Genomic DNA, 64,866 nt, shown 5'->3' on the forward strand with positions numbered 1-64,866 from the left:
TGCAATGGAAAAATGTCACTTCACACATGTTAATGAATTCCCCAGAGAAACTTTTTTTTTTTTTTTTTTTTTTTGACTGATGAAGCGGTGTCTCGGTGTGTCACAGGCGTCATCTACGCAACAATTCAGTCGGAGGAAAAAAATTGACCATCGGTGACTGTGCGGCAGCCATATTGTTTTGAAAAAAAATAAATTATTTTAATCTTCAAAATGGCAAGACAGATTAAGGTGAAACTTTGCACACACATTCCCCATAACATCCTTTTACAAGTTTGTTAATTTATCATTGATAGGTAATATGGTTTGGGGATCATATTGAATTTACCCTCAAACATCTCCAGAATGGTTGGTCAGATCAAGGGGAAACATCAAAAAGGTATTCTCCTTTGGGAGGGAATATAAGCTTGCTAAAGAATAATTAATAGATCACATGGTTTGTCAGCCGTATTGGATTGAAGAAAACTATATATTTTCTCTGGAATGACAACCAATCGGAGCGAGACTTTGCAAGTATCTAACACCATGGTGACATGCATGGTAAAAAAAATTATGTCATCACATGGTTTGGCGGCCATGTTAGAGAGAGAAATGAACCTCAACCGATTAACACGAAACTTCACATGCATGCTTCCCTACCCGCTTGGAGGGAGAATGAAAATTTATGATGTCATAAGTCATAGGGATTGTCAGCCATATTGGATTGAATATTAATAAATTTTTAAATTCTTCTCCAGAATGGGTGGACAGATTTTGGCAAAACTTCATGCACACTTTCCCCAAGACATTATTTTACAAGTTTGTTAATTTCTAATTGATAGATCACATGGTTTGGTGGCCATATTGAATTTACCCAAAAACGTTCAAACATCTTCTCCAGAACAGCTGGTCAAATCAAGGGGAAACTTCACTCACGTATTCTCCTTGGTTGTTGGATATAAATTAGTTCATGAATAATTGATGGTCAGATGGTTTGGCAGCCATATTGGATTGAAAAAAAATTAATTGTTTTCTCTGGAATCACTCACCCAACCCAAGCCAAACTTGGCAAATTTCATCGAACTCCATGCCTGCATATACGCTAAAAATTATGTCACAAGTCACATGGTTTGGTGGCCATCTTGGATAGAAAGAGCCACCTGGTCCGATGAAACTTAACATGATCCACTACCCATTTCGAGGGCGAATTTAAATTCTACCAATGGCGCAAGAGATCAAATCTAAACTTATCAGATAAAGCCTTCAACTGGCATAAGTGTTATAATGAAGGCACCTATGACATAAATCTTTCTCAATGGGGAGTTTTTGACATGTTTTGAGTAAAAATTAAAAAAATTCCCATGGAGCAGTTTCAGACAGAGGTCCAATGTTTTTCTTTTCCAACATGGCTGCAACACCAAATGACCTATGGCTTCACAATTATCACTGAAAAAGCTATATGAGTCACTCATGTTGAAAATTTTGTGTCTCACTCAAGCTGTTACAGAGAAAATGAATTTAAAAAGGAATAAACACCCAACATCACGTGGGAAAGATAATTGGACCACTGGGCCCTGGCCGAATGTTGTCACCCAAATTTGGCAGCATTCTGACTGTTGGGTCTGGATAAGAAGATTTTTGAAGTCATTTATATATCCCCTCCCCCAACCCCCAAATTGATAAAATTAGGCAATTTTGGCACATTTCTGGCCAAGTGATTGACATGACTGGCAATTTAGCATCCCTACCCTGGTCTAATGTAATAATCCAAACTTTGTCGGTCTGGAGAAGAAAATTTTGGAAGGAATTTGCACGACCTCCATTTTGACACACTTCTGACCATGTGACCAGCACAGCCTCCACAATTTAGCATTACAATCCTAATCTAATGTCACCAAGATTTGGTAGCATTCTGACTGGAGGGTCTCGAAGATTTTTGAAGGAATTTATGCGGTTTCCCAAAAATTGACGAAGTTGGCCATTTTGACAAACTTCGGGTGATGTGATCAACATGGCCTCTGCATTTTAACATCAGGAGTGTGTTGTAATCCATCCATCCATTGGGACCATACTCTGTGCAGAGCGTTGGTGCTGCCCCAGCAGTCTCCTGGGTTATTGGGCACAATCCTGGATGAATCGCCAATTCGACGTAGGATACCAGTATGCTGGCACTCATTTTGCCCACCTCAGATGGACGACAGGTTGAATCAACCCCACCTCGTATTACTTCAACATCCAAGCAGGATTCGCACTCAGGATCCTCGGATACTAAGCCCACCACTCACCACGAGCTATTAAGCCAACACCAGGCATGTGTTCTAATGTTTTAATCCAAATTTGGTTGCATTCTGACGGGTGGGCTTGGAGAAGAAAATTGTTGAAGGAATTTACATGATTTTCTAAACAATTGATTGTCGGCCATTTTGACACACTTTCGGTCACATGATCGGCATGAGTTGAGCAATTTAACATCCCTACGCTGACCTGATATTGTAACCCAAATTCTGTAACATTTTGATTGGTGGGTTTGGAGAAGATTTTGGAAGGAATTTGCACGACCGCCTTTTTGACACATTTCCGGTCATGTGATCGGCATGACCTCCGCAATTTAACATCCCTACCCTGGCTTAATGTTGTAACCCAAATTTGGAAGCATTCTGACTGGTGGGTTTGGAGAAGATTTTGGAAGGAATTTGTGTGACCGCCATTTTGACAGACTTCCAATCGCATGATAAACACAGCCTCCACAATTTAACATCAGGACCATGTCCGAATGTTGTAACCCAAATTTGGTAGCGTTCTGACTGTTTTGTCTGGCGGAGAAGATTTGTGAAGAAATTGACTCTGTCGGCCATTTTGACCTAAAGTCTTGTGACCAGAACGAGGTTTGCAATCCCTGTTGCCAGGAAGGAGAGGAACGTTGCTGTGAAATTTCTGCCATATCAGCCCAGCGGTTGGGTTGGCGAAGTTGAAAAAGAATATGGACGGATGCATGGACAGACGGTTTGCGATGACAATACCTTATCTGGAATATGAATTCCAGAGAAGCAAATAATGTGGAGACATCAAAGGGGCCTTTGAAGGGGGTATGTCTACCTAAGGTAGAACAAAGGCCAACCTCTGTTTTTTATCATGTATTTATTTATTTTTCAATTCATTGATGCGTCCCATTTCTGAAATGGATTGTTGGCTAAAAAATATTTTGGGTTTATCATTGTTTTTCAGCCGTTTCCATGGTTATGCTGAATTTTCTTTGAAGTCCTTTAAAAAATTAAGAAATGGAAATAACTTTGCCAATGAAGAACATGCAGACATGGATTTAAGCCAAAATTATGCTTTCTGTGTTTTCTACTTGTTCCAACACATTTTGCTTTTTTTGTTTACCTTGTCGAGGCTCGTATGAGAGCGAACACACAACGTACAGCAACGGGGGCTTGAGAAAAGAGGGGTGGGAGAGGGAAGGACAAAACAGTGAGGAACAGAGACATAAGGAGATCTGTGGAAGGGAGAGGGATGGGGCGGGGAACATGGGATATACAATATGGATATTACAGGGACTTTCAGGAAGGAAAGCAGGGAATTTGAAGGAAGTGGGTTTGATGTGGATTTATGGGAGAATAAAGTCATCATGAAGTGATCACTCAGCACTTACACGTCCCTAATTTTCATCAATCCAAGATGGCCGCCACTATGAAACATGTTCAACTTCAGAAATTTATTTTGCACCTTCTGGATGGAATTTTTGAATTCTCTAAAGTATTAAAATAATCTCCACATTCAGGAGAAGTTTTTTTTTTCATGAGCAACTCTTTGATAGCATTTGCCCTTTATTTGCATCAATCCAATATGGCTGTCACTGTTTATGATAATTAAATTTGAGGAAATCTGGCTCTTTTGGAGTTGAAACCGCGTGATTTGACTCCGTTTGAAAACTTATTTTTCTTTTTGTTTTTCTTTTTATCTCCGTCACCGAGGGTGGAAGGAGGTTATATTTTCATCCCTGTCTGTCTGTTTGTTTCTCTGGTGTTTGTTTATCCGTTTGTTTGTTGAAATTTCAATGTCGAAGATTTTTCAAGTATATTCGTGGGTCGATTTGTTATTCTGTTTGTTTTTTACTTGGCAACAAAAATTTCACCAATGCAAGTATGTTGGTCTGTTGCATTTGTTTGTGTGTGTGTCTGTTTGTTTTTTGTCTGGCCACAGTTTTCAAGCAATTTTTCTGAAATGTTTTGTGTGTGGTGACCAGCCAAGGAGGGCAACGCTTAATTCTGGTGAACATCCAGATCTGTATCTGGACCTGAGAATTTTTTTGAGTGATTCTTCACCATTGAGAGATAGGGCCAAAAACAATGTAAAGCATGATATCTCCAAAAGTTGTGGACGACTTGTGACAAAATAAGGTGGATGAGTTGGTTCGGTTACGAGAGCAAGCCGATTGGATTTTGGTTTCCTCCTTCCCATCAGTGGGATACAAAATGTAAATTGTCCAACCTCTCGGAGGTATCAGCTCCATGACGTGCCGATCCGTTTCGACAAGTGTGGCTCGATGAGTGATTGTTTTTTTTCTGTCTGTCTGTCTGTCTGTTTGTCTGTCTGTCTGTGTCTGTCTGTTTGTCACATGATGTTTGGCCACAGTTTTCAAGCAATCGTTCTGAATTTTTTTTGTTTTTGTGGGTGACCGACCAAGGATAACAATCACAACACTTAATTTTGGTGAAAATCCGGATCTGAGAACTTTGTAAGTGATTCTTCACCATTGAGAGATTGGGCCATAAACGATATGTCGCACAATTTCTCAAAAAGTTTTGGATCGATTCGGACGAAACTTGGGGGGCAGGTTGAGAGAGCCACGAGGAAGAATTGATTCCGTTTTAGTGAAGATCCGAATCCAGATCTGGATACGACAGTTACTTAATTTTTTTCCCACAAATTGCACTCATGTGGGAATCATTCCACACATCACATTCAAATTCACATTTGGATTTTATAAAATAAATCATGAAATTAGAGACATCAAGTCCCACTCTGAGGACATTTAAGGATGTAAAGCCGGTAGTCTCGCCTGCATGAAGTTGTGAATATGAAAATCCCCTCGAAAGGAGAAGGCCAATGTGTGCCGGTTCCCTGTCCTGGAGATGTTGAACGGGTCCAGATGCTGTTTGAAGGTGTTTGGTCCGAATGGGTTCATACATTCCACGTCAGACAATTACTAAAGCAAAGGTATAGTGGGCCAAACGACCACCGGCCGTGAGCAGGCACAGGTATAGCGGGCCAAACGACCACCTGCCCTGAGCAGGTCCAGGTATAGTGGGCCAAACGACCACCTGCCATGAGCAGGCACAGGTATAGTGGGCCAAACGACCATCTGCCATGAGCAGGCACAGGTATAGTGGGCCAAATGACCAATTGCCATGAGCAGGCACAGGTATAGTGGGCCAAACGACCACCTGACATGAGCAGGTACAGGTATGGTGGGCCAAACCACCACTTGTCGTGTGCGGGTTTTGTTAAATATGTTGATGATGACAAGATTGGAATAAAACACATAAACGGAGTCACGTGGAAACATCTAGAATGTTCCATGTTTGTGTAAATATCATTGTTTTAATAAATCCTCGGAGTGAAATAAAATGATAATTTGGGTGAAATTCCTGATTGTGAGTGCGCACCTGTGTGACGTCAGAGTAACAGGTGTTCGAGTTTTTGTATAAAAAGGTAAAAAAAAACCCGTTCGTTTTGTCCTTCCCTTCTCTGTCCCGTGGTTCAGGTTCCCGGTCCCCACCTGGTGGGTCTCACCTTGATTTAACCCTTGTCGGTCCAGGTAATCCCCGTTTCTCTCCCCGTTAAACGGTTCTCTGTTTGAACGTGATGGCCGTGGAGGTTCAGACCGTCGGTACCAAGGTGGGTTCGTTGGTTCTTCATCTGAACCTGGTGGATGGAGTTCGAGTTCGAGTTCGAATCTGATTAGTTGGGATAACTTGAGCAAATCCCCGGGGATTTAAATGATTCGTTTGAATTGTTTTAATGGAGGTGAACTGATGGACATGTGTGGTGGGTTGGGGTTTGGGCCCTTCCTGTATGTGTTACACCCTAAAGTTGTGGTTTGTTTAAACATCCAATTTCAATGTAAACGGTTCATGTGAATGTTCTCTGAAGGTTTGAATCCCCATCCTCCTTTAATCTACTAATCCCTCATTTGTAGAGCAAACCTTTTTAATGTGGCCTGACAGTGTTTGGTAGTGAGACTCGTGATCGTTTATACAAATAGACTCGTGCAGTCAAAAAAAAAAAAAAAAAAAAAAGTGTGTGTGTTTGATTAACTCATTGTGCAGGTCCAGATAACTTTACAATGTTGGCCGTTGTTGTGCAAATGTCACAAAACCATTGGGCTGGTGTCGTCGTACCCGAACCCACACAGTGTCAAGAAGTTCAAAGATCAATTGTCATAAATGTAAAGATAATTGATTTCAAAATTGAAGTACGAGGTGTTAAAATGATGTCCTGAAACATTTGTAGCGATATTTATATATATATATATATATATATATATATATATATATATATATATATATATATATATATATATATATATATATTTTAAACTGCACCACACGTACTTCCCCAACCACTGCAGGGTCAATGTATCTGAAGAAAAAACAACTATTACCAAAGGTCATGAACGCAAAAATACTTTGAAGATCATCACACAAAACCACACTAGGTGTGAGTAAGTAACACATTGTAACTAAACTAAATTTGTAAATTGTAAAACTCTCTGCCACCACCAAGTTATTGGGAGGTACCCGGTCCATTCACACCACATGAGGCCCCAGCACATGGTACGTGTTACTCACATTGTAGTTTTTGTAATTTGAGAGATGTGTCTGTGTATAAATTATTTTTTGTTCTCTATTTTAAATTATTTCCCCACTTTGTGTACTTTAACAGTTTAAAATGAATAAAAAACATGGAAGTGGACCAGTTGAGCCAGTGTTCTGGTGGTTTTACTCTGCTAGTTTCATTTTATTTTCCTCCAACAAACGTTTTTTGTGCAGCGTTTATTTTCTTGCTTGTATATATATATATATATATATATATATATATATATATATATATATATATATATATATATATATATATATATATATATATATATATATATATATATATATATATATATATATATATATATATTCATGACACAGTGTGAGTGAATGCAGAAGACATGATGTTCAATGTGTGAGGTTGCTGAGCTCGTGTTCCATTGTGTTTCCTGATGAGTCTCTGCTTGTTTGCTCTGAGGTGTAAAGGCACAAACTAAATGATGGATGTTCATGTAACCTGTACTGATAAGGTGAGGTTGGGGCTTTGATATTTGATTCCCAGGATCAGATCTTTTCACAAGAATATTAAAAGTTAATCCCTTGCTGTTTCAGAATGAGATCCTCATTGTGTTAACCTCGTTCTTGTCCACAGAATGTGGTGCAGAGATTGTATTCACTCCCGTTGTTCAGTTCTGCCATGGATGAGTTGGCTCAGTCCTACAAGAGAGGGAAGGAGTCTCTGCCTGTTCTTCTCTCTGTGGGTAATATGGTGGAACAGGGAGTTACGGGAGTAACTGTGATCGTCTCCAGTGGGATCCAACCAATCGCCAGGATTCTTCATCCACAGAGTGAGTGATTCTGTGCACATCGGACGTGTCTGAAATTCTGTTTATATATTTATTTTAAACTTTAACTTTGTGGACTTTTTGTTTTTATTTTTTCCCATCTATTCTCAGTTAAGTTTGTTGACGAACTCGCTTGCCGGGGTCTGGATATTGTGGAAGTGAAGGTCCCGATCTTGCTGCAACCTGCCAACAAGGTACAGGGAATGGGGGAAGTGATTGAATCTTTCTGTCGTGAAATGAAATGTAATTTGGTGGAGACGTGTACATGTCTGTTTTCAACTGGAGAAATAAATGAATCTTGTAATTTAAATGTTCCCCTGTGCAGTAATTGATGGACATTTCCTCGTCCGCAGGTTCTTGATGATGTGAAGAAGAACTTACAAAATGCTCAAAAACAAATGGGAGTCTTTCTGGATTGGTCCAAGTCCCAGGTCGGAGCGGGTTTGGAGAGATCCAAGCAGGCCGTGTTGGACGGTACAGACGCTCTCCTGAAAACCAAGTTTGGACAGGTGCTCATGTCTGGTGCAGATTCGATGCTTTCTCAAGTGGATGGATACCTGCCTCAAGATCACACAGGTAAGATTATGAAGTGTGGACGATGCTGTTTTTTTTATTTTAATTTTTCATTCTTCTTTCAAGACATATTTGTACATCCTACAGAAGGTGAGAGTAAGGAAGAGAAAGTTGTCATACCAAGCTCCTCGGCTCTTGACTTTTACCGTCGGTTCTTTGCTGTATCAAGCAAGGCCGGGCAGGAGCTGTTCAGGAAGAGTTCTTCCGGGATCCAACTTGCTGCAGAGAGCGGTCGTGTCTATTTAACCGACATTCTAAAATCTCGAAACACTGTGTTCGACTCGATGCAGAAGACGCCGTTGAACGGGGAAAAGCCCGATTCCGCTCGCTCTGGTGATATCTGTAAATCGAGTGGTGCAGAGGCTCTGGGTAAACAAAGCAAATGAGAAGGTCTGCAGCTGATTTCTCATTTTGTAATTGATTGTTTGTTCAGCTTCACATTGGATTTCCTGGTTTTGTTGGTCATGGAAATAAAATTCTTGCTGAAAGTGATATTTGTTTTTTGTTCCTCAATTCATTCTTTTCTTTGTTGCAATGCAGCGCTGCATTGGAGTCAGGAAGAACCTGAAGAAGCAAAAAAAAAAAAAAGGAAACATGGTCATTTGAGGGATGATCTGGGCTGACTTTTATTTTGTCATATTCTTTCAGGCTGGTGGATGTGGAGTTTTGGAGCAGGCAGGAGTTAATATATTTTTTTAATGTTATCCAGTGTAAGGGACTGAGTTACCTCAATTGTTTTTTGTTTTTGTTCCGATGCAGATTTTTGGGTTAATTTTTTTTTTGGGCTTTAAAAATTCTCGAACCCCAAGTCTGCCAATATTTCCACCAAAGTATTTATATTTTGATAGCGTACTTTGTTGACATCACAGGTGACGTGGCATAGCCATCATTTATATGCATATATAAACCCCCAAAAACTTCACCTCGATCTCTAAGCGTGAAATGGAAAACCGTCACTTCCCACAATGAACTCCCCAGAGGAACACTTTTTGTTTGTTGTTGTTGACTGGTGAAGCGGTGTCTCGGTAAATTTGACTGCTGCGTGGGAATAATTTGAAATTTCTTGAGCGTCATCTACGCAACAATTCAGTTGGGGGGGGGGGGGAAAAATTCCGTCACCGCCATTTTGACACACTTCCAATCACATGATAAGCATTGCCTCCACAATTTAACATCAGGACCATGTCCGAATGTTTTAACCCAAATTTGGTAGCATTCTGACTGTTTTGTCTGGTGAAGAAATGGACTCTGTCGGCCATTTTGACCTAAATTTTTGCGTAGAAATGACTGTTCGACAGCCATATTGTTTTGAGAAAAAATAAATTTAATCTTCAGAATGGCAAGACAGATTGAGGTGAAGCTTTGCACACACATTCCCCATAACATCCTTTTACAAATTTGTTAATTTACAAATGATAGGTCACTTGATTTGCTGCTGATATTGAATTTACCCTCAAACATCTCCAAAATGGTTCGATCAAGGAGAAACTTCACAAACGTATTCTCCTTGGTTAGTGGATACAAGTTAGTTCATGAATAATTGATGGTCAGATGGTTTGTCAGCCAGATTGCATTGGAAAAAGAAATTAAATGTTTTCTCATCACTTACCCAACCAAAGCCAAACTTGGCAACTATAAATAACTCCATGCCTGCATATACGATAAAAATTATGTCACATGGTTTGGTGGCCATCATGGATAGAAAAAGGAACTTTGTCCGATCAACACAAAACTTAAACATGATCGACTACCCAATTAGAGGGCGAATTTAAATTTATTATTTAATAGATCATGTAGTATGGCAGCCATATTGGATTGAAAATTCAAAAATTTTAAAGTCTTCTCTGAAACAGCTGAACAGATCAAGGTAAAACTTTACAGATTTGACAACCTATCCATGACAAAAAGTTCCCACCTCCTTTTGATGTTGGACACATCATTTAGCAGCTATATTCGATTGAATGACAAATATTAAATAACGTTTATTCTGGAACCACTGCATCAATAAATGTGAATCTTCACAGTTATGATGCAACAGTCATGTGGAATGAAGGATTTAAATTTCAACCCAATCGGCAACACGGTTTGGCAGCCATATTGAATTGAAGGAAAAATATTGAATAATATATACTCTGGAACCACTGCATCAATGAATGTGAAACTTCAAAATGATAATCCTGCCAGGATGGGGAAAGTAAGTTAAATTTCAACCAAACAGGCCACATGGTTTGGCAGCCATAATAATTTAATTATTTGAATCTGAGAACTTTTAGAATTTTTTGTTTTGCATAAGGCTCACTTGGCTGCACCTGCATGGGTTTGAGGGGACAGCAGTGACAATTCGATCAATACCGATGATGGCCCCAGGAAAATGGTCAATTGTGTACCAAATAAATGGATGGAACGTGGCCTGTTCTTCGGTCCATAACTTGTGAATCTCACGTCGTGCAGAAACGTGTGGAGCCTTATAAGATTCAGGGAATCCTGCTGATGGTGCCCACATGTATTAATTTGTGTTCACTTTACTTAAACACCAATTCAATTGCTACAGACTATGGATTCAGGAAAAAGGGCTAACTGCTTACATAATAAATAGATTGAATTTGGTGTTTTGCTGCGTCCAAAACTCATCAATCCCACAAAGTAGAGAGGTGCATGTGAGGGGGGCTTACAATTACTCTGGGGAGTTCCGGTTTACCTTGTGGACCCACGGTGACGTTTCCCGCACATTTCTTGCTTCGTGTTCAGGTAATTGAAATGCCAATTCAATTGATACCGACGCTATCCCCACTAAAAAGGGCTAACTGCATACGTAATAAAGAGATTGAACACTTTGTGTGACTCGGTTCGTAACTCGTCAGTCCTGCGTTATATCGAAACAGGTCGGTATTTGTATCAAAATCGGGCGTCTGGGTACCCGGTCATCACTGCCAGCAGTCATAAAGTGGCAGTTCTAGTTATATATAGATATATATATTCTTTTTTTTTGGCGCAAGACATCAAATTTATACTTATCAGATAAAGCTTTCCACTTGTATAATTGACTTAATGAAGGCACCTATGACATAAATCTTTCTCAATGGGGAGTTCTTGACATGTTCTGAGTAAAAAAAAAAAAAAATTCCCATGGAGCAGTTTCAGACAGAGGTCCAATGTTTTTCTTTTCCAACATGGCTGCAACACCAAATGACCTATGGCTTCACAATTATCACTGAAAAATCTACATGAGTCACTCATGTTGAAAATTTTGTGTCTCACTGAAGCTGTTTCAGAGAAAATGAATTTAAAAAGGAATAAACAACCAACATCACGGGGGAAAGATGATTGGACCACTGGGCCCTGGACGAATGTTATCACCCAAATTTGGCAGCATTCTGCATGCTGGGTCTGGATAAGAAGATTGTTAAAGTCATTTTGTATTTCCACCCCCCCCCCCCCCCTCCCCCCAATTGATGAAGTTGGCAATTTTGATACATTTCTGGCCAAGTGATTGACATGACTGGCAATTTAGCATCCCTACCCTGGTCTAATGTAATAACCCAAATTTTGTGGGTCTGGAGAAGAAAATTTTGGAAGGAATTTGCACGACCACCATTTTGACACACTTCTGACCATGTGACCAGCACAGCCTCCACAATTTAGCAGTACAATCCTAACCTAATGTCACCAAGATTTGGTAGCATTCCGACTGGTGGTTCTCGAAGATTTTTGAAGGAATTTATGCGGTTTCCCAAAAATTGACGAAGTTGGCCATTTTGACAAACTTCGCATCATGTGATCAACATGGCCTCTTCATTTTAACATCAGGAGTGTGTTGTAATCCATCCATCCATTGGGACCATACTCTGTGCAGAGCGGTGGTGCTGCCTCAACAGTCTCCTGGGTTATTGGGCACAATCCTGGATGGATCGCCAATTCGATGCAGGATACCAGCATGCTGGCACTCATTTTGCCAACGTCAGAAGGATGACAGTTTGAATGAACCAAACCTCGTATTACTTCAACATCCAAGCAGGATTCGAACTCAGGATCCTCAGATACCAAGTCCACCACTCACCACGAGCTATTACGCCAACATCAGGCATGTGTTCTAATGTTTTAATCCAAATTTGGTTGCATTCTGACTGGTGGGCCTGGAGAAGAAGATTGTTGAAGAAATTTACATGATTTTCGAAACAATTGATTGTCGGCCATTTTGACACACTTTCGGTCACATGATCGGCATGAGTCACGCAATTTAACATCCCAACGCTGACCTGATATTGTAACCCAAATTCTGTAGCATTCTGATTGGTCGGTTTGGAGAAGATTTTTGAAGGAATTTGTGTGACTGCCATTTTGACACATTTCCGGTCACATGATAAACATGAGTTGCGTATTTTAACATCCCTACCCTGGCCTAATGTTGTAACCCAAATTTGGAAGCATTCTGACTGGTGGGTTTGGAGAAGATTTTGGAAGGAATTTGCACGACCGCCATTTTGACACATTTCCGGTTATGTGATGGGCATGACCTCCACAATTTAACATCCCGACCCCGGCCTCATGTTGTAACCCAAATTTGGAAGCATTCTGACTGTTTTGTCTGGCGAAGAAGATTTGTGAAGAAATTTACTCTGTCGGCCATTTTGACCTAAAGTCTTGTGACCAGAACGAGGTTTGCAATCCCTGTTGCCAGTAAGGAGAGGAACGTTGCTGTGAAATTTCTGCCGTATCAGCCCAGTGGTTGGGTTGGCGAAGTTGAAAAAGAATATGGACGGATGGACGGATGGACGTACAGATGGTTCACGATGACAATACCTGATCTGGAATATAAATTCCAGAGAAGCAAATAATGTGGAGATATCAAGGGGGCCTTTGAAGGGGGTATGTCTACCTCGGGTAGAACAATGGCCAACCTCTGTTTTTTATCATGTATTTTTTTTTTTTCAATTCATCGATGCGTCACATTTATGAAATGGATTGTCGGCTAAAAATATTTTAGGTTTATCTTTGTTTTTCAGCCATTTGCATGGTTATGCTGAATTTTCTTTTAAGTCTTTAAATATATTAAGAAATGGAAATAACTTTGCGAATGAAGAACATACAGACGTGGATTTAAGCCAAAATTAATCTTTCTGTGTTTTCTACTTGTTCCAACACATTTTTCTTTTTTGTATACCTTGTCAAGGCTCGTATGAGAGTTAACACACAATGCACAGGAAGGGGAGTGTGAGACAAGAGGGGGTGGGAGAGGGAAGGACAAAACAGAATGGAACAGAGACATTAGGAGATCTGTGGAAGGGAGAGGGATGGGGCATGGAACATGGGATATACAATATGGATATTACAGGGACTTTCAGGAAGGAAAGCAGGGAATTTGAAGGAAGTGGGTTTGAGGTGGATTTATGGAGTATAAAGTCATCATGAAGTGATCACTCAGCACTTACACGTCCCTAATTTCCATCAATCCAAGATGGCCGCCACTATGAAACATGTTCAACTTCAGAACATTATTTTGCACCTTCTGGATGGAATTTTTGAATTATCTAAAGTTTTAAAATGATCTCCACATTCAGGAGGAGTTTTTTTAAATGAGCAACTCTTTGATAGCATTTGCCCTTTATTTGCATATATCCAATATGGCTGTCACCGTTTATGATAATTAAATTTGAGGAAATCTGGCTCTTTTCGTGTTGAAACCGCGTGATTTGACTCCGTTTGAAAACTTATTTTTCTTTTTCTTTTTCATTTTATCTCCGCCACCGAGGGTGGAAGGAGGTTATATTTTCATCCCTGTCTGTCTGTTTGTTTTTCTGGTGTTTGTTTGTTTGTTTGTTTGTTGAAATTTCAATATCGAAGATTTTTCAAGTATATTCGTCGGTCGATTTGTTATTCTGCTGTTTGTTACTTGGCAAAAAAAATTTCCCAAGTTTGTTGGTCTATTGCATAAGTTTGTGTCTGTCTGTCTCTGTTTTTTGTCTGACCACAGTTTTCAAGCAATCGTTCTGAAATGTTTTGTGTGTGGTGACCAGCAAAGGACGGAAACGTTTATTTCTGGTGAACATCCAGATCTGTATCCGGATCTGAGAATTTTTTTGAGTGATACTTCACCATTGAGAGATTGGGCCAAAAACAATGTATGTGATATCTCCAAAAGTTGTGGACGACGTGTGACAAAATGAGGTGGATGAGTTGGTTCGGTAAGGAGAACAAGCCGATTCGATTTTGGTTTCCTCCTTCTTATCAGTGGGATACAAAATGTAAATTGTCCAACCTGGTGGAGGTATCTGCTCCATGACGTGCCGTTCTGTTTCGACAAGTGTGGCTCTACGAGTGATTGTTTTTTCTGTCTGTCTGTTTGTCTGTCTGTCTGTTTGTCTGTCTGTCTCTTTGTCACACGATGTTTGGCCACAGTTTTCAAGCAATCGTTCTAAATTTGTTTTTTGTGTTGTCGGTGACCGGCCAAGGAGAACAATAACAATGCTTAATTTTGGTGAATATCCGGATCTGAAAACTTTTTAACTGATTCTTCCCCATTGAGAGATCGGGCCAAAAATTATATAGTCCTGTATAACATGATATTTCAAACATGTATTGGGCTCGATATGTTCTCGTGGATCAGGTATTACGTGATGGAGGTATGTACTCTACCGAGTGCCCTTCTCATCTTTACAATTTCCCTGCAAACTGCCATGTTGGAAAGAAGTGTTGCACACTCTGTTCAGTTGGAATGTTTCCTTGAGACCTTTGACTTAAGCAAACTGCTTGGCGAGCGGGAAGGAAGACGTGTCCACCTGTCGTATGTGTTACCTTGAACATCTTTATGAATTAAATAATAACAGAAACAACTCTTGTTCACAGAGATGATGTAATCATTCCACAAATCACATTCAAATTCACATTGAGATTTTATTGAATGAATCATGAAATCAGAGACATTAAGTCCCACTCTGAGGACATTTAGGGACGTAAAGCCGGTTGTCTCGTCTGCATGAAGTTGTGCACATGAAAATCCATTCGAAAGGAGAAGGCCAATGTGTACCGGTTCTCTGTCCTGGAGATGTTGAACGGGTCCATATGCTGTTTGAAGGTGTTTTGTGGGAATGGATTCATACATTGAACGACAGAAAATCGATAAAGCACAGGTATAGGGGGCCAAACCACAACCTACCGTGAGCAAGCACAGGTATAACGGGCCAAACGATCACTTGGCGTGTGTAGGTACAGGTATAGTGGGCCAAACGACCACCTGCCATCAGCTGGTGCAGGTCTCGTGGGCAAATGACCACCTGCCGTGTTCGGGTTTTCTTTGACATGTTTATGATGACAAGATTGGAATAAAACACATAAACGGAGTCACGTGGAAACATCTAGAATGTTCCATGTTTGTGAAAATATCATTGTTTTAATAAATCCTCAGAATGAAATAAAATGATAATTTGGGTGAAATTAATGATTGTAAGTGCGTACCGTTGTGACGTCAGAGGAGCAGGTGTTCGTGTTTCTTGTATAAAAAGGTAAGAAATTCATTCGTTCGTTTTGTCCTTCCCTTCTCTGTTCCGTGGTTCAGGTTCCCGGTCCCCACCTGGTGGTTCTCACCTTGATTTAACCCTTGTCGGTCCAGGTAATCCTCCCCGTTTCTCTCCCCGTTTCTCTCCCCGTTTCTCTCCCCGTTTCTCTCCCCGTTTCTCTCCCCGTTAAACGGTTCTCAGTTTGAACGTAATGGCCGTGGAGGTTCAGACCGTCGGTACCAAGGTGGGTTCGTTGGTTCTTCATCTGAACCTGGTGGATGGAGTTAGAGTTCGAGTTCGAATCTGATTAGTTGGGATAACTTGAGCAAATCCCCGGGGATTTAAATATGATTCGTTTGAATTGTTGAAACGTTTTAATGGAGGTGAACTGATGTACAGGTGTGGTGGGTTGGGGTTTGGGCCCTTCCTGTTTGTGTTACACCCTGAAGTTGTGGTTTGTTTCAACATCCAATTTCAATCCAAACGGTTCATGTGAATGTTCTGAAGGTTTGAATCCCCATTCTCCATTAATCTACTAATCCCTCATTTGTATAGCAAACTTTTTAATATGGCCCAACAGTGTTTGGTGCTGAGATTCGTGATGTAATAAAAACAAAAAAACAAATTGTGTTTGTGTGTGTGTGTGTGTGATTATCTTTGTGCAGGTCCAGATAACTTTACAATGTTGGCCGTTGTTGTGCCAATGTCACAAAACCATTGGGCTCGTGTCGTAGTTCCCGAACCCACACAGTATCAAGAGGTTCAAAGATCAATTTTCAAGAGAAATGTAAATATAATTGATTTCAAAATTGAAGTACGAGGTGTTAAAATGATTGATGTCCTGAAACATTTGTAGCGATATTTATATATAAATATATATATATATATTTTAAACTGTACCCCACGTACTTCCCCAACCACTGCAGGGTCAATGTATCTGGAGAAAAAAAAAATGATCAAAAATCATGAACGTAAACTTACTTTGAAGATCATCACACAAAACCACACTTAGTGTGAGCAAGTAACGTTGTAACTAAATTAAATTTGTAAACTGTAAAACTCTTTGCCACCACCAAGTTATTGGGAGGGACCCGGTCCATTCACACCCCATGAGGCCCCAGCACATGGTACGTGTTACTCACATTGTAGTTTTTGTAATTTGAGAGATGTGTCTGTATAAATTATTTTTTGTTCTCTATTTTACATTGTTTCCACACTTTGTGTACTTTAACAGTTTAAAATGAATAATAATTAACATGGAAGTGGACCAGTTGAGCCAGTGTTCTGGTGGTTTTACTCTGTGCTGGTTTCATTTTATTTTCCTCCAACAAACGTTTCTCTACTTCAAGGTAGAATAGGCAGCGTTTTTCTTGCACACACATATACAGAATATATATATATATATATATATATATATATATATATATATATATATATATATATATATATATATATATATATATATATATATATATATATATATATATATATATATATATATATATATATATATACAAATGACACAGTGTGAGTGAATGCAGAAGACATGATGTTCAATGTGTGAGGTTGCCGAGCTCGTGTTCCATTGTGTTTCCTGATGAGTCTCTGCTTGTTTGCTCTGAGGTGTAAAGGCACAAACTAAATGATGGATGTTCATGTAACCTGTACTGATAAGGTGAGGTTGTGGCTTAGTTTGATTCCCAGGATCAGATCTTTTCACAAGAATATTAAAGTTTAATCCCTTGCTGTTTCAGAATGAGATCCTCATTGTGTTAACCTCGTTCTTGTCCACAGAATGTGGTGCAGAGATTGTATTCACTCCCGTTGTTCAGTTCTGCCGTGGATGAGTTGGTTCAGTCCTACAAGAGAGGGAAGGAGTCTCGGCCTGTTTTTCTCTCTGTGGGTAATATGGTGGAACAGGGAGTTACGGGAGCAGCTGTGATCGTCTCCAGTGGGATCCAACCAATCTCCAGGATTCTTCATCCACAGAGTGAGTGATTCTGTGCACATTGGACGTGTCTGAAATTCTGTTTATATATTTATTTTTAATTTTAACTTTGTGGACTTTTTTGTTTTTATTTTTTCCCATCTATTCTCAGTTAAGTTTATTGACGAGCTCGCTTGCCGGGGTCTGGATCTTGTGGAAGCGAAGGTCCCGATCTTGCAGCAACCTGCCAACAAGGTACGGGGAATGTGGGAAGTGATTGTGAATCTTTCTGCAGTGAAATGTAATTTGGTGGAGACGTGTGTATGTCTGTTTACAACTGGAGAAATAAATGAATCTTCTAATTTCAATGTTCCTCTGTGCAGTAATTGATGGACATGTCCTTGTCCGCAGGTTCTTGATGATGTGAAGAAGAACTTAGAAAATGCCCAAAAACAAATGGGGGTCCTTCTGGATTGGTCCAAGTCTCAGGTCGGAGCGGTTTTGGAGAGATCCAAGCAGGCCATGTTGGACGGTACAGACTCTCTCCTGAAAACAAAGTTTGGACAGGTGGTCATGTGTGGTGCAGATTCGATGCTTTCTCAAGTGGATGGATACCTGCCACAAGAACAGACAGGTAAGTTTGTGAAGTGTGGACATGATGCTGTTTTTATTTTTCATACTTCTGTCGAGAATAACACTTGTACGTCCTACAGAAGGTGAGAGTAAGGAAGAGAAAGTTGTCATACCAAGCTCCTCGGCTCTTGACTTTTACCGTCTGCTCTTTGCTGTATCAAGCAAGGCCGGGCGAGAGCTGTTCATGAAGAGTTCTTCCGGGATCCAACTTGCTGCAGAGAGCGGTCGTGTCCATTTAACCGGCATTCTGAAATCTCTCAACAAGGTGTTCGACTCGGTGCAGAAGACCCCGTTGAACGGGGAAAACCCCGATTCCACTCGCTCTGGTGATATCTGTAAATCGAGCGGTGCAGAGGCTCTGGGTAAACAAAGCAAATGAGAAGGTCTGCAGCTGATTTCTGATTCTGTAAATGTTTGTTTGTTCAGCTTCACATTGAATTGAATGGATTGGGTTTCCTGGTTGTTGGTAATGGAAATAAAATTCTTGCTGAAAGTGGTTTTTGGTCCTCAATTCATTCTCGTCATGCAGACCGTCATTGTTTCAGTTTAACAGCCCGTCATTCTTGGATAAACCCGAATTCCTTTTGTGAATCCCCCCCCCTTTCCCAATTCAAATGGAACACCAAATGCAGCGCTGCATTGAAGTCAGGACGAACCTGAAGAAGCAAAAAGGGAAAGATGGTCATTTGAGGGAAGGAGAGATGATCTCGACTGACTTTTAATTTGTGGATTTGGAGTTTTATTATTATTTTTTTTTATGGTATCCAGTGTAATGGACTGAGTAACCTAAATTGTTTATCCTTCTGTTTTTGTTCTTCCGTTGCAGATTTTTGGCTTAAAATTCTCGAACCCCAAGTCTGACAAAATATTTTCACCATCGTATGTATCATTTGATAGCGGACTTGATTGACATCTCAGGTGGCTTGGTACGGCCGACATCGTGAAAAAAAAAATATATATATATATATATATATATAAACCCCCAAAAACTTCAACTCTGTCTCAAACCGTGCAATGGAAAAATGTCACTTCACACATGTTAATGAATTCCCCAGAGGAACTTTTTTTTTTTTTTTTTTTTTTTTTTTTTGACTGATGAAGCGGTGTCTTGGTAAATTTGACTGCTGCGTGGGAATGATTTGAAATTTCTTGAGCGTCATCTACGCAACAATTCAGTCGGGGTGAAAAAAATTGACCATCGGTGACTGGTCGGCAGCCATTTTGTTTTGAAAAAAAAAAAAATAATTTTAATCTTCAAAATGGCAAGACAGATTAAGGTAAAACTTTGCACACACATTCCCCATAACATCCTTTTACAAGTTTGTTAATTTATCATTGATAGGTAATATGGTTTGGTGATCATATTGAATTTACCCTCAAACATCTCCAGAATGGTTGGTCAGATCAAGGGGAAACTTGAAAAAGGTATTCTCCTTTGGGAGGGAATATAAGCTTGCTAAAGAATAATTAATAGGTCACATGGTTTGTCAGCCGTATTGGATTGAAGAAAACTATATATTTTCTCTGGAATGACAACCAATCGAAGCGAGACTTTGCAAGTATCGAACACCATGGTGACATGAATAGTAAAAAAATTATGTCATCACAAGGTTTGGCGGCCATGTTAGAGAGAGAAATGAACCTCAACCGATTAACACGAAACTTCACATGCATGCTTCCCTACCTGCTTGGAGGGAGAATGAAAATTTATGATGTCATAAGTCATAGGGATTGTCAGCCATATTGGATTGAAAATTAATTAATTTTTAAATTCTTCTCCAGAATGGGTGGACAGATTTTGGCAAAACTTCATGCACACTTTCCCCAAGACATTATTTTACAACTTTGTTAATTTCTAATTGATAGATCACATGGTTTGGTGGCCATATTGAATTTACCCAAAAACCTTCAAACATCTTCTCCAGAACAGCTGGTCAAATCAAGGGGAAACTTCACTCACGTATTCTCCTTGGTTGGTGGATATAAATTAGTTCATGAATAATTGATGGTCAGATGGTTTGGCAGCCATATTGCATTGAAAAAAAATTAAATGTTTTCTCTGGAATCACTTACCCAACCAAAGCCAAACTTGGCAAATATCATCGAACTCCATGCCTGCATATACGATAAAAATTATGTCACAAGTCACATGGTTTGGTGGCCATCTTGGATAGAAAGAGCCACCTTGTCCGATGAAACTTAACATGATCCACTACCCAATTCGAGGGCGAATTTAAATTCTACCAATGGCGTAAGACATCAAATCTATCCTTATCAGACAAAGCCTTCAACTGTCAGAAGTGACATAATGAAGGCACCTATGACATAAATCTTTCTCAATGGGGAGTTTTTGACATGTTCTGAGTAAAAAAAAAAAAATTCCCATGGAGCAGTTTCAGACAGAGGTCCAATGTTTTTCTTTTCCAACATGGCTGCAACACCAAATGACCTATGGCTTCACAATTATCACTGAAAAATCTATATGAGTCACTCATGTTGAAAATGTTGTGTCCACTCAAGCTGTTACAGAGAAAATGAATTTAAAAAGGAATAAACACCCAACATCACGTGGGAAAGATAATTGGACCACTGGGTCCTGGCCGAATGTTATCACCCAAATTTGGCAGCATTCTGACTGTTGGGTCTGGATTAGAAGATTTTTGAAGTCATTTATATTTCTCCCCCCGCCCCCCAAATTGATAAAATTAGGCAATTTTGACACATTTCTGGTCAAGTGATTGACATGACTGGCAATTTAGCATCCCTACCCTGGTCTAATGTAATAATCCAAACTTTGTGGGTCTGGAGAAGAAAATTTTGGAAGGAATTTGCACGACCACCATTTTGACACACTTCTGACCATGTGATCAGCACAGCCTCCACAATTTAGCATTACAATCCTAACCCAATGTCATCAAGATTTGATAGTATTCTGCCTAGAGGGTCTCGAAGATTTTTGAAGGAATTTATGCGGTTTCCCAAAAATTGACTAAGTTGGCCATTTTGACAAACTTCGGGTGATGTGATCAACATGGCCTCTGCATTTTAACATCAGGAGTGTGTTGTAATCCATCCATCCATTGGGACCATACTCTGTGCAGAGCGTTGGTGCTGCCCCAGCAGTCTCCTGGGTTATTGGGCACAATCCTGGATGAATCGCCAATTCGACGTAGGATACCAGCATGCTGGCACTCATTTTGCCCACCTCAGATGGATGACAGGTTGAATCAACCCCACCTCGTATTACTTCAACATCCAAGCAGGATTCGCACTCAGGATCCTCGGATACTAAGCCCACCACTCACCACGAGCTAGTAAGCCAACACCAGGCATGTGTCCTAATGTTTTAATCCAAATTTGGTTGCATTCTGACGGGTGGGCTTGGAGAAGAAAATTGTTAAAGGAATTTACATGATTTTCTAAACAATTGATTGTCGGCCATTTTGACTCACTTTCGGTCACATGATCGGCATGAGTTGCGCAATTTAACATCCCTACGCTGACCTGATATTGTAACCCAAATTCTGCAGCATTCTGATTGGTGGGTTTGGAGAAGATTTAGGAAGGAATTTGCATGACCGCTATTTTGAAATATTTCCGGTCATGTGATCGGCATGACATCCGCAATTTAACATCCCTACCCTGGCTTAATGTTGTTACCCAAATTTGGAAGCATTCTGATTGGTGGGTTTGGAGAAGATTTTGGAAGGAATTTGTGTGACCGCCATTTTGACACACTTGCAATCACATGATAAACATGGCCTCCACAATTTAACATCAGGACCATATCCAAATGTTGTAACCCAAATTTGGTAGCGTTCTGACTGTTTTGTCTGGCGGAGAAGATTTGTGAAGAAATTTACTCTGTCGGCCATTTTGACCTAAAGTCTTGTGACCAGAACGAGGTTTGCAATCCCTGTTGACAGGAAGGAGAGGAACGTTGCTGTGAAATTTCTGCCGTTTCAGCCAAGCGATTGGGTTGGAGAAGTTGAAAAATAAGATGGATGGATGGATGGACAGACGGTTTGCGATGACAATACCTTATCTGGAATATGAATTCCAGATAAGCAAATAATGTGGAGACATCAGAGGGGCCTTTGAAGGGGGTATGTCTACCTCGGGTAGAACAAAAGCCAACCTCTTTGTTTTTTTATCATGTATTTATTTATTTTTCAATTCATGGATGTGTCACATTTCTGAAATGGATTGTTGGCTAAAAATATTTTGGGTTTATAATTTTTTTTCAGCCGTTTCCATGGTTATGCTGAATTTTCTTTAAAGTCCTTAAAAAAATTAAGAAATGGAAATAACTTTCCGAATGAAGAACATACAGACATGGATTTAAGACATAATTATGTTTTCTGTGTTTTCTACTTGTTCCAACACATTTTTCTTTTTTTGTTGACCTTGTCGAGGCTCATATGAGAGCCAACACAAAATGCACAGCAAGGGGGGCTTGAGATAAGAGGGGTGGGAGAGGGAAGGACAAAACAGTGAGGAACAGAGACATTAGGAGATCTGTGGAAGGGAGAGGGATGGGGCGGGGAACATAGGGTACACAAGATGGACACCACAGGGACTTTCAGGAAGGAAAGCAGGGAATTTGAAGGAGGTGGGTTTGGGGTGGATTTATGGAGTATAAAGTCATCATGAAGTGATCACTCAGCACTTACACATCCCTAATTTCCATCAATCCAAGATGGCCGCCTCTGTGAAACATGTTCAACTTCAGAACATTATTTTGCACCTTCTGGATGGAATTTTTGAATTATCTAAAGTTTTAAAATAATCTCCACATTCAGGAGAAGTTTTTTTAAATGAGCAACTTTTTGATAGCATTTGCCCTTTATTTGCATATATCCAATATGGCTGTCACCGTTATGATCATTAAATTCGAGGAAATCTGGCTCTTTTGGTGTTGAAACCGCGTGATTTGACTCCGTTTGAAAACTTATTTTTGTTTTTCTTTTTATTTTATCTCCACCACCGAGGGTGGAAGGAGGTTACATTTTCGTCCCTGTCTGTCTGTTTGTTTCTCTGGTGTTTGTTTGTCCGTTTGTTTGTTGAAATTTCAACGTCGAAGATTTTTCAAGTATATTTGTCGGTCGATTTGTTATTCTGCTGTTTGTTGCTTGGCAACAAAAATTTCACCAAGTATGTTGGTCTGTTGCATTTGTTTGTGTGTCTGTCTGTTAGTTTTTTGTCTGGCCACAGTTTTCACGCAATTTTTCTGAAATGTTTTGTGTGTGGTGACCAGCCAAGGACGTCAACGCTTAATTCTGGTGAACATCCAGATCTGTATCCGGACCTGAGAATTTTTTTGAGTGATTCTTCACCATTGAGAGATTGGGCCAAAAACAATGTATGTGATATCTCCAAAAGTTGTGCACGACGTGTGACAAAATGAGGTGGAGGAGTTGGTTCATTCACGAGAACAAGCCGATTGGATTTTGGTTTCCTCCGTCCCATCAGTGGGATACAAAATGTAAATTATCCAACCTGGTGGAGGTATCGGCTCCATGACGTGCCGTTCCGTTTCAGACAAGTGTGGCTCGAGGAGTGATTGTTTTTTCTGTCCGTCTGTTTGTCTGTCTGTCTGTCTGTCTGTTTGTCTGTCTGTCTCTTTGTCACACAATGTTGGGCCACAGTTTTCAAGCAATCGTTCTAAATTTGTTTTTTGTGTTTGTCGGTGACGGGCCAAGGATAACAATAACAATGGTTAATTTTGGTGAATATCCAGATCTGAGAACTTTTTAACTGATTCTTCCCCATTGAGAGATCGGGCCAAAAACAATATAGTCCTGTGTAACATGATATTTCAAACATGTATTGGGCTCGATATGTTGTCGTGGATCAGGTATTACGTGATGGAGGTATGTACTCCACCGAGTGCCCTTCTCATCTTGACTACTTCTATGCAAACTGCCATGTTGGAAAAAAGTGTTGAACACTCTGTTCAGTTGGAATGTTTCCTTGAGACCTTTGACTTCAGCAAACTGCTTGGCGAGCGGGAAGGAAGACGTGTCCACCTGTCGTGTGCGGGTTTTCTTTGACATGTTTATGATGACAAGATTGAAATAAAAGACATAAACGGAGTCACGTGGAAACATCTAGAATGTTCCATGTTTGTGTAAATATCATTGTTTTAATAAATCCTCGGAGTGAAATAAAATGATAATTTGGGTGAAATTCCTGATTGTGAGTGCGCACCGTTGTTACGTCAGAGGAACAGGTGTTCATGTTTCTTGTATAAAAAGGTAAAAATTCGTTCGTTTTGTCCTTCCCTTCTCTGTCCCGTGGTTCAGGTTTCCGGTCCCCACCTGGTGGTTCTCACCTTGATTTAACCCTTATCGGTCCAGGTAATCCTCCCCGTTTCTCTCCCCGTTAAACGGTTCTCGATTTGAACGTAATGGCCGTGGAGGTTCCGACCGTCGATACCAAGGTGGGTTCGTTGGTTCTTTATCTGAACCTGATGGATCGAGGTCGAGTTCGATTTCGATTTCGAATCTGATTAGTTGGGGTAACTGGAGCAAATCCCCGAGGATTTAAATATGATTCGTTTGAATTGTTGAAACGTTTTAATGGAGATGAACTGATGGACAGGTGTGGTGGGTTGGGGTTTGCGCCCTTCCTGTATGTTACACCCTGAAGTTGTGGTTTGTTTCAACATCCAATTTCAATCCAAACGGTTCATGTGAATGTTCTGAAGGTTTGAATCCCCATTCTCCATTAATCTACTAATCCCTCATTTGTATAGCAAACTTTTTTTTAATATGGCCCAACAGTGTTTGGTAGTGAGACTCATGCTGTTATAAAAACAAAAAAACAAATTGTGTGTGTGTGTAAAATTACCTCATTGTGCAGGTCCAGATAACTTTACAATGTTGGCCGTTGTTGTGCTAATGTCACAAAACCATTGGGCTCGTGTTGTCGTACCCGAACCCACACATTGTGAAGAGGTTCAAAGATCAATTTTAATTAGAAATAAATATAATTGATTTCAAAATTGAAGTACGAGGTGTTAAAACGATTCATCTCCTGAAACATTTATAGCGATATTTAAATATAAATATATATATTTTAAACTGTACCACACGTACTTCCCCAACCACTGCAGGGTCAATGTATCTGGAGAAAAAAAAACTATGACCAAAGGTCATGAACGCAAACATACTTTGAAGATCATCACACAAAACCACACTTGGTGTGAGCAAGTAACACATTGTAACTAAACTAAATTGTAAAACTCTCTGCCACCACCAAGTTATTGGGAGGTACCCGGTCCATTCACATCCCATGAGGCCCCAGCACATGGTACGTGTTACTCACATTGTAGTTTTTGTAATTTGAGAGATGTGTCTGTGTATAAATTATTTTTTGTTCTCTATTTTAAATTGTCGTTTCCACACTTTGTGTACTTTAATAGTTTAAAATGAATAATAAAAAACATGGAAGTGGACCAGTTGAGCCAGTGTGCTGGTGGTTTTACTCTGTGCTGGTTTCATTTTATTTTCCTCCAACAAAGGTTTCTCTACTTCAGGGTAGAATGGCAGCGTTTATTTTCTGACACATACACATACATATACATGACACATTGTGAGTGAATCCAGAAGACATCATGTTCAATGTGTGAGGTTGCCGAGCTCGTGTTCCATTGTGTTTCCTCATGAGTCTCTGCTTGTTTGCTCTGAGGTGTAAAGGCACAAACTAAATGATGGATGTTCATGTAACCTGTACTGATGAGGTGAGGTTGTGGCTTTGATATTTGATTCCCAGGATCAGATCTTTTTACAAGGATATTAAAAGTCAATCCCTTGCTGTTTCAGCATGAGACATCCTCTCATTTTAAACTTTGTTCTTGTCCACAGAATGTGGTGCAGAGATTGTATTCACTCCCGTTGTTCAGTTCTGCCGTGGATGAGTTGGTTCAGTCCTACAAGAGAGGGAAGGAGTCTCGGCCTGTTCTTCTCTCTTTGGGTAATATGGTGGAACAGGGAGTTACGGGAGTAGCTGTGATCGTCTCCAGTGGGATCCAACCAATCGCCAGGATTCTTCATCCACAGAGTGAGTGATTCTGTGCACATCGGACATGTCTGAAATTCTGTTTATATATTTCTTTTTATCTTTAACTTTGTGGACTTTCATTTTTTAAATTTTTTTCCCATCTATTGTGGAGAAGGATTGCGGTTGTTTCAGGCAGTTGTTGAAGTTTTCCCTTCCGCATGTTCCATGTTAAGTTATTTCTCTGATCTTTGAGGTTCACACAATGTGTTTTCTCAGTTAAGTTTGTTGACGAACTCGCTTGCCGGGGTCTGGATCTTGTGGAAGCGAAGGTCCCGATCTTGCAGCAACCTGCCAACAAGGTATGGGGAATGGGGGAAGTAATTGTGAATCTTTCTGTCGTGAAATGTAATTTGGTGGAGACGTGTATATGTCTGTTTACAACTGGAGAAATAAATGAATCTTGTTATTTAAATGTTCCTCTGTGCAGTAATTGATGGACATGTCCTTGTCCGCAGGTTCTTGATGATGTGAAGAAGAACTTACAAAATGCTCAAAAACAAATGGGAGTCTTTCTGGATTGGTCCAAGTCACAGGTCGGAGCGGGTTTGGAGAGATCCAAGCAGGCCGTGTTGGACGGTACAGACTCTCTGCTGAAAACCAAGTTTGGACAGGTGGTCAAGTCTGGTGCAGATTCGATGCTTTCTCAAGTGGATGGATACCTGCCACAAGATCAGACAGGTAAGATTGTGAATTGTGGACATGATGCTGTTTTTTTTTTTGTTTGTTTTTTCCTTTCTTAGTTCTTCTGTCGACTAATACTTGTACATCCTACAGAAGGTGAGAGTAAGGAAGAGAAAGTTGTCATACCAAGCTCCTCGGCTCTTGACTTTTACCGTCGGCTCTTTGCTGTATCAAGCAAGGCCGGGCAGGAGCTGTTCAGGAAGAGTTCTTCCGGGATCCAAGTTGCTGCAGAGTGGTCGTGTCCATTTTACCGGCATTCTCAAATCTCTCAACACGGTGTTCGACTCGGTGCAGAAGACCCCGTTGAACGGGGAAAAACCCGATTCCGCTCGCTCTGGTGATATCTGTAAATCGAGTGGTGCAGAGGCTCTGGGTAAACAAAGCAAATGAGAAGGTCTGCAGCTGATTTCTCATTTTGTAAATGTTTGTTTGTGCAGATTCACATTGAATTGAATGGTTTTGGAAATGGAAATAAAATTCTTGCTGAAGTTTTTTTTGGTCCTCATTTCATTCTCGTCTTGCAGACCTCATCCAACAGCCCGTCATTCATGTATAAACACTTCCTTGTTCGTGAACCCCCCCCCCCCTTCCCAATTCAAATGCAGCAATGTGTTCATCAGGAGGAACCTGAAGCAAAAAAAAAGATGTTTGAGGGGAGGAGGGATGATTTTAAGTGACTTAATTTGTTCTTTATTATTTAAGGCTGGTGGATATGGAGATTTGGATTGAGCAGGATTTTATTTATTTTTGTTATGGTATCTCAAAAGGACTGAGTAACCTATAAAAAATTCTGACGCAGATTTAGTGTTTTTTTTTTGTTTTTTTTTGCCTTTAAATATTTTGGGCAACTTGGTCTGATCAAAATATCTTAACCATCGAATGTATCTTTTTTTTATGGCATATCTGATTGTGACGTCATAGGTGATGTGGTATGGCCTTTATCCTGGAAACAAACAAAAAAAAAAAACCCCAAACACTTGACCTCTATCTCACCATGCAGTGGAAAAAAAAATTCACTTCACATATGTTAATGAACGACCGAGGGGGAACATCTTTTTTTTTTTCTTTTTTTTTTGTAAGTGGTATCCCAGAAAATTTGACAATGCTGTGTGGGAAGAATTTGAAACTTCAGCATCATCTATGCAACAATTCACTGCAGGAAAAAAATTATGACATCGGTGACTTTTCGGCAGCCATATTGTTTTTAAAAAAAAAATCATTTTTTAATCTTCAGAATGGCAAGACAGATGAAGGTGAAGCTTTGCACACACATTCCGCATAACATCCTTTTACAAGTTTGTTAATTTATAATTGGAAGGTCACATAGTTTGGTGGTCAGATTGAACTTACCCTCAAACTTCTCCAGAATGGTTGGTGAGATCAAGGGGAAACGTCACAAACGTAATTTACTTGGTTCGGGAACACAAGTTTGTTCCTGAATAATTCATGGGTCACATGGTTTGTCAGCAGTATTGGATTGAAGAAAATATTAAATATTTTCTCTGGAATGACAACCAATCGAAGTGAAACTTTGCAAGTATCATCGAACACCATGGTGATATTCATGGTAAAAACAATTATGACATCACATGGTTTGGTGGCCATCTTGGAGAGAGAAAATGAACCTCAACCGATGAACACAAAACTTCACATGTGTGTTTCCCGACCCCTTGGAGGCAGAATGAAAATTTATGTTAAAGGTCATAATTATGGTTTGTCAGCTTTATTGGATTGAAAATTGATAAATTTTTAAAATCTTCTTCTCCGGCATGGCTGGACAGATACAGGCAAAACGTCATGCAACCTTTCCCAAAGTCATTATTTTACTGACTTACTGACAAAAATTGCATTTTTGCCAAAGCACTTCTTCACTTTTGTCTCATATCGGCTTCCGAGCTCAAAGGATGGCTGAGATATTGTCCAGATGAAAGATAAAATAAATAAGTAATTAATAAATCGTTAATAATATAGCGGGCCAAATGACCACCTGCTGTGTGCTGGTACAGGTATAGAGGGTCAAATGACCACCTGCCGTGTGCTGGTTTTCTTTGACATGAATATGATTATAAGATTTAAATAAAACACATAAACGGAGTCACGTGTAAACATCGAGAATGTTCCATGTTTGTGTAAATATCATTGTTTTAATAAATCCTCGGAGTGAAATAAAATGATAATTTGGGTGAAATTCCTGATTGTGAGTGCGCACCGTTGTGACGTCAGAGGACCAGGTGTTCGTGTTTTTGTATAAAAAGGTTAAAAAAAAAAAAAATTCATTCGTTTTGTCCTTCCCTTATCTGTCACGTGGTTCAGGTTCCCGGTCTCCACCTGGTGGTTTTCACCTTGATTTAACTCTTGTCTGTCGAGGTAATTCTCCCCGTTTCTCTCCCCGTTTCTCTCCCCGTTTCTCTCCCCGTTTCTCTCCCCGTTTCTCTCCCCCCCTTTCTCTCCCCCTTTCTCTCCCCCTTTCTCTCCCCCTTTCTCTCCCCCTTTCTCTCCCCCTTTCTCTCCCCCTTTCTCTCCCCCTTTCTCTCCCCCTTTCTCTCCCCCTTTCTCTCCCCCTTTCTCTCCCCCCTTTCTCTCCCCCCTTTCTCTCCCCCTTTCTCTCCCCGTTAAACGGTTCTCGGTTTGAACGTAATGGCCGTGGAGGTTCAGACCGTCGGTACCAAGGTGGGTTCGTTGGTTCTTCCTCTGAATCTGGTGGATCGAGTTCGGGTTCGAGTTCGAATCTGATTAGTTGGGATAACTGGAGCAAATCCCCGGGGAGTTAAACATAATTCGTTTGAATTGTTGAAACGTTTTAATGGAGGTGAACTGATGGACAGGTGTGGTGTGGTGGGTTGGGGTTTGGGCCCTTCCTGTATGTGTTACACCCTGAAGTTGTGGTTTGTTTAAACATCCAATTCCAATGTAAACGGTTTATGTCAATGTTCTCTGAAGGTTTGAATCCCCATCCTCCATTAATCTACTAATCCCTCATTTGTAGAGCAAACCTTTCTAATGTGGCCTGACAGTGTTTGGTGGTGAGACTCGATGGTTTATACAAACAGACTCGTGCAGTTAAAAAAAAAAAAAAATTGTGTGTGTGTGTGTGTGTGTGTGTGTGTGTGTGTGTGTGTGTGTGTGTGTGTGTGTGTGTGTGTGTGTGTGTGTGTGTGTGTGTGTGTGTGTGTGTGTGTAAAATTACCTCTTTGTGCAGGTCCAGATAACTTTACAATGTTGGCCGTTGTTGTGCTAATGTCACAAAACCATTGGGTTGGTGTCGTCATACCCGAACCCACACATTGTCAAGAGGTTCAAAGATCAATTTTAATTAGAAATAAATATAATTGATTTGAAAATTGAAGTACGAGGTGTTAAAACGATTCATCTCCTGAAACGTTTGCAGCGATATTTATATATATATATTTATATATATATATATATATATATATATATATATATATATATATATATTAAACTGTACCACACGTACTTCCCCAACCACTGCAGGGTCAATATATCTGGAGAAAAAAAAATATGACTAAGGTCATTAACGTAAACTTACTTTGAAGATCATCACACAAAACCACACTTGGTGTGAGCAAGTAACACATTGTAACTAAATTAAATTTGTAAATTGTAAAACTCTCTGCCACCACCAAGTTATTGGGAGGTACCCGGTCCATTCACACCCCATGAGGCCCCAGCACATGGTACGTGTTACTCACATTGTAGTTTTTGTAATTTGAGAGATGTGTCTGTGGATAAATTATTTTTTGTTCTCTATTTTAAATTGTCGTTTCCACACTTTGTGAACTTTAACAGTTTAAAATGAATAATAAAAAACAAAGAAGTGGACCAGTTGAGCCAGTGTGCTGGTGGTTTTACTCTGTGCTGGTTTCATTTTATTTTCCTCCAACAAAGGTTTTTGTGCAGGTCGAATGGGCAGCGTTTATTTTCTCACACATGTACATGACAGTGTGAGTGAATGCAGAAGACATGATGTTCAATGTGTGAGGTTGCCGAGCTCGTGTTCCATTGTGTTTCCTGATGAGTCTCTGCTTGTTTGCTCTGAGGTGTAAAGGCACAAACTAAATGATGGATGTTCATGTAACCTGTACTGATAAGGTGAGGTTGGGGCTTTGATATTTGATTCCCAGGATCAGATCTTTTTTACAAGAATATTAAAAGTTAATCCCTTGCTGTTTCAGAATGTCCTCATTGTGTTAACCTCGTTCTTGTCCACAGAATGTGGTGCAGAGATTGTATTCACTCCCGTTGTTCAGTTCTGCTATGGATGAGTTGGTTCAGTCCTACAAGAGAGGGAAGGAGTCTCGGCCTGTTCTTCTCTCTGTGGGTAATATGGTGGAACAGGGAGTTACAGGAGTAGCTGTGATCGTCTCCAGTGGGATCCAACCAATCGCCAGGATTCTTCATCCACAGAGTGAGTGATTCTGTGCACATCGGACGTATCTGAAATTCTGTTTACATATTTATTTTTTACTTTAACTTTGTGGACTTTTACTTATTTATTTTTTTCCCCCATCTATTGTGGAGAAGGATTGTGGTTGTTTCAGGCAGTTGTTGAAGTTTTCCCTTCCACATGTTCCATGTTAAAATATTTCTCTGATCTTTGAGGTTCACACAATGTGTTTTCTCAGTTAAGTTTGTTGACGAACTCGCTTGCCGGGGTCTGGATCTTGTGGAAGCGAAGGTCCCGATCTTGCAGCAACCTGCCAACAAGGTATGGGGAATGGGGGAAGTAATTGTGAATCTTTCTGTGGTGGAGATGTGTATATGTCTGTTTTCAACTGGAGAAATAAATGAATCTTGTAATTTAAATGTTCCACTATGCAGTAATTGATGGACATTTCCTTGTCCGCAGGTTCTTGATGATGTGAAGAAGAACTTACAAAATGCCCAAAAACAAATGGGGGTCCTTCTAGATTGGTCCAAGTCCCAGGTCGGAGCGGGTTTGGGGAGATCCAAGCAGGCCGTGTTGAAGGTACAGACTCGCTACTGAAAACCAATTTTGGGCAGGTGGTCATGTCTGGTGCAGACTCTATGCTTTCTCAAGTGGATGGATACCTGCCACAACATCAGACAGGTAAGATTGTGAAGTGTGGACATGATGATTTTTTTTTTTAAGTTCTTCTGTCGAGACTAATACTTGTACATCCTACAGCAGGTGAGGGTAAGGAAGAGAAAGTTGTCATACCAAGCTCCTTGGCTCTTGACTTTTACCGTCGGCTCTTTGCTGTATCAAGCAAGGCTGGGCGAGAGCTGTTCAGGACGAGTTCTTCCGGGATCCAAGTTGCTGCAGAGAGCGGTCGTGTCCATTTCACCGACATTCTCAAATCTCTAAACAAGGTGTTCTACTCGATGCAGAAGACCCCGTTGAATGGGGAAAAACCCAATTCCGCTCGCTCTGGTGATATCTGTAAATCGAGCGCTGCAGAGACTCTGGGTAAACAAAGCAAATGAGAACATCTGCAGGTGATTTCTCATTTTGTAAATGTTTGTTTGTGCAGATTCACATTGGATTGAAATGGATTGGATTTCATGGTTTTGGTAATGGAAATAAAATTCTTGCTGAAAGTTTTTTGGTCCTCAATTCATTCTTATCTTGGTTGTAATCTCGTCTTGCAGACCTCATTCAACAGCCCGTCATTCATGTATAAACACCAATTCCTTGTTGGTGAACCCCCCCCCCTTCCCAATTCAAATGGAACACCAAATGCATCACTGTGTTCGTCAGGAGAAACCTGAAGCAAAAAAAAAAAGATCTTTCAGAGGAGGAAGGATGATTTGGACTGACTTTTAATTTGTGCCATGTATTCTTTAAGGCTGGTGGATGTGGAGTTTTGGAGTGAGCAGGAGTTTATTTTATTTTTGTTATGATATCTCAAGGACTGAGTAACCTTAAAAAAAAAAAAATTCTGTTTGTTATTCTGACGGAGATTTTGTGTTTTTTTTTTTTTTTTTGGCAACTTTAAGTCTGATCGACAAAATATTTTAACCATCGTTTGTCTTTTTTTTTTAATGGCATTGATTATGACGTCATAGGTGACGTGGTACGGCCTTCATCTTGGAAACAAACCCCAAACACTTGACCTCTATCTCAACATGCAATGGAAAAAAATTCACTTCACATATGTTAATGAACGACCCAGGGGCAACATCTTAATCTTTTTTTTTTTTTTTTTTATTATAAGTGGTATCCCAGAAAATTTGACAATGCTGCGTGGGAAGAATTGGAAACTTCCTCAGCGTCATCTATGCAACAATTCACTGCAGGAAAAAAATTATGACATCGGTGAATATTCGGCAGTCATATTGTTTTGGAAAAAAAAAAACTTTTTAATCTTCAGAATGGCAAGACAGATGAAGGTGAAGCTTTGCACACACATCCCCATAACATCCTTTTACAAGTTTGTTAATTTATAATTGGAAGGTCACATGGTTTGGTGTTCATATTGAATTTACCTTCAAACTTCTCCAGAATGATTGGTGAGATCAAGGGGAAACGTCACAAACGTAATTTACTTGGATCGGGAACACAAGTTTGTTAATGAATAATTCATAGGTCACATGGTTTGTCAGCCGTATTGGATTGAAGAAAATATTAAATATTTTCTCTGGAATGACAACCAATCGAAGTGAAACTTTGCAAGTATCATCGAACACAATGGTGATATTCATGGTAAAAACAATTATGACCACATGGTTTGCTGGACATCTTGGAGAGAAAAATGAACCTCAACCGATGAACACAAAACTTCACATGTGTGTTTCCCGACCCCTTGGAGGCAGAATGAAAATTTATGTTAAAGGTCATAATTATGGTTCGTCAGCTTTATTGGATTGAAAATTAATAAATTTTTAAAATCTTCTTCTCCGGCATGGCTGGACAGATACAGGCAAAACGTCATGCAACCTTTCCCAAAGTCATTATTTTACTGACTTTTACTGACAAAAATTGCATTTTTGCCAAAGCACTTCTTCACTTTTGTCTCATATCGGCTTCCGAGCTCAAAGGATGGCTGAGATATTGTCCAGATGAAAGATAAAATAAATAAGTAATTAATAAATCGGTAATAATATAGCAGGCCAAATGACCACCTGCTGTGTGCTGGTACAGGTATAGAGGGTCAAATGACCACCTGCTGTGTGCAGGCACAGGTATCGTGGGCCAAATGACCACCTGCTGTGTGCAGGCACAGGTAGAGTGGGCCAAATGACCACTTGCCGTGAGTCGGTTCCGGTATAACGGGCCAAATGACCACCTGCTGTGTGCTGGCACAGGTATCGTGGGCCAAATGACCACCTGCTGTGTGCAGGCACAGGGAGAGTGGGCCAAATGACTACTTGCCGTGAGTCGGTACAGGTATAACGGGCCAAATGACCACCTGCTGTGTGCTGGTTTTCTTTGACATGTTTCTGATTATAAGATTTAAATAAAACACATAAACGGAGTCACGTGGAAACATCGAGAATGTTCCATGTTTGTGTAAATATCATTGTTTTAATAAATCCTCGGAGTGAAATAAAATGATAATTTGGGTGAAATTCCTGATTGTGAATGCGCACCGTTGTGACGTCAGAGGACCAGGTGTTCGTGTTTTTGTATAAAAAGGTTAAAAAAAAAAAAAATTCATTCGTTTTGTCCCTTCCTTCTCTATCCCGTGGTTCAGGTTCCCAGTCCCCACCTGGTGGTTCTCACCTTGATTTAACCCTTGCCGGTCCAGGTAATCCTCCCCGTTTCTCTCCCTGTTAAACGGTTCTCGGTTTGAACGTAATGGCCGTGGAGGTTCAGACCGTCGGTACCAAGGTGGGTTCGTTGGTTCTTCATCTGAACCTGGTGGATCGAGTTCGAGTTCGAATCTGATTCGTTGGGATAACTGGAGCAAATCTCTGGGATTGAAATATGATTCGTTTGAATTGTTGAAACGTTTTAATGGAGGTGAACTGATGGACAGGTGTGGTGGATTGGGGTTTGGGTCCTTCCTGTATGTTACACCCTGAAGTTGTGGTTTGTTTAAACATCCAATTCCAATCCAAACGGTTCATGTGAATGTTCTGAAGGTTTAAATACTCATCTTCCATTCATCTACTAATCCCTCATTTGTAGAGCAAACCTTTCTAATGTGGCCTGACAGTGTTTGGTGGTGAGACTTATGATGGTTTATACAAACAGACTCGTGCAGTTAAAAAAAACAAACAAATTATGTGTGTGTGTGTTTGTGTGTGTTTGTGTTTGTGTTTTGTGTGTGTGTAAAATTACCTCATTGTGCAGGTCCAGATAACTTTACAATGTTGGCCGTTGTTGTGCAAATGTCACAAAACCATTGGGTTGGTGTCGTCGTACCCGAACCCACTCAGTGTCAAGAGCTTGAAAGATCAATTTTAATTATAAATAAATAAAATTGATTTCAAAATTGAAGTACGTGGTGTTAAAACGATTCATCTCCTGAAACATTTGCAGCGATATTTAAATATAAATACATACATATATGTGTATATTAAACTGTACCACACGTACTTCCCCAATCACTGCAGGGTCAATGTATCTGGAGAAAAAAAAACTATTACCAAAGGTCATGAACGTAAACTTACTTTGAAGATCATCACACAAAACCACACTTGGTGTGAGCAAGTAACACATTGTAACTAAACTAAATTGTATAACTCTCTGCCACCACCAAGTTATTGGGAGGTACCCGGTCCATTCACACCCCATGAGGCCCCAGCACATGGTACGTGTTACTCACATTGTAGTTTTTGTAATTTGAGAGATGTTACTGTGTGTAAATTATTTTTTGTTCTCTATTTTAAATTGTCGTTTCCACACTTTGTGAACTTTAACAGTTTAAAATGAATAATAAAAAAACATGGAAGTGGACCAGTTGAGCCAGTGTGCTGGTGGTTTTACTCTGTGCTGGTTTCATTTTATTTTCCTCCAACAAAGGTTTCTCGACTTCAAGGTAGAATGGGCAGCGTTTATTTTCTTACACATACACGTACATGTACATGACACATTGTGAGTGAATCCAGAAGACATCATGGTCAATGTGTGAGGTTGCCGAGCTCGTGTTCCATTGTGTTTCCTGATGAGTCTCTGCTTGTTTGCTCTGAGGTGTAAAGGCACAAACTAAATGATGGATGTTCATGTAACCTGTACTGATAAGGTGAGGTTGTGGCTTTGATATTTGATTCCCAGGATCAGATCTTTTTTTACAAGAATATTAGAAGTTAATCCCTTGCTGTTTCAGCATGAGACATCCTCTCATTTTAAACTTTGTTCTTGTCCACAGAATGTGGTGCAGAGATTGTATTCACTGCCGTTGTTCAGTTCTGCCGTGGATGAGTTGGTTCAGTCCTACAAGAGAGGGAAGGAGTCTCGGCCTGTTCTTCTCTCTGTGGGTAATATGGTGGAACAGGGAGTTACGGGAGTAGCTGTGATCGTCTCCAGTGGGATCCAACCAATCGCCAGGATTCTTCATCCACAGTGTGAGTATTTCTGTGCACATCGGACGTGTCTGAAATTCTGTTTATATATTTCTTTTTATCTTTAACTTTGTGGACTTTCATTTTTTAAATTTTTTTTCCCATCTATTGTGGAGAAGGATTGCGGTTGTTTCAGGCAGTTGTTGAAGTTTTCCCTTCCGCATGTTCCATGTTAAGTTATTTCTCTGATCTTTGAGGTTCACACAATGTGTTTTCTCAGTTAAGTTTGTTGATGAGCTCGCTTGCCGGGGTCTGGATCTTGTGGAAGCGAAGGTCCCGATCTTGCAGCAACCTGCCAACAAGGTACGGGGAATGGGGGAAGTGATTGTGAATCTTTCTGTCGTGAAATGTAATTTGGTGGAGACATGTGTATGTCTTTTCAACTGGAGAAATAAATGAATCCTGTAATTTAAATGTTCCACTGTGCAGTAATTGAGGGACATTTCCTTCTCCGCAGGTTCTTGATGATGTGAAAAGAACTTACAAAATGCCCAAAAACAAATGGGAGTCCTTCTGGATTGGTCCAAGTCCCAGGTCGGAGCGGTTTTGGAGAGATCCAAGCAGGCCGTGTTGGACGGTACAGACTCTCTCCTGAAAACCAAGTTTGGACAGGTGGTCATGTCTGGTGCAGATTCGATGCTTTCTCAAGTGGATGGATACCTGCTTCAAGATCAGACAGGTAAGATTGTGAAGTGTGGACATGATGATTTTTTTAATTTTTTTTTAAGTTCTTCTGTCGAGACTAATACTTGTACATCCTACAGAAGGTGAGAGTAAGGAAGAGAAAGTTGTCATACCAAACTCCTCGGCTCTTGACTTTTACCGTCGGCTCTTTGCTGTGTCAAGCAAGGCCGGGCAAGAGCTGTTCAGGACGAGTTCTTCCGGGATCCATCTTGCTGCAGAGAGCGGTCGTGTCCATTTAACCGGCATTCTCAAATCTCTCAACACGGTGTTCTACTCGATGCAGAAGACCCCGTTGAACGGGGAAAAACCCGATTCCACTCGCTCTGGTGATATTTGTAAATTGAGTGGTGCAGAGGCTCTGGGTAAACAAAGCAAATGAGAAGGTCTGCAGCTGATTTCTCATTTTGTAAATGTTTGTTTGTGCAGCTTCACATTGGATTTCATGGTTTTGGAAATGGAAATAAAATTCTTGCTGAAGTTTTTTTTGGTCCTCATTTCATTCTTGTCTTGCAGACCTCATCCAACAGCCCGTCATTCATGTATAAACACTTCCTTGTTAGTGAACCCCCCCCCCCTTCCCAATTCAAATGCAGCACTGTTTTCATCAGGAGGAACCTGAAGCAAAAAAAGATGTTTGAGGGGAGGAGGGATGATTTTAAGTGACTTAATTTGTTCTTTATTATTTAAGGCTGGTGGATGTGGAGATTTAGAGTGAGCAGGAGTTTATTTTATTTATTTATTTTTGTTATGGTATCTCAAAAGGACTGAGTAACCTATAAAAAATTCTGACGCAGATATTTTTATTTTTGATTTTTTTGGCTTTAAATATTTTGGGCAACTTGGTCTGATCGACAAAATATCTTAACCATCGAATGTCTTTTTTTATGATGTCATAGGTGATGAGGTATGGCCTTTATCTTGGAAACAAAAAAAACCCCCAAACACTTGACCTCTATCTCACCATGCAATGGAAAAAAAAAAAAAAATTCACTTCACATTTGTTAATGAACAACCCAGGGGGAACATCTTTTTTTTTTTTTTTTGTAAGTGCTATCCCAGAAAATTTGACAATGCTGCGTGGGAAGAATTTGAAACTTCAGCATCATCTATGCAACAATTCACTGCAGGAAAAAAATTATGACATCGGTGAATTTTCGGCAGCCATATTGTTTTGAAAAAAAACATCATTTTTTAATCTTCAGAATGGCAAGACAGATGAAGGTGAAGCTTTGCACACACATTCTGCATAACATCCTTTTACAAGTTTGTTAATTTATAATTGGAAGGTCACATGGTTTGGTGGTCAGATTGAACTTACCCTCAAACTTCTCCAGAATGATTGGTGAGATCAAGGGGAAACGTCACAAACGTAATTTACTTGGTTCGGGAACACAAGTTTGTTACTGAATAATTCATAGGTCACATGGTTTGTCAGCAGTATTGGATTGAAGAAAATATTAAATATTTTCTCTGGAATGACAACCAATCGAAGTGAAACTTTGCAAGTATCATCAAACACCATGGTGATATTCATGGTAAAAACAATTATGACATCACATGGTTTGGTGGCCATCTTGGAGAGAGAAATGAACCTCAACCGATGAACACAAAACTTCACATGTGTGTTTCCCGACCCCTTGGAGGCAGAATGAAAATTTATGTCAAAGGTCATAATTATGGTTTGTCAGCTTTATTGGATTGAAAATTGATAAAAAAAATTTAAATCTTCTTCTCCGGCATGGCTGGACAGATACAGGTAAAACGTCATGCAACCTTTTCCAAAGTCATTATTTTACTGACTTTTACTGACAAAAATTGCATTTTTGCCAAAGCACTTCTGCACTTTTGTCTCATATCGGCTTCCGAGCTCAAAGGATGGCTGAGATATTGTGCAGATGAAAGATAAAATAAATAAGTAATTAATAAATCGGTAATAATATAGCGGGCCAAATGACCACCTGCTGTGTGCTGGTACAGGTATAGAGGGCCAAATGACCACCTGCTGTGTGCTGGTACAGGTATAGAGGGCCAAATGACCACCTGCCGTGTGCTGGTACAGGTATAGAGGGCCAAATGACCACCTGCTGTGTGCAGGCACAGGTAGAGTGGGCCAAATGACCACCTGCTGTGTGCAGGCACAGGTAGAGTGGGCCAAATGACCACTTGCCGTGAGTCGGTACAGGTATACGGGCAAAATGACCACCTGCCGTGTGCTGGTTTTCTTTGACATGTTTATGATTATAAGATTTAAATAAAACACATAAACGGAGTCACGTGTAAACATCGAGAATGTTCCATGTTTGTGTAAATATCATTGTTTTAATAAATCCTCGGAGTGAAATAAAATGATAATTTGGGTGAAATTCCTGATAGTGAGTGCGCACCGTTGTGACGTCAGAGGACCAGGTGTTCGTGTTTTTGTATAAAAAGGTAAAAAGAAGTTCATTCGTTTTGTCCTTCCCTTTTCTGTCACGTGGTTCAGTTTCCCGGTCCCCACCTGGTGGTTTTCACCTTGATTTAACTCTTGTCGGTCCAGGTAATCCTCCCCGTTTCTCTCCCCGTTTCTCTCCCCGTTTCTCTCCCCGTTTCTCTCCCCGTTTCTCTCCCCGTTAAACGGTTCTCGGTTTGAACGTAATGGCCGTGGAGGTTCAGACCGTCGGTACCAAGGTGGGTTCGTTGGTTCTTCATCTGAATCTGGTGGATCGAGGTCGAGTTCGATTTCGAATCTGATTAGTTGAGATAACTGGAGCAAATCCCCAGGGATTTAAATATGATTTGTTTGAATTGTTGAAACGTTTTAATGGAGGTGAACTGATGGACAGGTGTGGTGGGTTGGGGTTTGGGCCCTTCCTGTATGTGTTACACCCTGAAGTTGTGGTTTGTTCAAACATCGAATTCCAATGTAAACGGTTCATGTGAATGTTCTGAAGGTTTGAATACTCATCTTCCATTAATCTACTAATCCCTCATTTGTAGTGCAAACCTTTCTAATGTGGCCTGACAGTGTTTGGTGGTTTAGTTTTTGAGCAGGTCGAATGGGCAGCGTTTATTTTCGTACACATGACACAGTGTGAGTTTATACAGAAGACATCATGTTCAATGTGTGAGGTTGCCGAGCTCGTGTTCCATTGTGTTTACTCATGAGTCTCTGCTTGTTTGCTCTGAGGTGTAAAGGCACAAACTAAATGATGGATGTTCATGTAACCTGTACTGATGAGGTGATTTTGTGGTTTTGATATTTGATTCCCAGGATCAGATCTTTTTTACAAGAATATTAAAAGTTAATCCCTTGCTGTTTCAGAATGAGATCCTCATTGTTTTAACCTCGTTCTTGTCCACAGAATGTGGTGCAGAGATTGTATTCACTCCCGTTGTTCAGTTCTGCCGTGGATGAGTTGGTTCAGTCCTACAAGAGAGGGAAGGAGTCTCGGCCTGTTCTTCTCTCTGTGGGTAATATGGTGGAACAGGGCGTTACGGGAGTAGCTGTGATCGTCTCCAGTGGGATCCAACCAATCGCCAGGATTCTTCATCCACAGAGTGAGTGATTCTGTGCACATCGGACATGTCTGAAATTCTGTTTATATATTTATTTTTAATTTTAACTTTGTGGACTTTTTTGTTTTTATTTTTTTTCCCATCTATTCTCAGTTAAGTTTGTTGACTAACTCGCTTGCCGGGGTCTGGATCTTGTGGAAGCGAAGGTCCCGATCTTGCAGCAACCTGCCAACAAGGTACGATGAATGGGGGAAGTGATTGTGAATCTTTCTGCAGTGAAATGTAATTTGGTGGAGACGTGTATATGTCTGTTTACAACTGGAGAAATAAATGAATCTTGTAATTTAAATGTTCCTCTGTGCAGTAATTGATGGACATGTCCTTGTCCGCAGGTTCTTGATGATGTGAAGAAGAACTCAGAAAATGCTCAAAAACAAATGGGAGTCTTTCTGGATTGGTCCAAGTCCCAGGTCGGAGCGGGTTTGGAGAGATCCAAGCAGGCCATGTTGGACGGTACAGACGTTCTCCTGAAAACCAAGTTTGGAAAGGTGCTCATGTCTGGTGCAGATTCGATGCTTTCTCAAGTGGATGGATACCTGCCACAAGATCAGACAGGTAAGATTGTGAAGTGTGGACATGATGCTGTCTTTTTTATTTTTTTTTTCGTTCTTCTGTTGAGACTAATACTTGTACATCCTACAGAAGGTGAGAGTAAGGAAGAGAAAGTTGTCATACCAAGCTCCTCGGCTCTTGACTTTTACCGTCTGCTCTTTGCTGTATCAAGCAAGGCCGGGCGAGAGCTGTTCACGAAGAGTTCTTCCGGGATCCAACTTGTTGCAGAGAGCGGTCGTGTCCATTTAACCGGTATTCTGAAATCTCTCAACAAGGTGTTCGACTCGGTGCAGAAGACCCCGTTGAACGGGGAAAAGCCCGATTCCACTCGCTCTGCTGATGTCTGTAAATCGAGCGGTGCAGAGGCTCTGGGTAAACAAAGCAAATGAGAATTTCTGCAGCTGATTTCTGATTCTGTAAATGTTTGTTTGTTCAGCTTCACATTGAATTGAATGGATTGGGTTTCCTGGTTGTTGGTAATGGAAATAAAATTCTTGCTGAAAGTGATTTTTGTTTTTGGTCCTCAATTCATTCTCGTCATGCAGACCGTCATTCTGTTTCAGTTTAACAGCCCGTCATTCTTGGATAAACCCGAATTCCTTTTGTGAACCCCCCCCCCCTTTCCCAATTCAAATGGAACACCAAATGCAGCGCTGCATTGAAGTCAGGACGAACCTGAAGAAGCAAAAAAAAAAAAAAAAGGGAAAGATGGTCATTTGAGGGGAGGAGAGATGATCTCGACTGACTTTTAATTTGTGGATTTGGAGTTTTATTTATTTGTTTTTTATGGTATCCAGTGTAATGGACTGAGTAACAAATTGTTTATCCTTCTGTTTTTGTTCTTCCGTTGCAGATTTTTGGCTTAAAATTCTCGAACCCCAAGTCTGACAAAATATTTTCACCATCGTATGTATCGTTTGATAGCGGACTTGATTGACCTCATAGGTGGCTTGGTACGGCCGACATCGTGAAAAAAAAAAAATATATATATATATATATATATATATATATATATATATATATATATATATATATATATATATATATATATAAACCACCAAAAACTTCAACTCTGTCTCAAACCGTGCAATGGAAAAATGTCACTTCACACATGTTAATGAACTCCCCAGAGGAACTTTTTTTATTTTTTTTTGACTGGTGAAGCGGTGTCTCGGTAAATTTGACTGCTACATGGGAATGATTTGAGATTTCTTGAGCGTCATCTACGCAGCAATTCAGTCAGAGGAAAAAAATTGACCATCGGTGACTGTTCGGCAGCCATATTGTTTTGAAAAAAAAAAAAAATTTTTAATCTTCAAAATGGCAAGACAGATTAAAGTGAAACTTTGCACACACACATTCCCCATAACATCCTTTTACAAGTTTGTTAATTTATAATTGATAGATAATATGGTTTGATGATCATGTTGAATTTACCCTCAAACATCTCCAGAATGGTTGGTCAGATCAAGGAGAAACATCAAAAAGGTATTCTCCTTTGGGAGGGAATATAAGCTTGCTAAAGAATAATTAATAGGTCACATGGTTTGTCAGCCGTATTGGATTGAAGAAAACTATATATTTTCTCTGGAATGACAACCAATCGAAGCGAGACTTTGCAAGTATCTAACACCATGGTGACATGCATGGTAAAAAAAATTATATCACATGGTTTGGCGGCCATGTTAGAGAGAGAAATGAACCTCAACCGATTAACACGAAACTTCACATGCATGCTTCCCTACCGGCTTGGATGGAGAATGAAAATTTATGATGTCATAAGTCATAGGGATTGTCAGCCATATTGGATTGAATATTGATAAATTTTTAAATTCTTCTCCAGAATGGGTGGACAGATTTTGGCAAAACTTCATGCACACTTTCCCCAAGACATTATTTTACAAGTTTGTTAATTTCTAATTGATAGATCACATGGTTTGGTGGCCATATTGAATTTACCCAAAAACCTTCAAACATCTTCTCCAGAACAGCTGGTCAAATCAAGGGGAAACTTCACTCACGTATTCTCGTTGGTTGGTGGATATAAATTAGTTCATGAATAATTGATGGTCAGATGGTTTGGCAGCCATATTGCATCGAAAAAAATTAAATGTTTTCTCTGGAATCACTTACCCAACCAAAGCCAAACTTGGCAAATATCATTGAACTCCATGCCTGCATATACGATAAAAATTACGTCACAAGTCACATGGTTTGGTGGCCATCTTGGATAGAAAGAGCCACCTTGTCCGATGAAACTTAACATGATCCACTACCCAATTCGAGGGCGAATTTAAATTCTACCAATGGCGCAAGAGATCAAATCTATACTTATCAGATAAAGCCTTCAACTGGCATAAGTGACATAATGAAGGCACCTATGACATAAATCTTTCTCAATGGGGAGTTCTTGACATGTTCTGAGTAAAAAAAAAAAAATTTCCATTGAGCAGTTTCAGAAAGAGGTCCAATGTTTTTCTTTTCCAACATGGCTGCAACACCAAATGACCTATGGCTTCACAATTATCACTGACAAATCTATATGAGTCACTCATGTTGAAAATTTTGTGTCTCACTCAAGCTGTTACAGAGAAAATGAATTTAAAAAGGAATAAACACCCAACATCACGTGGGAAAGATAATTGGACCACTGGGCCCTGGCCGAATGTTATCACCCAAATTTGGCAGCATTCTGACTGTTGGGTCTGGATAAGAAGATTTTTGAAGTCATTTATATATCCCCCCCCGCCCCCCAAATTGATAAAATTAGGCAATTTTGACACATTTCTGGTCAAGTGATTGACATGACTGGCAATTTAGCATCACTACCCTGGTCTAATGTAATAATCCAAACTTTGTCGGTCTGGAGAATAAAATTTTGGAAGGAATTTGCATGACCACCATTTTGACACACTTCTGACCATGTGATCAGCATAGCCTCCACAATTTAGCATTACAATCCTAACCTAATGTCACCAAGATTTGGTAGCATTCTGACTGGAGGGTCTCGAAGATTTTTGAAGGAATTTATGCGGTTTCCCAAAAATTGACGAAGTTGGCTATTTTGACAAACTTTGGGTCATGTGATCAACATGGCCTCTGCATTTTAACATCAGGAGTGTGTTGTAATCCATCCATCTATTGGGACCATACTCTGTGCAGAGCGTTGGTGCTGCCTCAGCAGTCTCCTGGGTTATTGGGCACAATCCTGGATGAATCGCCAATTCGACGTAGGATACCAACATGCTGGCACTCATTTTGCCCACCTCAGATGGACGACAGGTTGAATCAACCCCACCTCGTATTACTTCAACATCCAAGCAGGATTCGCACTCAGGATCCTCGGATACTTAGCCCACCACTCACCACGAGCTATTAAGCCAACACCAGGCATGTGTTCTCATGTTTTAATCCAAATTTGGTTGCATTCTGACAGGTGGGCTTGGAGAAGAAGTTTGTTAAAGGAATTTACATGATTTTCTAAACAATTGATTGTCGGCCATTTTGACTCACTTTCGGTCACATGATCGGCATGAGTTGCACAATTAAACATCCCTACGCTGACGTGATATTGTAACCCAAATTCTGTAGCATTCTGATTGGTGGGTTGGAGAAGATTTTGGAAGGAATTTGCATGACCGCCATTTTGAAATATTTCCGGTCATGTGATCAGCATGACATCCGCAATTTAACATCCCTACACTGGCTTAATGTTGTTTCCCAAATTTGGAAGCATTCTGATTGGTGGGTTTGGAGAAGATTTTGGAAGGAATTTGTGTGACCGCCATTTTGACAGACTTCCAATTACATGATAAACACGGCCTCCACAATTTAACATCAGGACCATGTCCGAATGTTGTAACCCAAATTTGGTAGCGTTCTGACTGTTTTGTCTGGCGGAGAAGATTTGTGAAGAAATTTACTCTGTTGGCCATTTTGACCTAAAGTCTTGTGACCAGAACGAGGTTTGCAATCCCTGTTGACAGGAAGGAGAGGAACGTTGCTGTGAAATTTCTGCCGTTTCAGCCCAGCGGTTGGGTTGGAGAAGTTGAAAAAGAATATGGACGGATGGATGGACAGACGGTTCGCGATGACAATACCTTATCTGGAATATGAATTCCAGATAAGCAAATAATGTGGAGACATCAGAGGGGCCTTTGAAGGGGGTATGTCTACCTCGGGTAGAACAAAGGCCAACCTCTTTGTTTTTTTATCATGTATTTATTTATTTTTCAATTCATCGATGTGTCACATTTCTGAAATGGATTGTTGGCGAAAAATATTTTGGGTTTATCATTGTTTTTCAGCCGTTTCCATGGTTATGCTGAATTTTCTTTAAAGTCCTTAAAAAACTTAAGAAATGGAAATAACTTTCCGAATGAAGAACATACAGACATGGATTTAAGCCATAATTATGTTTTCTGTGTTTTCTACTTGTTCCAACACATTTTTCTTTTTTTGTTTACCTTGTCGAGGCTCATATGAGAGCTAACACACAATGTACAGCAACGGGGGCTTGAGAAAAGAGGGGTGGGAGAGGGAAGGACAAAACAGTGAGGAACAGAGACATTAGGAGATCTGTGGAAGGGAGAGGGATGGGGCGGGGAAAATAGGGTACACACGATGGACATTACAGGGACTTTCAGGAAGGAAAGCAGGGAATTTGAAGGAGGTGGGTTTGGGGTGGATTTATGGAGTATAAAGTCATCATGAAGAGGAGGGTGTTTGGATATGGACACCCAGCAGGATTAAAAACAAAACCTGTCAAAGGGCGGAGGAGCTCCTTGTGAGCCAACGGCCATCCATATCTAGTGCCCAACTGTGTCTGCGGACGTCCTCCTGCAGTTGGGTCACTTCTTATTAGGAGGTTGGTGGCAGGATTTGCACTCCGGCCACCGTAAAACCATTCATTCCGCAAAACGCAAAAACGCAAAAAAATCTGAAAACCCACTCCGTGGGAGTACCTCCTGTGCAGCTTCCCTTCGCAGTGCAGCTCACCGGATGATGGGATTGGGGCAAAGCCTTCGGGACCCCCAATCTTTGATAGGAGGGAAACCACGGGGTAACATCCCTGGGTCAGATTGCGGGGAGAGTGTGTCGGAGTGGTGCTGAGGTGTCGTCCACCAGACGGCGGTCTCCTTGGGTTAACCTGAGGCGGTCCCTTCGGGTGGGTGCCTGGAATGTCCTATCCCTAAGAGAGGATGATCAACTGTCTCTGTTATCATCTGAGCTCAAGCGTTTGGACATCGGGATTGCAGCTCTCTCTGAGGTTCGGAGACCGGATTGCGGCGAGATAATGGTGGGTGGTTACACCTACTATTGGTCTGGTCGCTCTGATGGTTACCATACCCAAGGAGTTGCTGTAGCTGTGTCCCATAAGCTGACCCCAATGATAATTGAGGTAACACCGGTCAACGAGCATATTATGAGATTAAGGATTCGTCACTCCTTAGGTGTCATTTCCCTGGTCTCTGTTTATGCTCCGACTGAGGCGAGTGATCTCACCGTGAAGGATGCATTCTACGCCACACTCGAGTCTGTGGTTGATCAGTGCCCCAGACGAGATACACTTCTAGTCTTGGGGGATTTCAATGCATCGACTGGAACTGATAGGGATGGTTATGAGGTGTGTGTTGGTCCCCATGGGTCAGGAACTATGAACCAGAATAGCACTAAGTTCCTTGACTTTGCAAGAAGTCATGGACTTAGGGTGGCTGGTTCATGGTTTCAGCGCCCACAAGCTCATCGCTGGACTTGGTATTCCAACGCTGGTGGTGTGGCAAAGGAGATTGACCATGTCCTCATTGACGGTCGTTGGAGGATGATCCAGAACTGCAGGGTCTACCGGAGTGCTCAGTTCCTCAATACTGACCACAGGCTTGTTGTAGCAACTCTAAAGCTGCACCTTAAATCCTGGAGAATGGTACCATCCCAGCCGAGGCTGGATGTTGCCAAGCTCAGGGATGAGAGAGTAGCTGAGGAGTTTGCGAACAGGCTGAGTGGACACTTGGGGGGTCTGGGTGCTTTGGGGGTCCTGAAGAGTTGTGGAGCGCCTTCAAGACCACCGTCCTTGATGTTGCCGGTGGATGCCTTGGAGCTCACCGCAGGGCAAAGAAGAATTTTGTCTCTCAAGGGACACTGGATACCATTGACCAGAGTCGCAGGGCCAGGCTGAATGGCAGAGCTGAGCTGTTCAGGGAGCTGAGGTGTAAAACTGTACGTGCACTGAGGGTGGACAAGGAGGCCTATGTGCGAGGAATCTGTGAGGGGGTAGAGCATCACCTGTGGACAGGTGATTCTCGGCCCGCTTACAGGGGAATTCGCGCATTACGTTCATCCAAGCCCATCCCTCGGAGCACTGCAGTTCGAGCAGAGAGTGGTAGGCTCTTGACAGAGGAGTCTGAAGTGAAGGCCCGCTGGGCCGGTTACTTTGAGCGGTTGTACCAGGGTGATCCACCAACTGTCGAGTTGGACGTCAAGGGTCTTACAATCCCTGTTGCTGACCCTCGAATCAACTGTGGTCCACCTACGCTTGTGGAAACACGGGCTGCGGTGAACCAGTTGAAACGGGGCAAAGCTCCAGGGATCTGTGGCATCCATGCAGAACTTCTCAAGGCTGGTGGAAATGCTGCACTCGTGTCGTTGCATGCAGTTTTGTGCTCTGCCTGGAACACAGGCATCATCCCAACTGACTGGGCCTTGTTGTCCCTCTCTGGAAAGGGAAGGGTGATCGCCAAGACTGCAACAACTACCGAGGGGTGACGCTGCTCTCAGTGCCGGGCAAGGTCTTTGCTCGGATAATTCTCGATAGGGTTCGCCACCATCTGCTTGAGCACCAGCGTCCAGAGCAGTCAGGCTTTACACCAAAGAGGTCAACGATTGACCGTATCCTTGCACTTCGTGTCCTCACCGAACGCAGACGAGAATTTCGGCAGGGGCTGCTTGCAGCCTATGTTGATCTCTGTAAAGCGTTCGATTCAGTGAATCGGGATGTCTTCTGGAGGATTCTTGGTCTTCGTGGGGTGCCACCAAAACTGATCGATCTGATGTCTGAACTCTACTCTGGCACTGCGAGTGCTGTGAAGTGTGGTGGTACCATCTCTGACTTATTTCCAGTTGTTACTGGAGTTCGTCAGGGATGTGTACTTGCCCCCACACTTTTCAGCACTTGTATGGACTGGATTCTAGGGAGGATGTCGGAGAGATCAAGTTGCGGTGCGTCATTTGGGAATGTCAAGATCTCGGACCTTGACTTTGCAGATGATGCAGTCATCTTTGCGGAGACTTTAGACATCCTCTTGGGGGCCCTCGAGGTGCTGAATGAGGAGTCGGAGCCGTTGGGATTACGGGTTTCTTGGGTCAAAACTAAGATCCAGGCTTTCGGTGACATCTTGGATGCTGCTGTCCTGTCTGTGTCTGTTTGTGGTGAGGATGTTGAGGTCGTGGAGAGATTCACTTACCTTGGCAGTGATATTCATGTCTCTGCTGGCTGCGAGTCAGAGGTCAATAGACGTCTGGGTCGGGCCTGGGGAGTCATGGATTCACCGGATCATGGGGTGTGGCGCTGCCGGTACCTGTGCGGGAGGACGAAAGTCCGAGTCTTCAGGTCCTTGGTACTTCCAGTCTTGCTCTATGGGTGCGAGACTTGGACTCTGACCAAGGATCTGAGACGGAGACTTAATTCCTTTGGTACCAGGTCTCTTCGGAGAATCCTTGGCTATCGCTGGTCGGATTTTGTGTCCAACGAGCGGTTGTTGAGAGAGACTCGGATGAGATTTGTTACCTGCATAGTCCGTGAGCGTCAGTTGCGGCTGTATGGACATGTGGCTCGTTTTCCTGACTCTGATCCTGCTCACCAGATTCTCTCAGCGAGGGAGTCTCATGAGTGGAGGAGGCCAGTGGGTCGACCACGTGCCTCATGGTTGCAACAGGTTGACCATCATCTCAAGGAGATGGGGATGGGCCTGGCATCTGCCTGGGGGATGGCCAGACGGAGGCCCCTGGAGTACCGGCGGAAAGTGGACGCAGCGACGTGCTGTTCTGGCACATGCTCCCATACCTGACCTGACCTGACCTGAAGTGATCACTCAGTACTGACACGTCCCTAATTTCCATCAATCCAAGATGGCCGCCTCTATGAAACATGTTCAACTTGAGAACATTATTTTGCACCTTCTGGATGGAATTTTTGAATTATCTAAAGTTTTAAAATAATCTCCACATTCAGGAGAAGTTTTTTTAAATGAGCAACTTTTTGATAGCATTTGCCCTTTATTTGCATATATCCAATATGGCTGTCACCGTTATGATCATTCAATTCGAGGAAATCTGGCTCTTTTGGTGTTGAAACCGCGTGATTTGACTCCATTTGAAACTTATTTTTCTTTTTGTTTTTCTTTTTATCTCCATCAACGAGGGTGGAAGGAGGTTATATTTTCATCCCTGTCTGTCTGTTTGTTTCTCTGGTGTTTGTTTATCCGTTTATTTGTTGAAATTTCAACGTCAAAGATTTTTCAAGTATATTCGTGGGTCGATTTGTTATTGTGTTTGTTTTTTACTTGGCAACAAAAATTTCACCAATACAAGTATGTTGGTCTGTTGCATTTGTTTGTGTGTCTGTCTGTTTGTTTTTTGTCTGGCCACAGTTTTCAAGCAATTTTTCTAAAAAAATTTGTGTGTGGTGACCAGCCAAGGAGGGCAACGCTTAATTCTGGTGAACATCCAGATCTGCATCTGGACCTGAGAATTTTTTTGAGTGATTCTTCACCATTGAGAGATAGGGCCAAAAACAATGCAAAGCATGATATCTCCAAAAGTTGTGGACGACTTGTGACAAAATGAGGTGGAGGAGTTGGTTCGGTAACGAGAACAAGCCGATTGGATTTTGGTTTCCTCCTTCCTATCAGTGGGATACAAAATGTAAATTGTCCAACCTCTCGGAGGTATCGGCTCCATGACTTGCCGATCCGTTTCGACAAGTGTGGCTCGACGAGTGATTGTTTTTTTCTGTCTGTCTGTTTGTCACATGATGTTTGGCCACAGTTTTCAAGCAATCATTCTGAATTTGTTTTGTTTTTGTGGGTGACCGGCCAAGGATAACAATCACAACACTTAATTTTGGTGAAAATCCGGATCTGAGAACTTTGTAAGTGATTCTTCACCATTGAGAGATTGGGCCATAAACGATATGTCGCACAATTTCTCAAAAAGTTTTGGATCGATTCGGACGAAACTTGGGGGGCAGGTTGGGAGAGCCACGAGGAAGAATTGATTCCGTTTTAGTGAAGATCCGAATCCAGATCTGGATACGACAGTTACTTAATTTTTTTCCCACAAATTGCACTCATGTGGGAATCATTCCACACATCACATTCAAATTCACATTTGGATTTTATAAAATAAATCATCAAATCAGAGACATCAAGTCCCACTCTGAGGACATTTAGGGACGTAAAGCCGGTTGTCTCGCCTGCATGAAGTTGTGAACATGAAAATCCCCTCGAAAGGAGAAGGCCAATGTGTGCCGGTTCCCTGTCCTGGAGATGTTGAACGGGTCCAGATGCTGTTTGAAGGTGTTTGGTCCCAATGGGTTCATACATTCCACGTCAGACAATTACTAAAGCAAAGGTATAGTGGGCCAAACGACCACCGGCCGTGAGCAGGCACAGGTATAGCGGGCCAAACGACCACCTGCCGTGAGCAGGTCCAGGTATAGTGGGCCAAACGACCACCTGCCATGAGCAGGCACAGGTATAGTGGGCCAAACGACCATCTGCCATGAGCAGGCACAGGTATAGTGGGCCAAACGACCATCTGCCATGAGCAGCTTCAGGTGCAGTGGGCCAATCGACCACCTGACATGAGCAGGTACAGGTATGGTGGGCCAAACGCCCACCTGCCGTGAGCAGATACAGGTATAGTGGGCCAAACGATCACCTGTCGTGTGCTGGTACAGGTATAGTGGGCCAAGCGATCACCTGTCGTGAGCAGGTACAGGTATAGTGGGCCAAACGATCAACTGTCGTGTGCTGGTACAGGTATAGTGGGCCAAACGATCACCTGCCGTGAGCAGGCACAGGTATAGTGGGCCAAACGATCAACTGTCGTGTGCTGGTACAGGAATAGAGCGCCAAACGACCATATGCCGTGTGTAGGTCCAGGTATAGTGGGCCAAACGATCACCTGTCGTGAGCAGGTACAGGTATAGTGGGCCAAACGACCACTTGCCGTGTGCGGGTTTTGTAAAATATGTTTATGATGACAAGATTGGAATAAAAGACATAAACGGAGTCACGTGGAAACATCTAGAATGTTCCATGTTTGTGTAAATATCATTGTTTTAATAAATCCTCGGAGTGAAATAAAATGATAATTTGGGTGAAATTCCTGATTGTGAGTGCGCACCGTTGTGACGTCAGAGTAACAGGTGTTCGTGTTTCTTGTATAAAAAGGTAAAAATTCGTTCGTTTTGTCCTTCCCTTCTCTGTCCCGTGGTTCAGGTTTCCGGTCCCCACCTGGTGGTTCTCACCTTGATTTAACCCTAGTCGGTCCAGGTAATCCTTCCCGTTTCTCTCCCCGTTTCTCTCCCCGTTTCTCTCCCCGTTTCTCTCCCCGTTTCTCTCCCCGTTAAACGGTTCTCGGTTTGAACGTAATGGCCGTGGAGGTTCAGACCGTCGGTACCAAGGTGGGTTCGTTGGTTCTTCATCTGAACCTGGTGGATCGAGTTCGGGTTCGAGTTCGAATCTGATTAGTTGGGATAACTGGAGCAAATCCCCGGGGAGTTAAACATGATTCGTTTGAATTGTTGAAACGTTTTAATGGAGGTGAACTGATGGACAGGTGTGGTGGGTTGGGGTTTGGGCCCTTCCTGTATGTGTTACACCCTCAAGTTGTGGTTTGTTTCAACATCCAATTTCAATCCAAACGGTTCATGTGAATGTTCTGAAGGTTTGAATCCCCATCCTCCATTAATCTACTAATCCCTCATTTGTTGAGCAAACTTTTTTTTAATATGGCCTTACAGTGTTTGGTAGTGAGACTCATGCTGTTATAAAAACAAAAAAACAAATTGTGTGTGTGTGTGTGTGTGTGTGTGTGTGTGTGTGTGTGTGTGTGTGTGTGTGTGTGTGTGTGTGTGTGTGTGTGTGTGTGTGTGTGTGTGTGTGTGTGTGTGTGTGTAAAATTACCTCATTGTGCAGGTCCAGATAACTTTACAATGTTGGCCGTTGTTGTGCTAATGTCACAAAACCATTGGGCTCGTGTCGTAGTTCCCGAACCCACACAGTATCAAGAGGTTCAAAGATCAATTTTCATGAGAAATAAATATAATTGATTTCAAAATTGAAGTACGAGGTGTTAAAATGATTAATGTCCTGAAACATTTGTAGCGATATTTATTTATATATATATATATATATATATATATATATATATATATATATATATATATATATATATATATATATATATATATATATATATTTTAAACTGTACCCCACGTACTTCCCCAACCACTGCAGGGTCAATGTATCTGGAGAAAAAAAAACTATGACTAAGGTCATTAACGTAAACTTACTTTCAAGATCATCACACAAAACCACACTTGGTGTGAGCTCGTTACATTGTAACTAAACTAAATTTGTAAATTGTAAAACTCTCTGCCACCACCAAGTTATTGGGAGGTACCCGGTCCATTCACACCCCATGAGGCCCCAGCACATGGTACGTGTTACTCACATTGTAGTTTTTGTAATTTGAGAGATGTGACTGTGGATAAATTATTTTTTGTTCTCTATTTTAAATTGTTGTTTCCACACATTGTGGACTTTAACAGTTTAAAATGAATAATAAAAAACATGGAAGTGGACCAGTTGAGCCAGTGTGCTGATGGTTTTACTCTGTGTTGGTTTCATTTTATTTTCCTCCAACAAAGGTTTCTCTACTTCAAGGTAGAATGGGCAGCGTTTATTTTCTTACACATATACATGACACAGTGTGAGTGAATCCAGAAGACATGATGTTCAATGTGTGAGGTTGCCGAGCTCGTGTTCCATTGTGTTTCCTCATGAGTCTCTGCTTGTTTGCTCTGAGGTGTAAAGGCACAAACTAAATGATGGATGTTCATGTAACCTGTACTGATAAGGTGAGGTTGTTGCTTTGTTATTTGATTCCCAGCATCAGATCCTTTTTTACAAGGATATTAAAAGTTAATCCCTTGCTGTTTCAGAATGAGATTCTCATTGTGTTAACCTTGTTCTTGTCCACAGAATGTGGTGCAGAGATTGTATTCACTCCCGTTGTTCAGTTCTGCCGTGGATGAGTTGGTTCAGTCCTACAAGAGAGGGAAGGAGTCTCGGCCTGTTCTTCTCTCTGTGGGTAATATGGTGGAACAGGGAGTTACGGGAGTAGCTCTGATCGTCTCCAGTGGGATCCAACCAATCGCCAGGATTCTTCATCCACAGAGTGAGTGATTCTGTGCACATCGGACGTGTCTGAAATTCTGTTTATATATTTATTTTTATCTTTAACTTTGTGGACTTTCATTTTTTTTAATTTTTTTCCCATCTATTGTGGAGAAGGATTGCGGTTGTTTCAGGCAGTTGTTGAAGTTTTCCCTTCCGCATGTTCCATGTTAAGTTATTTCTCTGATCTTTGAGGTTCACACAATGTGTTTTCTCAGTTAAGTTTGTTGACGAACTCGCTTGCCGGGGTCTGGATCTTGTGGAAGCGAAGGTCCCGATCTTGCAGCAACCTGCCAACAAGGGACAGGGAATGGGGGAAGTGATTGTGAATCTTTCTGTCGTGAAATGTTATTTGGTGGAGACGTGTGTATGTCTTTTCAACTGGAGAAATAAATGAATCTTGTAATTTAAATGTTCCACTGTGCAGTAATTGAGGGACATTTCCTTGTTTGCATGTTTATGATTATGTGAAGAAGAACATACAAAATGCCCAAAAACAAATGGGAGTCTTTCTGGATTGGTCCAAGTCCCAGGTCGGAGCGGTTTTGGAGAGATCCAAGCAGGCCGTGTTGGACGGTACAGACTCTCTCCTGAAAACCAAGTTTGGACAGGTGGTCATGTCTGGTGCAGATTCGATGCTTTCTCAAGTGGATGGATACCTGCTACAAGATCAGACAGGTAAGATTGTGAAGTGTGGACATGATGGTTTTTTTTTTTTTTTTTTTAATTTCTTCTGTCGAGACTAACACTTGAACATCCTACAGAAGGTGAGAGTAAGGAAGAGAAAGTTGTCATACCAAGCTCCTCGGCTCTTGACTTTTACCGTCGGCTCTTTGCTGTGTCAAGCAAGGCCGGGCAAGAGCTGTTCAGGACGAGTTCTTCCGGGATCCATCTTGCTGCAGAGAGCGGTCGTGTCCATTTAACCGGCATTCTCAAATCTCTCAACACGGTGTTCTACTCGATGCAGAAGACCCCGTTGAACGGGGAAAAACCCGATTCCGCTCGCTCTGGTGATATCTGTAAATCAAGCGGTGCTGAGGCTCTGGGTAAACAAAGCAAATGAGAAGGTCTGCAGGTGATTTCTCATTTTGTAAATGTTTGTTTGTGCAGATTCACATTGGATTTCATGGTTTTGGAAATGGAAATAAAATTCTTGCTGATTTTTTTTTTTTTTTTTTTTTTTTTTTTTTTTTTTTTGGTCCTCATTTCATTCTTGTCTTGCAGACCTCATCCAACAGCCCGTCATTCATGTATAAACACTTCCTTGTTAGTGAACCCCCCCTTCCCAATTCAAATGCAGCACTGTGTTTGTCAGGAGGAACCTGAAGCAAAAAAAAGATGTTTGAGGGGAGGAGGGATGATTTTAAGTGACTTAATTTGTTCTTTATTATTTAAGGCTGGTGGATGTGGAGTTTTGGAGTGAGCAGGAGTTTATTTTATTTATTTATTTTTGTTATGGTATCTCAAAAGGACTGAGTAACCTATAAAAAATTCTGACGCAGTTTTTTTTTTTTATTTTATTTTTTTTTTTTTTTTGGCTTTCAATATTTTGGGCAACTTGGTCTGATCGACAAAATATCTTAACCATCGAATGTATCTTTTTTTATGGCATATCTGATTATGACGTCATAGGTGATGTGGTATGGCCTTTATCTTGGAAACAAAAAAAAAACCCCAAACACTTGACCTCTATCTCACCATGCAATGGAAAAAATATATATATATTTCACTTCACATAAGTTAATGAACGACCCAGGGGGAATATCTTTTTTTTTTTTTTTGTAAGTGGTATCCCAGAAAATTTGACAATGCTGTGTGGGAAGAATTTGAAACTTCAGCATCATCTATGCAACAATTCACTGCAGGAAAAAAATTATGACATCGGTGACTTTTTGACAGCCATATTGTTTTGAAAAAAAACAACATTTTTTAATCTTCAGAATGGCAAGACAGATGAAGGTGAAGCTTTGCACACACATTCCGCGTAACATCCTTTTACAAGTTTGTTAATTTATAATTGGAAGGTCACATGGTTTGGTGGTCAGATTGAACTTACCCTCAAACTTCTCCAGAATGATTGGTGAGATCAAGGGGAAACGTCACAAACGTAATTTACTTGGTTCGGGAACACAAGTTTGTTACTAAATAATTCATTGGTCACATGGTTTGTCAGCAGTATTGGATTGAAGAAAATATTAAATATTTTCTCTGGAATGACAACCAATCGAAGTGAGACTTTGCAAGTATTCTCGAACACCATGGTGATATTCATGGTAAAAACAATTATGACATCACATGGTTTGGTGGCCATCTTGGAGAGAGAAATGAACCTCAACCGATGAACACAAAACTTCACATGTGTGTTTCCCGACCCCTTGGAGGCAGAATGAAAATTTATGTCAAAGGTCATAATTATGGTTTGTCAGCTTTATTGGATTGAAAATTAATAAACTTTTAAAATCTTCTTCTCCGGCATGGCTGGACAGATATAGGCAAAACGTCATGCAACCTTTCCCAAAGTCATTATTTTACTGACTTTTACTGACAAAAATTGCATTTTTGCCAAAGCACTTCTTCACTTTTGTCTCATATCGGCTTCCGAGCTCAAAGGATGGCTGAGATATTGTCCAGATGAAAGATAAAATAAATAAGTAATTAATAAATTGGTAATAATATAGCGGGCCAAATGACCACCTGCCGTGTGCTGGTACAGGTATAGAGGGCCAAATGACCACCTGCTGTGTGCTGGTACAGGTATAGAGAGCCAAATGACCACCTGCTGTGTGCAGGAGCAGGTATCGTGGGCCAAATGACCACCTGCTGTGTGCAGGCACAGGTAGAGTGGGCCAAATGACCACTTGCCGTGTGCTGGTTCAGGTATACGGGCAAAATGACCACCTGCCTGCTGGTTTTCTTTGACATGTTTATGATTATAAGATTTAAATAAAACACATAAACGGAGTCACGTGTAAACATCGAGAATGTTCCATGTTTGTGTAAATATCATTGTTTTAATAAATCCTCGGAGTGAAATAAAATGATAATTTGGGTGAAATTCCTGATTGTGAGTGCGCACCGTTGTGACGTCAGAGAACCAGGTCTTCGTGTTTTTGTATAAAAAGGTAAAAAAAAAAAAAGTCATTCGTTTTATCCTTCCCTTCTCTATCACGTGGTTCAGGTTCCCGGTCCCCACCTGGTGGTTTTCACCTTGATTTAACTCTTGTCGGTCCAGGTAATCCTCCTCGTTTCTCTCCCCGTTTCTCTCCCCGTTAAACGGTTCTCGGTTTGAACGTAATGGCCGTGGAGGTTGAGACCGTCGGTACCAAGGTGGGTTCGTTGGTTCTTCATCTGAACCTGGTGGATCGAGTTCGGGTTCGAGTTCGAATCTGATTAGTTGGGATAACTGGAGCAAATCCCTGGGGATTTAAACATGATTCGTTTGAATTGTTGAAACGTTTTAATGGACGTGAAGTGATGGACAGGTGTGGTGGGTTGGGGTTTGGGCCCTTCCTGTATGTGTTACACCCTGAAGTTGTGGTTTGTTTAAACATCCAATTCCAATGTAAACGGTTCATGTGAATGTTCTGAAGGTTTGAATACTCATTCTCCATTAATCTACTCATCCCTCATTTGTTGAGCAAACCTTTTCTAATGTGGCCTGACAGTGTTTGGTGGTGAGACTTATGATGGTTTATACAAAAAGACTCGTGCAGTTAAAAAAAAAAAAATTGTGTGTGTGTGTGTGTGTGTGTGTGTGTGTGTAAAATTACCTCATTGTGCAGGTCCAGATAACTTTACAATGTTGGCTGTTGTTGTGCTAATGTCGCAAAACCATTGGGTTGGTGTTGTCGTACCCGAACCCACACATTGTCAAGAGGTTCAAAGATCAATTTTAATGAGAAATAAATATAATTGATTTCAAAATTGAAGTACGAGGTGTTAAAATGATTAATCTCCTGAAACATTTGTAGCGATATTTATATATATATATATATATAAATATATATATATATATATATATATATATTTTAAACTGTACCCCACGTACTTCCCCAACCACTGCAGGGTCAATGTATCTGGAGAAAAAAAAAACTATGACCAAAGGTCATGAACGCAAACATACTTTAGAGATCATCACACAAAACCACACTTAGTGTAAACAAGTAACACATTGTAACTAAATTAAATTTGTAAATTGTAAAACTCTCTGCCACCACCAAGTTATTGGGAGGTACCCGGTCCATTCACACCCCATGAGGCCCCAGCACATGGTACGTGTTACTCACATTGTAGTTTTTGTAATTTGAGAGATGTGTCTGTGTATAAATTATTTTTTGTTCTCTATTTTAAATTGTCGTTTCCACACTTTCTGGACTTTAACAGTTTAAAATGAATAATAAAAAACATGGAAGTGGACCAGTTGAGCCAGTGTTCTGGTGGTTTTACTCTGTGCTGGTTTCATTTTATTTTCCTCCAACAAAGGTTTTTGGGCAGGTCGAATGGGCAGCGTTTATTTTCGTACACATGCACATGACACAGTGTGAGTTTATACAGAAGACATCATGTTCAATGTGTGAGGTTGCCGAGCTCGTGTTCCATTGTGTTTCCTCATGAGTCTCTGCTTGTTTGCTCTGAGGTGTAAAGGCACAAACTAAATGATGGATGTTCATGTAACCTGTACTGATGAGGTGAGGTTGTGGCTTTGATATTTGATTCCCAGGATCAGATCTTTTTTACAAGAATATTAAACATTAATCCCTTGCTGTTTCAGAATGAGATCCTCATTGTTTTAACCTCGTTCTTGTCCACAGAATGTGGTGCAGAGATTGTATTTACTCCCGTTGTTCAGTTCTGCCGTGGATGAGTTGGTTCAGTCCTACAAGAGAGGGAAGGAGTCTCGGCCTGTTCTTCTCTCTGTGGGTAATATGGTGGAACAGGGCGTTACGGGAGTAACTGTGATCGTCTCCAGTGGGATCCAACCAATCTCCAGGATTCTTCATCCACAGAGTGAGTGATTCTGTGCACATCGGACATGTCTGAAATTCTGTTTATATATTTATTTTTAATTTTAACTTTGTGGACTTTTTTGTTTTTATTTTTTTCCCATTTATTCTCAGTTAAGTTTGTTGTGAACTCGCTTGCCGGGGTCTGGATCTTGTGGAAGCGAAGGTCCCGATCTTGCAGCAACCTGCCAACAAGGTATGGGGAATGGGGGAAGTGATTGTGAATCTTTCTGTAGTGAAATGTAATTTGGTGGAGACGTGTATATGTCTGTTTACAACTGGAGAAATAAATGAATCTTCTAATTTAAATGTTCCTCTGTGCAGTAATTGATGGACATGTCCTTGCCCGCAGGTTCTTGATGATGTGAAGAAGAACTTAGAAAATGCCCAAAAACAAATGGGAGTCTTTCTGGATTGGTCCAAGTCCCAGGTCGGAGCGGGTTTGGAGAGATCCAAGCAGGCCGTGTTGGACGGTACAGACGCTCTCCTTAAAACCAAGTTTGGACAGGTGCTCATGTCTGGTGCAGATTCGATACTTTCTCAAGTGGATGGGTACCTGCCACAAGATCAGACAGGTAAGATTGTGAAGTGTGGACATGATGCTGTCTTTTTTTTTTTTTTTTGGTTCTTCTGTTGAGACTAATACTTGTACATCCTACAGAAGGTGAGAGTAAGGAAGAGAAAGTTGTCATACCAAGCTCCTCGGCTCTTGACTTTTACCGTCTGCTCTTTGCTGTATCAAGCAAGGCCGGGCGAGAGCTGTTCACGAAGAGTTCTTCCGGGATCCAACTTGCTGCAGAGAGCGGTCGTGTCCATTTAACCGGTATTCTGAAATCTCTCAACAAGGTGTTCGACTCGGTGCAGAAGACCCCGTTGAACGGGGAAAAGCCCGATTCCACTCGCTCTGGTGATATCTGTAAATCGAGCGGTGCAGAGGCTCTGGGTAAACAAAGCAAATGAGAAGGTCTGCAGGTGATTTCTGATTCTGTAAATGTTTGTTTGTTCAGCTTCACATTGAATTGAATGGATTGGGTTTCCTGGTTGTTGGTAATGGAAATAAAATTCTTGCTGAAAGTGATTTTTGTTTTTGGTCCTCAATTCATTTTCGTCATGCAGACCGTCATTCTGTTTCGGTTTAACAGCCCGTCATTCTTGGATAAACCCGAATTCCTTTTGTGAATCCTCCCCTTCCCAATTCAAATGGAACACCAAATGCAGCACTGCATTGAAGTCAGGACGAACCTGAAGAAGCAAAAAGGGAAAGATGGTCATTTGAGGGGAGGAGAGATGATCTCGACTGACTTTTAATTTGTGGATTTGGAGTTTTATTAATTTATTTGTTTTTTTTTTTATGGTATCCAGTGTAATGGACTGAGTGACCTAAATTGTTTATCCTTCTGTTTTTGTTGTTCCGTTGCAGATTTTTGGCTTAAAATTCTCGAACCCCAAGTCTGACAAAAATATTTTCACCATCGTATGTATCATTTGACAGCGGACTTGATTGACATCACAGGTGGCTTGGTGCGGCCGACATCGTGAAGAAAAAAAAAATATATATATAAACCCCCAAAAACTTCAACTCTGTCTCAAACCGTGCAATGGAAAAATGTCACTTCACACATGTTAATGAACTCCCCAGAGGAGCTTCTTTTTTTTTTTTTTTTTTTTGACTAGTGAAGCGGTGTCTCGGTAAATTTGCCTGCTGCGTGGGAATGATTTGAGATTTCTTGAGCGTCATCTACGCAACAATTCAGTCGGAGGAAAAAAATTGACCATCGGTGACTGTTCAGCAGTCATATTGTTTTGAAAAAAAATAAATAATTTTAATCTTCAAAATGGCAAGACAGATGAAGGTGAAGCTTTTTTTTTTTTTTTTTTTTTTTTTTGTATACCTTGGTCGAGGCTCGTATGAGAGCTAACACACAACTCACAGCAAGGAGGCATGAGACAAGAGGGGCGGGAGTGGAAGGGACAAAACAGTGGGGAACAGACACATTAGGTGAACTGTGGAAGGGAGTGGGATGGGGATGGGACGGGGAACATGGCGAGGGGAAGATGGACATTAAAGGGACTTTCAGGAAGGAAAGCAGGAGAATTGAAGGAAGTGGGCTTGGGTGGATTATCGGGGGTAGAAAAGATCGAGGATTTGGATGGGGGAAGATAAGAGGTGGTGGTGAACAGCTGTTTTGAAAGCCTGAAGGGAAGAATGGGAAAGAATAGAGTGAGGAAGTTTATTCCAAAGGCGGGAAAAAAGAGGAATGAAAGAGTGAAGATGAGCAGTGATTCGTGATTTTGGTAGTTTTACCAGAAGGGGGTTGTTGGCGGACCTTGAGCGCCCTGTGGAAATGTGGTTGGGACAAATCGCAGAGAGAGCAGGGGGGCAAGGCTGGAGAGGAGTCGGTAGAAGACAGAAAGACCACCGACCAACCTGCGGTGATTGAGTGAGAGGCCCAAAGACTCAGCTTCATTGCGGGAGATGCCAATGATCTTAAAAGCCCTGGTTTCGACAGCGTGAAGTCGAGAAAGGTGGGAGGCAGGAGCACCAGCCCAGAGGGGAGAGCAGTACTCCATCAGGCTACGGACAAAAGCTTTGTAAGTGGTCAGGAGCTCAAGAGGGCCGAGGAAGGACTTTGCACGACGGAGGATTCCCAGTCGGCGACTGGCTTTTGAGGCAAGGTTGGAAATGTGACTTTCCCAGGAAAGGTCATGGCAGATAGTGAGACCCAGAAGCTTGAAAGAAATGACTTCTTCCAGAGGATTGTTGAGAAAGTGGATGGGGGGGTTTTGTAAACGGTCCTTTCGAAGAGACATAGTGAGAGTGTGAGATTTGTCTGGATTGAAAGACATGTTCCACATTTGCACACACATTCCCCATAACATCCTTTTACAAGTTTGTTAATTTATAATTGATAGATAATATGGTTTGATGATTATATTGAATTTACCCTCAAACATCTCCAGAATGGTTGGTCAGATCAAGGAGAAACATCAAAAAGGTATTCTCCTTTGGGAGGGAATATAAGCTTGCTAAAGAATAATTAATAGGTCACATGGTTTGTCAGCCGTATTGGATTGAAGAAAACTATATATTTTCTCTGGAATGACAACCAATCGAAGTGAGACTTTGCAAGTATCTAACACCATGGTGACATGCATGGTAAAAAAATTATATCATCACATGGTTTGGCGGCCATGTTAGAGAGAGAAATGAACCTCAACCGATTAACACGAAACTTCACATGCATGCTTCCCTACCGGCTTGGAGGGAGAATGAAAATTTATGATGTCATAAGTCATAGGGATTGTCAGCCATATTGGATTGAATATTGATAAATTTTTAAATTCTTCTCCAGAATGGGTGGACAGATTTTGGCAAAACTTCATGCACACTTTCCCCAAGGCATTATTTTACAAGTTTGTTAATTTCTAATTGATAGATCACATGGTTTGGTGGCCATATTGAATTTACCCAAAAACCTTCAAACATCTTCTCCAGAACAGCTGGTCAAATCAAGGGGAAACTTCACTCACATATTCTCCTTGGTTGGTGGATATAAATTAGTTCATGAATAATTGATGGTCAGATGGTTTGGCAGCCATATTGCATTGAAAAAAAATTAAATGTTTTCTCTGGAATCACTTACCCAACCAAAGCCAAACTTGGCAAATATCATCGAACTCCATGCCTGCATATACGATAAAAATTACGTCACAAGTCACATGGTTTGGTGGCCATCTTGGATAGAAAGAGCCACCTTGTCCGATGAAACTTAACATGATCCACTACCCAATTCGAGGGTGAATTTAAATTCTACCAATGGCGCAAGAGATCAAATCTATACTTATCAGATAAAGCCTTCAACTGGCATAAGTGACATAATGAAGGCACCTATGACATAAATCTTTCTCAATGGGGAGTTCTTGACATGTTCTGAGTAAAAAAAAAAATTCCCATGGAGCAGTTTCAGAAAGAGGTCCAATGTTTTTCTTTTCCAACATGGCTGCAACACCAAATGACCTATGGCTTCACAATTATCACTGACAAATCTATATGAGTCACTCATGTTGAAAATTTTGTGTCTCACTCAAGCTGTTACAGAGAAAATGAATTTAAAAAGGAATAAACACCCAACATCACGTGGGAAAGGTAATTGGACCACTGGGACCTGGCCGAATGTTATCACCCAAATTTGGCAGCATTCTGACTATTGGGTCTGGATTAGAAGATTTTTGAAGTCATTTATATATCCCCTCCCCCGCCCCCCAAATTGATAAAATTAGGCAATTTTGACACATTTCTGGTCAAGTGATTGACATGACTGGCAATTTAGCATCACTACCCTGGTCTAATGTAATAATCCAAACTTTGTCGGTCTGGAGAATAAAATTTTGGAAGGAATTTGCATGACCACCATTTTGACACACTTCTGACCATGTGATCAGCATAGCCTCCACAATTTAGCATTACAATCCTAACCTAATGTCACCAAGATTTGGTAGCATTCCGACTAGAGGGTCTCGAAGATTTTTGAAGGAATTTATGCGGTTTCCCAAAAATTGACGGTTGGCCATTTTGACAAACTTTGGGTCATGTGATCAACATGGCCTCTGCATTTTAACATCAGGAGTGTGTTGTAATCCATCCATCCATTGGGACCATACTCTGTCCAGAGCGTTGGTGCTGCCTCAGCAGTCTCCTGGGTTATTGGGCACAATCCTGGATGAATCGCCAATTTGACGTAGGATACCAACATGCTGGCACTCATTTTGCCCACCTCAGATGGACGACAGGTTGAATCAACCCCACCTCGTATTACTTCAACATCCAAGCAGGATTCGCACTCAGGATCCTCGGATACTAAGCGCACTACTCACCACGAGCTATTAAGCCAACACCAGGCATGTGTTCTAATGTTTTAATCCAAATTTGGTTGCATTCTGACGGGTGGGCTTGTAGAAGAAGATTGAAAAAGGAATTTACATGATTTTCTGAACAATTGATTGTCGGCCATTTTGACTCACTTTCGGTCACATGATCGGCATGAGTTGCACAATTAAACTTCCCTACGCTGACGTGATATTGTAACCCAAATTTTGTAGCATTCTGATTGGTGGGTTGGAGAAGATTTTGGAAGGAATTTGCATGACCGCCATTTTGAAATATTTCCGGTCATGTGATCAGCATGACCTCCGCAATTTAACATCCCTACCCTGGCTTAATGTTGTTACCCAAATTTGGAAGCATTCTGATTGGTGGGTTTGGAGAAGATTTTGGAAGGAATTTGTGTGACCGCCATTTTGACACACTTCCAATCACTTGATAAACATGGCCTCCACAATTTAACATCAGGACCATGTCCGAATGTTTTAACCCTAATTTGGTAGCGTTCTGACTGTTTTGTCTGGCGGAGAAGATTTGTGAAGAAATTTACTCTGTCGGCCATTTTGACCTAAAGTCTTGTGACCAGAACGAGGTTTGCAATCCCTGTTGCCAGGAAGGAGAGGAACGTTGCTGTGAAATTTCTGCCGTTTCAGCCAAGCGGTTGGGTTGGAGAAGTTGAAAAAGAATATGGACGGATGGATGGACAGACCGTTTGCGATGACAATACCTTATCTGGAATATGAATTCCAGATAAGCAAATAATGTGGAGACATCAGAGGGGCCTTTGAAGGGGGTATGTCTACCTCAGGTAGAACAAAGGCCAACCTCTTTGTTTTTTTATCATGTATTTATTTATTTTTCAATTCATCGATGTGTCACATTTCTGAAATGGATTGTTGCCTAAAAATATTTTGGGTTTATCATTGTTTTTCAGCCGTTTCCATGGTTATGCTGAATTTTCTTTAAAGTCCTTAAAAAACTTAAGAAATGGAAATAACTTTCCGAATGAAGAACATACAGACATGGATTTAAGCCATAATTATGTTTTCTGTGTTTTCTACTTGTTCCAACACATTTTTCTTTTTTTGTTTACCTTGTCGAGGGTCATATGAGAGCCAACACAAAATGCACAGCAAGGGGGGCTTGAGACAAGAGGGGTGGGAGAGGGAAGGACAAAACTGTGAGGAACAGAGACATTAGGAGATCTGTGGAAGGGAGAGGGAT

At 41.1% G+C, this 64,866-nt stretch overlaps 5 protein-coding genes and 3 pseudogenes across 8 annotated transcripts; all 8 read left to right on the forward strand.

Annotated features, from left to right (window-relative positions):
* The first annotated feature begins 5,844 nt into the window (after positions 1-5,844).
* Positions 5,845-8,611, forward strand: LOC147009223 (perilipin-2-like). Its single transcript, XM_085862502.1, has 5 exons — positions 5,845-5,877; positions 7,453-7,648; positions 7,757-7,839; positions 7,999-8,221; positions 8,306-8,611. The coding sequence occupies exons 1-5, from the start codon at positions 5,845-5,847 to the stop codon at positions 8,602-8,604; spliced, it is 834 nt and encodes a 277-aa protein (XP_085718628.1). The 3' UTR covers positions 8,605-8,611.
* Positions 8,612-15,685: 7,074 nt separating this feature from the next.
* Positions 15,686-18,761, forward strand: LOC147009224 (perilipin-2-like). The gene is made up of 5 exons (XM_085861632.1): positions 15,686-15,717; positions 17,506-17,701; positions 17,811-17,893; positions 18,050-18,272; positions 18,352-18,761. Exons 2-5 carry the CDS (start codon positions 17,620-17,622, stop codon positions 18,648-18,650), a joined length of 687 nt encoding a protein of 228 aa, XP_085717758.1. The 5' UTR covers positions 15,686-15,717; positions 17,506-17,619; the 3' UTR covers positions 18,651-18,761.
* Positions 18,762-26,794: 8,033 nt separating this feature from the next.
* Positions 26,795-27,631, forward strand: LOC147009225 (uncharacterized; annotated as a pseudogene). Its single transcript, XR_015052762.1, has 2 exons — positions 26,795-27,013; positions 27,110-27,631. The product of XR_015052762.1 is annotated as an uncharacterized LOC147009225 (transcript).
* Positions 27,632-29,653: 2,022 nt separating this feature from the next.
* On the forward strand, positions 29,654-32,597 carry LOC147009226 (perilipin-1-like; annotated as a pseudogene). Its single transcript, XR_015052761.1, has 5 exons — positions 29,654-29,686; positions 31,247-31,442; positions 31,660-31,742; positions 31,884-32,105; positions 32,184-32,597. The product of XR_015052761.1 is annotated as a perilipin-1-like (transcript).
* Positions 32,598-34,673: 2,076 nt separating this feature from the next.
* Positions 34,674-37,666, forward strand: LOC147009227 (uncharacterized; annotated as a pseudogene). Its single transcript, XR_015052966.1, has 5 exons — positions 34,674-34,829; positions 36,313-36,508; positions 36,726-36,826; positions 36,983-37,184; positions 37,352-37,666. The product of XR_015052966.1 is annotated as an uncharacterized LOC147009227 (transcript).
* Positions 37,667-41,080: 3,414 nt separating this feature from the next.
* Positions 41,081-41,803, forward strand: LOC147009228 (uncharacterized). Its single transcript, XM_085862989.1, has 2 exons — positions 41,081-41,299; positions 41,387-41,803. Exons 1-2 carry the CDS (start codon positions 41,122-41,124, stop codon positions 41,683-41,685), a joined length of 477 nt encoding a protein of 158 aa, XP_085719115.1. The 5' UTR covers positions 41,081-41,121; the 3' UTR covers positions 41,686-41,803.
* Positions 41,804-54,232: 12,429 nt separating this feature from the next.
* Positions 54,233-54,923, forward strand: LOC147009229 (uncharacterized). Its single transcript, XM_085863361.1, has 2 exons — positions 54,233-54,435; positions 54,522-54,923. Exons 1-2 carry the CDS (start codon positions 54,258-54,260, stop codon positions 54,818-54,820), a joined length of 477 nt encoding a protein of 158 aa, XP_085719487.1. The 5' UTR covers positions 54,233-54,257; the 3' UTR covers positions 54,821-54,923.
* A 4,193-nt stretch (positions 54,924-59,116) lies between these two features.
* On the forward strand, positions 59,117-59,832 carry LOC147009230 (uncharacterized). Its single transcript, XM_085861461.1, has 2 exons — positions 59,117-59,335; positions 59,422-59,832. Exons 1-2 carry the CDS (start codon positions 59,158-59,160, stop codon positions 59,718-59,720), a joined length of 477 nt encoding a protein of 158 aa, XP_085717587.1. The 5' UTR covers positions 59,117-59,157; the 3' UTR covers positions 59,721-59,832.
* Positions 59,833-64,866: the final 5,034 nt, after the last annotated feature.

This window comes from Eptatretus burgeri, chromosome 17 (genome assembly GCF_056783735.1).
Source record: "Eptatretus burgeri isolate ZD-2024b chromosome 17, Ebu_testis_v1, whole genome shotgun sequence".
NCBI classification, from domain to species: domain Eukaryota; kingdom Metazoa; phylum Chordata; class Myxini; order Myxiniformes; family Myxinidae; genus Eptatretus; species Eptatretus burgeri.

Coding starts and splice junctions, on each gene's coding strand:
- LOC147009223 (XM_085862502.1), top strand. CDS start 5,845: ATGGCCGTGGAGGTTCAGACCGTCGGTACCAAG. Junction 5,878..7,452: donor TTCAGACCGTCGGTACCAAG/GTGGGTTCGTTG, acceptor TCTTGTCCACAG/AATGTGGTGCAGAGATTGTA. Junction 7,840..7,998: donor TGCTGCAACCTGCCAACAAG/GTACAGGGAATG, acceptor CCTCGTCCGCAG/GTTCTTGATGATGTGAAGAA.
- LOC147009224 (XM_085861632.1), top strand. CDS start 17,620: ATGGTGGAACAGGGAGTTACGGGAGCAGCTGTGATCGTCTCCAGTGGG. Junction 17,702..17,810: donor CAGGATTCTTCATCCACAGA/GTGAGTGATTCT, acceptor ATCTATTCTCAG/TTAAGTTTATTGACGAGCTC. Junction 17,894..18,049: donor TGCAGCAACCTGCCAACAAG/GTACGGGGAATG, acceptor CCTTGTCCGCAG/GTTCTTGATGATGTGAAGAA.
- LOC147009228 (XM_085862989.1), top strand. CDS start 41,122: ATGGGAGTCTTTCTGGATTGGTCCAAGTCCCAGGTCGGAGCGGGTTTG. Junction 41,300..41,386: donor CCTGCCACAAGATCAGACAG/GTAAGATTGTGA, acceptor TACATCCTACAG/AAGGTGAGAGTAAGGAAGAG.
- LOC147009229 (XM_085863361.1), top strand. CDS start 54,258: ATGGGAGTCTTTCTGGATTGGTCCAAGTCCCAGGTCGGAGCGGTTTTG. Junction 54,436..54,521: donor CCTGCTACAAGATCAGACAG/GTAAGATTGTGA, acceptor AACATCCTACAG/AAGGTGAGAGTAAGGAAGAG.
- LOC147009230 (XM_085861461.1), top strand. CDS start 59,158: ATGGGAGTCTTTCTGGATTGGTCCAAGTCCCAGGTCGGAGCGGGTTTG. Junction 59,336..59,421: donor CCTGCCACAAGATCAGACAG/GTAAGATTGTGA, acceptor TACATCCTACAG/AAGGTGAGAGTAAGGAAGAG.